The 66,247-nt window shown below is 39.7% G+C and overlaps 2 protein-coding genes across 2 annotated transcripts in view; one reads left to right on the top strand and one right to left on the bottom strand.

Annotated features, from left to right (window-relative positions):
• Positions 1-6,363: 6,363 nt before the first annotated feature.
• LOC308678712 (vomeronasal type-2 receptor 26-like) lies at positions 6,364-24,525 on the top strand (the record flags this gene model as incomplete). The annotated part of the gene is made up of 6 exons (XM_081345949.1): positions 6,364-6,506; positions 8,554-8,845; positions 9,668-10,510; positions 16,491-16,718; positions 18,396-18,522; positions 23,624-24,525. The coding sequence occupies 6 exons, from the start codon at positions 6,364-6,366 to the stop codon at positions 24,523-24,525; spliced, it is 2,535 nt and encodes an 844-aa protein (XP_081202075.1).
• A 34,452-nt stretch (positions 24,526-58,977) lies between these two features.
• The window catches only part of LOC308678711 (vomeronasal type-2 receptor 26-like), a gene marked incomplete at both ends in the record, with an annotated part of 10,042 nt that continues 2,772 nt past the window's right edge, over positions 58,978-66,247 (bottom strand). The window contains 3 exons of the mRNA XM_081345948.1: positions 58,978-59,879; positions 61,769-61,940; positions 62,666-63,523. Coding sequence (XP_081202074.1) covers positions 58,978-59,879; positions 61,769-61,940; positions 62,666-63,523 — 1,932 coding nt within the window. The remainder of the gene's footprint in view (positions 59,880-61,768; positions 61,941-62,665; positions 63,524-66,247) is intronic.

Genomic DNA, 66,247 nt, shown 5'->3' with positions numbered 1-66,247 from the left:
GGGACACCTCCCTCTGGGCCCAACCAGGTCTCCGTGATGCAAGCCAGGACCGCACGCTCCTCCTCAACCAAATCACGGATGAGCGGGGCCTTATTAACTACGGACCTGGCATTGAAATACACAAGCCTGAGCTCAGGTGGCTGCTCATCCCTGTTCCCGGGACCACGGGACGAAACCAGAGGGTCGGAGCGCATCACCGCTTGAAGACAGCGGGGACGCACTCCCAGGTATTGATACGGCCCTCTGTTTGAGCATCTGCTGCCATTCCCTAATGTCGTGGGAATAGGTACTCCCACACCCCGCTCTGGGGCCCCGGAGGCAACCCGCCCAAGCCCCGTCCGACCGTGATCTATTCCAGGCCTGGCCTGAACAGCGAATGGTGGACACCCTCCAAAATCCAACCAAGAACGCAAACCCTCCCCCCTCCCTAACCCTATAAAATATTTAGATAAGAAACAAATCAGGAGCCTCTTCTTAAATTTATACAAGGGGTTCCTGTCCCTACCCAACCATCTCTCAGGGTCCCAATAATTGGGCCCGTCATCAAGAGGAGAAATAGAAAAACAGGTGGGTCGCACCCCTGAGAGCGAGTAAATCTGTGCTGGAGTAATGTAAACAAGCCATAATTGTCCATGATGGTCCAGCAGAGGCAAACCCATAATTAAAAGGAGGATCTTAAATCAGAGGATAAATAAATGTCCAGACCACCTAACCAACTCCACTGCCACTCGAGTTGGATAACCTCTGAACAGGTCAGCCACCATCCTCTCACGATGGTCGCAGGCCTGCACCAGGAAGCGGAATGGAAAATACATCCAGGGTAAGGCCTGCCCCCATAGAGCTCTCACCTCTAGGGGGCATAGCAGATGGTACCTCTGAGCCACTCTCTCACAGTGGCTCAGCACCTGGGTCCTTCTGAGTCTTACAGGGGACGGAAGTCAGAGGAAATTAGACAGTTACTCATCAAAATGTAAAAGCCTGCTGGATGGCAAAGTCAGTAGATGTCCCGGCTAGTAAAGGTTCTAGGCCATATCGAGGGAAATTGGACGATAGGTGGGCGAAACACTGGCTAACGGAGTACCAGGAGTTGTAAGCCCTACCCGCCAGTCACAATCTCACCATTCCGCCATTCTGCAGGATGCTCTACGAGCCAGATTTACACACACCATACCAAGCCGCAGCTCCACCGGCTCAGAAAATCAGCTGGTCAAAGCCATTACACACCCAAAACCATCTGGTTGGGGCCGATTACAGGCCGCAGCTCTTCCGGTATCTTCCGGGTCCAACCAGGCCCCTCCGAACGTCGCCGGAGCTCACGGAAGCAACTGCAGGCCCCTCTGCCACTCTGGTGTTCCAGCCACTCCAACACACCGTTCTTCCATGTGCCGCTCCGAGCCACGGCTCCACCGACTCAAAAAAACCACTGGTTACAGGCCCAAAACCAGCTATCCAGAGCCGTTAAAGCCGCAGATCTTCCGGGATATTCCGGGCCCAACCAAGGCCCTCTCCAAAAACCACTGGAACTCACAGGGACGAACCTCAGGAACCTCTGCCGCTCCTCAGCTTTAAACGCTCCAAAAACACCCCTTCTCGCGCCGTTCCTCCAGAGCATCCTCCTCACGCCGTTCTAAGTCGCGGCTCCCCGGCTCCGAAAATCAGCTGGCCATTGCAAGCCGAAAACCAGCTGGTTGGAGCCGACCCAAGCCGCGGCTCTTCCGGGGTCCTCTGGGCCAGACCGACAATCTCGCAGTGCCAGTTTTAAGTCTAAAAAGTCAGCTGTCCAATTGTATCTCTCCGGCCCCAGTACAGAGGGCAAAACCCCTCTGCTAACTCCCAGGGTCGCCGAAAAAGCTGGAGCCCATCACGGAGCTCAATCCAGCACGTCCGCCATCTTGGGCATGCACAGTTATTATTTATGGGCAGATAACTCATGCCTCCTGACAAAATAACTCTGAAACTCTGAGCCTGGACTTTTATCCAACCAGCCTGTGTATACCCATGTCAACACTCTACTAAGTATTTTATCTGTGGCAGTTTCAGCAGTAATGTCCCCTGCATGGAGGGGAAACTCAGGTATGTCCTGTATGGACAATATTCTAGCAGCTGGAGCCGGATCTGGATCCATTAGTGGCAGTGGTAGTCTGCTGAGGCCATCAGCATGGCCCATTTCCTTGCCTGGTTTGTGAATTAATTTAAAATTGTATGCAGATAGGAAAATAGACCATCTCAGCATTTTTGTAGATAGTATGTGGGGGGTTTGTCTGTCTGTTGTGAAAAGTCCCAACAGAGGTTTGTGGTCAGTGTATACCGTGAAATCCCTGCCATATAAATAGTCATGGAATTGTTTTATTCTAGCAATGATGGCCAGGGCCTCTTTGTCAATGTGAGCATAGTTTATTTTATTTTATTTTTATTTTTATTCCATTTATATCCCGCCCTTCTCTGAACACTCAGGGCGGCTTTACAAACTTAGCAGTTGTGCTCAGCAGAGGACAAAGTCCTTGAGTAGAATGCTATAGGAACCTGTTTTCCATTTTTTTCTATATGATTTAAAACTGCCCCCACCCCATAAGGAGATGCATCACATGCAAGACATACAGGTTTAGACTCTTTGTAGTGAGTTACAGTGGACCTTTCTGACAATAGTGCTTTTAAATTCCTGGAAACTTTTTTCATGCAAGTTAGTCCATTAACATGGAGCTTTCTTATCTAGAAGCCTGTAGAGGGGCTCTGCTATTGTTGCCTTATGAGGTAGAAATGTGTGATAGAAGTTTAGGAGACCCAAGAATGCTTGTAGCTCTCCTTTTGATTTGGGTCTAGGAGCCATTTTAATGGCCTTCACTTTAGAATAAGCATGGTGAATGCTGTTAGCATCAATTCAGAAACCCAGGAATTCTGTTAAAGAAACCCCAATACTACACTTGTTCTTTTTTAATTGGAGGCCTGCTTCGCGACCCCTCTGCAAAACAGCCCTGAGCCTACTGGCCAACACTTCTGGGGATTCCCCTGCAATAAGAACATCATCAAAACAAGGGCAGATGCCCTGAATACCCTTGAGTGTACGCTCCATGATTCCCTGAAAAATACTTGGTGCAACACTGACTCCAAATTGTAAGCGTTTAACTTTGAAAGCCCCCCTGTGAGTCATGATCATTTGAGTTGCGGCTGTGGCCTCATCAACCGGCAATTGCTGATAGGCCTGTGCTAAATCTAATTTAGCAAAAATAGTACCCTCTTGCAAAGAGGCTAAAATATGGTTAACCACTGGAACCGGGTAAGCATGTTGCTTGAGGGCTTTATTTAGACTGCATTTATAGTCAGCACAAATGCGAATTTCCCTGTTGGCTTTAAGTCGAGTGACTATAGGAGTTTCCCACTCCCCACCATCAACAGGCTGTAACACACCCTGTTCTACAAGCTTATCAATTTTGGAATCAATTTTATGTTTTAAGGCAAAGGGGAGCCTACGAGGCTTAACCCTGATTAGAACTACATTGGGATCTAACTTAAATGAGATAGGCAGGCCTGTGTACTTTCCAAGTGTTGAATCAAAAACATCCGCATATTCCTTGCACACTGACGCGAGGTGTGCAGTTTGTGTCCGGTTTATGCTAGTAATATGAATACCTAAGGCATTAAACCAATTGAGTCCAATGAGACTCATTCTCTGGCCCCCTACTACTATTACATCCAGGTGCTCCAAAAACCCTTTAAACTTTACCAACAAAGTGGCTTCTCCCTTAGCTTTAACGTGAGCATTTTGAAAATCCATTAGGATTATATCTGAGGGTCTTAGTTTGGCCCAATTGTTACTGCGCCTACACATGAAGTTAAATGTGTCCTGAAAAATGATTGAGACTACAGACCCAGAGTACAATTACAATTCCATGTAAGATGGAATTGGACTCTGGCTCTGTAGTCTCAATCATTTCTCAGGACACATTTAACTTCAATTCCATCTTACATGGAACTCCTTGTAGCTCTACCATGAGCTTACGTTTGGGTCTGAGGGGGCGTCGAGCCCCGGTGCGGCATATGCTTCTACGGCTTCTGAAAAATCCCACACTAACTGGACCCTGGGCCCCAGTACCTCTCCTAGTCGGTTCTTCCAACTGGTGTTTGAGTGGCCAGTCTCTCTGGCAGGCTCTGCAAACCACCGTGATGTGGCCTGTCTGTCCGCAAGCTCTACACGTGGCTGCTCGAAATCTGCAGTTGGCGTGAAGATGATTGCCACCGCACCCCTTACATCTTGGTAAGAGAACTGCCTTGTAACTGTCCTCTCGTGGCTGGCTGTTGTGGTGTTACATGTTGGGTTGCTTTTGGAGTCAGTTGATTTCAGGTTCTTTTTCCTTGGAAGATTCTCCGGTGTGTTTGGCATCCTCAAGGTGGACCGTTTCTTCGAACTTTGTCGATTTGGCAGGCTGTACTGTTTGAATGGCGCCCCTGGCAGCTTTGTCGGCCATCACCTCATCTTGTGCTTCAGAAAATGTTAAATTTGGCCTAGCAAATAGTCTCTGCTGAAGCGTTCTGTCCCGTAGGCCGCAGACAAGCCGGTCTCGTAGTCGGTCTTCTAAATTTGAAAATTTGCATAGGCGTGTGGCCTGCCTTAGGCCCGCTATGAGCTCCGAAGCTGACTCCCTGGGAAGCTGCACTCTTTGGTCGAACTTGAACCGCCAAGCCATTTCAGACATCTTGGGCTGGAAGTGCCTGGTTAGCTTCTTTTTGAGATCTGCGTAGGAGACTGCTTTGATTGGTGTCAGCGCGAAAATGTTCTTGGCTAAATCAAAGGTTGCTGGGCTGCACACGCAGAGTAGCGTTGCAGCCTTCAGTCCTTCTTCCGCAATCTGATTGGCTCAGAGGTAGTTTTCTACTTGCGATAAATATGATGGCCATTCCTTCACATCAAATTCTCGCAGTTTGCCAACCTTCAGCATTCTTTCTAGCTGGTTCCTCTGTTCTTCTGGATCCTGCTTCAGGCTCAGGGAATGAGTCCACTGAGCACGAGGTCGCTAGCATAGCTTGCTAGCCAACCTTGTGAGGGGGGGAAATGCCTCTTCCCTCCGATGTGTGCTGCCTTTCCCTCGTAGACTTCAGCTTTTTAATCGGTGAAGCAGGATCCCATCCTCATCACCACTGTTAAATAGCGGGTTCTTTGGCGCAGGAATGAAGACGTGGAATGGAGTACCCATTGTTTATTTCATGCAGAAACTGTACTGAGGAAATGGCTGCAACTAGCCACAATATATATAGTTAAGCCCCTAGGCGGCAGCCAATAGGTTTGAATCAACCATTGCCGCCTGGAGCTAGCCAATTGCAGCACAGGAGAGTTGTAGTCTGGGTTGCTAGAGAGCCGTTAGCTGCTCCAGCAACCCACGTGGTATTCCCACAAAAAGCCCAGTACATAACAGTACCCCCTATACTATACCTGTGCATTTGGTTTTTCTTGCCTAAATGTGGAACCTTACTTTTTTCACCATTGAATTTCATTTTGTTAGATAGCTCCCAGTGTTCAAGTCTGTCCAGATCCTTCTGTATCTTAACCCTATCCTCTGGAGGTTTGGTTATTCCTGGAAGCTTGGTGTCAAAATTATCAAGTTTTCTTTTGTTGTCTCCCCTAAAGTTGCCCACAGTAAAATGTAAACATTATACCATTCCCTATGGACAAGTCTTTGAACATTGTAATTAAGTTAGATTATTACATTTTATCCTTCCTCTACCAAATCCAAATGCATTTTCTCCAGCCAGTGAGCTCCTTCACTAATAACATATGAAAGTTTATATAAAATATTGAGATGCATTTGAAACTAAAAAATAAGCTCCAAAGATAAGCAGGGTCCAATCAGTCTGATGTTTCATTTTATCAGGAGAATCCAGGACTGTTACATCTGATGATAAGGTTCTTCAGAATTTGTTTGGATCAAAAAAATTGTAATGAACTAATTTAAGTTGTCTTTCTCAGCCTAATATATTGAGAATAAGCTATTTATTTGGATCATACATTCTGATTTATATGCTGCAGTTCTACACTCAAAATGTATTGCAAATTTTAAAGGAATGAAGAGAAAATATGCATTTTGATGAAATGTATCTAACATGTATTTAAGAGTAACTGCATATATTCAAAAGAATCCAATTTTTTTAAATTGTGGGTTGATTGAAATATTATTTTGTTATCCTTTGTAAATTTACAGTATAATATAGAGTGGACACTGGCAAAATATGTAGAGTTGAAGAATAGACTGCACTGGATAGTGTCTCAAAGCAATGCATGCCATGGAAAGGCTATTTTTGCTGCAGCTTTTCCTTTGGCAACTGCCCCACTTGGTCCTAACTCATTTCAAGGCACAGGATAACATCTGCTCTATGAGTGATCCCTTCCAGTTCCCATATGAGTATTCCAAACCAGGGGATATAATAATAGGAGGGATTGCTGCACAATTTGATTGCCTGTTGGAAATAAGCAACTTTGAGGAACATCCTGAAACAAAGGTGGTAGAAGAACTCATGTAAGGAAATTTCATCTGGAGGTAGCAGTGACTGGAAATAGGAAGTATTCTAAACGTGATGTAGTTTAAAAAAAAAGCTTGAAAAAAGTTTTTGAAATGCTTGATATTATTAGACTTAGAGAAATAAATTTTAATTCACTGTTTCTACATTCTATTTCTATATCGTGTCAAGTTTTTCTTTTTCTGTCCCTTGATAGTTCTTATAGTTCTTATCCTACCATTTCCTCCAATGTAGTAGTTGTTATTATTTCTTTCAGATTTCATCTTCTTCCTCCCAAAGAAAAGTAGCATTTCTATGTTCATTTTTGAGCTCTTTTAAATCATTTTCCTTTTTTAAAAGGATCATAGTGTTATATATTATTGTTCAAATGTATACATATTTCAATTTATATTGAATTTTTATAATTTGTTAGGGTCAAGCAAATCTGTTGATCTGTTTAAAGGTACCTGTGACTGTATAAATGTCTGTAAAAATATCTACATTTTTACATGTTCTATTGGCATTACATAGATCAGGGCTTTTCAACTTTTTCACCCATTGTACCACTTTTAGGATATGGCAACATCTGAGTACCACCAGTCACCTAGCAAGGTGTCAAAAACTTGATAACCAAAAAAAAACAAAAGGAAAAAAGTGATGAAGTACAGGTAGTCCTTGACTTACAACAGTTCACTTAGTGACTGTTCAAAGTTACAATGGCACTGAAAAAAGTGTCCCCCAAGCCACAGCCGATCCTGGTGCTTCCGCTGAGCCCTGATACCAGCGAAGAAGCGCTGATCCTGACGCTTCCGCTGAGCCCTGACAGCCCTGCAGCTCCAGCCATCTCTCGCTCAGGCTTGTGCAGTGCTGCCACTGGTTCAGCTCATTTCCCTCCCCCGCTACCACTTTTCTAGGATGGTTGTGTACCACCTGCCAGGTGCCAATGTACCACAGGTGGTACCTGTACCACTGGTTGAAAAGTCCTGACATAGATCACATGCTTTCCACTGATATTCCACAGATATCAGTTACAGTGCAGAGTAATACAATACAGCCTCACTAATCCATTTTAAACTCATTCATTTTAATAAGGAAGAATCAATTAATTACTTCACCTTCGGTTTTTGGGAAGGGGGGAACAAAATTCACAAGGTACATCTTCTTTTCACTTTGGGTTGGAAACCAGCCTATAATCTCAGAAAAAAATGAATATTGGATACATCCTACTTTTGAATATGTTTTCAGTGTGCCATAGCTGGGAGCAGACAGTGAAAAAGAGAGGAGAGAGAGATGAGGGAGAAAAAGAAGAGGAGAGGAGAGGAGAGGAGAGGAGAGACATCTTATGTACATCTCTTCCATTATGCATAGAAAAACCCAACAAGGCATTACTTCTTTTGAAAGTTTTGATTACTGGAGCAATATAAATATATTTTTGCCCTTGATTTTATTTGGTTAGGTTAGGTTATTAGGTTGCTTTTGAGGTTGCAATACCCAAAGCGCTATTATTGGTTGGATTTTAAAGCTTTTCTTTGCACTTTCAAACAATCTATAATCCATACTTTTCATTGCTATTGAATAAAACATCTATATGTCAAATAAATTAAGGCTTAACTTTTGATTTTACAGTCAATATTAATGGCACCTATCCATTAACTGATACTAATGACTAAGCATTTTCAGGCTTGCTTATTATTAGGAATTGATAGGACTCCCAGATTGGATAGTTGATTACACTGTAAGTAGAGAAAAATCACTGGTGGCAATGGAAGATTATTTCCAAGAAAGCTACATTTGTGTCCTTGAAAACACTGTAAGTCAAGCTTAACTTTAGAGAGGCTTTTTTTTATTGAACATGGCATGGAAGTATATATAACTTAAAACTGAGTCACAAAAACAAAAGTTATGTTATTTGTCAAACAGTACTTAAAGTATGTTTATGAAAATTCATATCTATATAAGCCTATTTATTTGTGACTTTTCAAATGTTTAACTTTCTTTTTAGATGCAGTAATATGCATTCAAAATAATGTGGTAGTTATTTCAGATGTTGTATAAATTTTCTCTTAGGGCAATATTAAAGAATTACCAGCATGTTCTTTCGTTAATATTTGCTGTGAAGCAGATCAATGAGAATCTCAAAATATTACCAAATATCAGCATAGGGTTCCACATATATGACAGCTACCATAATGCAAAGATGTCTTATCAGAACACACTGAAACTTCTGTCTGCCCAGAGGAAGACTATTCCAAATTACAACTGCAAGAAGCAAAATAATTTGATAGCTGTCATTGGAGGACTTGATGCCAAAGTCTCTCTTCATATGGCTACTGTTTTAAGCATTTATAAGTTCCCACAGGTATGTGCAGGTCAGCCATGAAGTTTACAGTGCAATGCTGCTTGTCCAGTTAATACAAACTGAAAACAAATTTCTGTGTGAACTGAATAAAGGTATTCTGGTTATGGTCAAGAAATCTCCTTTCTAGCTTCACATTTCACCAAAAAGTATTAGATGCAGATATGATCAGCCAAATTTATTTCTCACCCATTTAATTTCTAAAGTTTTTAACAACAATTTAGCTTTGAAGAATTCTTAAACCTTGAAATGCATTATGTAATCTCGAGCTGTTTTAATAGAATTGCATCCTCATATGGATTTTGGAAAAGATTCCCATTCTTTTCTTCTTTTCTACTCTTTTCTGGAAAAAGAGGGAGATGGTGGTTTTCCAAAAAGTATTAGTTCTTGCCTCAAAATCTTTTATCAGGACAGTTTTTGAGAACTAAACCTATGCCCTTTATAGAGAAAAGTTATGCTTCGGAATGTTAAAATCAATCCTTTAGTTCAAAAAAGGGCAATTTTCTTCAGATATGTGTTTACCTCACAGGAAATAATTGTGATAATAATGATAAATATTAATATTTAATATTTTATTGTTATGTATATGTAGGGGTGTGGGTCTATACATATGTTGTATATAGTAAATTTTAGGTGTGTGTCATGTATGTGTTTCACTTTGAGAGCGGACAACTAAATTTCATTTTTTATGTGTGCCGTTGTGCCCGCAGTAAAAAATGGCAATAAAGATTATATTGTTTTATCTTATAATTTATGGCTATTTATTATAATTCTACCTGTCTTTCTTTCTTTTAATAACTTTTTGTTTCTTTGGCTTTTGCTTAGATTGCTTGCTGTGTGTTTGCTCCAGTGATGAATGTTAAAGCACAACTCCCTTTTTTCTACCGGATGATCCCTAGTGAAAGAAATCAATACGTGGGACTTATTCAGCTACTCCTTTTTTTCCAATGGAAATGGATTGGAATTGTTTCACCAGATGATGATAAAGGAGAAAAATTTGTGCAGACAATGTTACCCATGCTTTCCCAGAATGCAATCTGTCCAGCAATCATTGAAAGAACAGTAACCCTTTCTGGTGTTTTAGAGAATTTTGAGTCATTTGAACCCCTTGTTGCTATGGCTGCTTCATTAGCCAAAGCCAGCGTCAAAGTCTATATTATAAATGCAGATTCTCAAGCTATTTCATGCTTGAAATGGCTAGTATACATTTATGGAAGCTTAGAAAGTCCAAAACAACTAACCATAGGCAAGGTGTGGCTTATGACAGCCCAATGGGATTTCTCATCAGAGACACTTCACCGAGATTTTGATATACATTTTTTTCATGGTGCCTTGTCTTTGGCAAGTCACTCAAAAGAAGTGCTGGGATTTACAGAATTTTTGCGTTCTCTACAACCAACCTGGTCAAAACCAGATGGGTTTATCAGGATCTTTTGGGAACAAGCATTCAACTGCCTATTTCCTAATTCTAATGAAGGAGAAGAGAGCAATAATTCTTGCACTGGAAAGGAGAACTTGGAAAATCTTCCTGGAACTCTCTTTGAAATAACTATGACCAGTCAAAGCTACAGCATCTACAATGCAGTCCATGCCATAGCACATGCTTTGCATAAGATGTTCTTATCTTCCACTCATAGGTTAGATCCCACAGATCTATTACATTGGCAGGTAATGCTTTTCAAAATGCAATTGTTTATCTAATATATATTTCTTCTGAAAGCAATAGGTATTGTTTATCAAAAAGTCTATATTTCTTTACAATATTCTGTTTTCAAACTTTGTTTCTTGTCTGTGATGAAATAGCTTTCTTTCCCAGGCATCACAGGCCACATAGAAGCAATGAAACTATATTCTAGTTTATTGGACTAATCCAATATTTCTTTTTCTCTTATTGTAATTTATCATCTATCTATCTGTCTGTCTGTCTGTCTGTCTATCCCTCATAGAACTTAGTATAAGCATGTGCAATCTTTAATATTAAAAATATTAAATACTATTTAATATTAAATAGTATCATCATCAACAACAACAATAATAATAAAGTTGGAAGGGACCTTGAAGGTCATCTAGCCCAACCCCCTGCTCAGGCAGGAAACCCTATACCATTTCAAACAAATGTCTGTCCAGTCTTTTCTTAAAAACTTCCAGTGTTGGAGCATTCACCGCTCCTGGAGGCAGTTTGTTCCACTGGTTAATTGTTCTAACTGTCAGGAAGTTTCTCCTTAGTTCTAGGTTGCTTCTCTCCTTGATTAGTTTCTGTCTGTTGCTTCTTGTCCTGCCCTCAGGTGGTTTGGAAAATAGCTTGACTCCCTCTTCTTTGTGGCAGCCCCTGAGATATTAGAACACTGCTATCATGTCCCCCCTCGTCCTTCTCTTCATTAAACTAGACATACCCAATTCCAGTAGCTGTTCCTCCCCTAATCATCTTTGTTGCTCTTCTCTGTACTCTTTCCAGATTCTCAACATCTTTTTTACATCATGGTGACCAAAACTGGATGCAGTATTCCAAGTGTGGCCTTTCCAAGGCATTGCAAAGTGGTATTAATACTTCATGTGATCTTGATTCTATTCCTCTGTTAATGCAGCCTAGCATTGTATTGGCTTTTTTGGCAGCTGCAGCACACTGCTGGCTCATATTTAAGTGATTGTCCACTAGGATTCCGAGATCCCTCTCACAGTTACTACTATTGAGCAAGGTACTCCCTATACTATACCTGTGCATTTGGTTTTTCTTGCCTAAATGTAGAACCTTACTTTTTTCACCACTGAATTTCATTTTGTTAGATAGCGCCTAGTGTTCAAGTCTGTCCAGATCCACCTGTATCTTAAACCTGTCTTCCTGAGTGTTGGCTATTCCTGCCAGCTTGGTGTCATCTGCAAATTTAATGAGTTCCCCATCTATCCCCTCGTCCAAATCATTGATGAACATGTTGAAGAGTACGCTGAGTTTGGCCGGTCAGCCAGCTACGAATCCATCTAGTGGTGATGCTGTCTAACCCACATTTTTCTATCTTATCAAGTAGTAGTTTGTGATCTACTTTATCAAATGTCTTACTGAAGTCCAAGTAAATTATATCTACAGCATTCCTCTGGTCCACTAATTTTGTCACTTGGTCAAAGAATATAATAAGATTTGTTTGGCATGATCTGTTTTTGACAAACCCATGTTGGCTTTTAGTAATGACTTTGTTTGCCTCTAGGTGCTCGCTGATTCCTTGTTTGATTATCTTTTCCAGAATCTTCCCAGGTATTGAGGTCAGGCTGATAGGTCTGTAATTTCCTGAATCCATTTTTCCCCTTTTTTTGAAGATGGGACTACATCAGCTCTTTTCCAGTCCTCTGGTAGTTCCCCAGTGCTGCAGGATCTTTGAAAAATATAGTTCAGTGGTTCTGAGATCGCATCTGCCAGTTCTTTGAGAACCTTGGGTTGTAATCCATCTGGTCCTGGTGATTTGAACTTGTCTAGGCTAGACAGGTGCTCACTTAATATTTTCTTACCTATCTTAACCTGTGATTCTAATCTGTTTTTATGGCCTTAGTCTTCCTCACTTCATCTTTGCAGGCTCAGGCTATTTGCTGATATGTCCTTTCTATCTTTCAATTTATTAGAGTTCTATATGCAGCCATGCTGGGTTGTTTTTTTTTGAGAGCTGTTATTCTTCCTCTTTGTTGGTATTGTGCTAGAATGGGCTTTTATTATCTCACTTTTCAAAATTTCCCAGGCTTCTTCAGTTGTTTTCCCCTTGAGGATTCTCATCCATGGAATCCTTACCAAGCTCTCTGAATTTTTTGAAATTAGCTCTCTTAAAGTCCAAGAGTCTAGTTTGACTGTATTCTATTGCTTGTGCTTCCATAATGTTGAATTCCAATATTGCATGATCACTTCCTCCCAAGGTTCCTGTGGCTTCAACTCCTTCTATCATTTCATCTCTGTTAGTGAGAATTAAATCCAAAATGGCTAATCCCCTAGTTCTCCTCTCTACTTTTTGGGTGACAAAGTTGTCTGCTAGGTTTGTCAGGAATCTGTTTGATCTTCCACTTGGTGCAGAGTTTGTCTCCCAGTTGATGTCAGGGTAGTTAAAATCCCCCATTACTACTGTGATGGGCTTACTACTACTACTACTACTACAACTACTACTACTACTACTACTACTACTACTACTACTACTAATAATAATAATAATAATAATAACAAGAACAAGATCAAGAACCATAAGTCAATTAAAAAGGCACTTTACTTGGAACAACCTACATGCTGTGGCGAGATATTTAATACTATCTGCCTATATCTAGGCCTTGGGAAAAACACAATACAGTAGATGAATAAAAATGCCAAACTCTCTCTAAACACCTGACTGACTTTGTAAACAGCCATAATAATGAACATCACATAAGCTGACTAAAAACATATAACAAAGTAGCAACAATGGTCCACTGGAATATTTGTATGTAATGCAATTTGCCTGCAAGCAAGAAATGGTGGTACTATAAAACACACTAAATAATAGGAAATCAAGAATTTAAACAGATAAGCACTAGCTTCATATCACCTGATACTTAACTGTTAATAAGAAAGGCAAAAATCCAAATAGTACATTCTGCAATATCTGGAAACAGCAAAATAGAAGAGAAAGAATTAGAGAAACCTACAAAATACAAATACTGTAAATAAAAGTATTATGACTGGCAAAAGAAAGAAAACATAGTATCAATAGTAATAGGCACAGTGGTGCAATCTCAAAACATTTTGAAACACCTCTTGAACACTTATCAACACTGATAAAATGACCCTCAATTTTAAAAGGTAGCTTACATCCTGAGACAGTACCTTTGACAGTATGAAAAACAACATCTGCCTTTCCCAGGTTCTTGGGAAAGACTTAAGAGAAAGACAAAATGCCTAAATTCATCTAAACATCTAGCTAACATATATGTTTTGTATGCTCTCAGAGACTTTGGACAAGGGACATTAAATCTTTGTCTCCTGATGAAAGATAAAGTATTCCTTTCCTTTGTTTTCTATTTATATGAATTGATGACAGAAGTCAACATGGGACTTACTGTAGCATATCTCTTTTTGAGCTTCTGAAAGAAGGTTGTACAAAAACATGTTTCAAACATTTTTTTTAATCCCATTTATATCCCGCCCTTCTCTGAAGACTCAGGGCGGCTTACAATCTAAAGCACAATGTGCTTAGCAATAGCCTTCATTCTATGTATATACCTGCTTATTAGGGCTTTCGCCCCAAGTGGCATTTTTACAAAGTCAGTTTATTGCCCCCAACAATCTGGGTCCTCATTTTACCTACCTCAGAAGGATGGAAGGCTGAGTCAACCTTGAGCCTGGTGGGATGCAAACCTGCACTAATTGCAGGCAGCTGGTGTTACTTAAGGAGGCATTAGCCCACTGCTCCACCAAGGCTGTTGTCACTGTGGAGTGACTGTCACTGTTGTCATGGGTCAGTTGTGCCCTGAGCAAATTTTGAATCCTTCCTGCTCCTACATTTAAGAAAACAAGTAAAGTTATGAGAAAAATATGCAATATCAGTGCAAAAAGCTGTAAGTCTAATTTATATTGATTTGGAAGAGAAGTTTGGCTTTACTTTTACACAGGGGTTACAGTGCATGATTTATTCCAGGGAAAACAAAAAAGGATTGGGAAAATAAATGCAACAGAAAATGGGAATAAATGAATTTCATTTCTATACATATCTTTATCTGATTTCAGTTGTTCAAACCATAGTTCTATGCTTAGTTTAATAACACATGGAAACCAGAGAACTGGTCCCAGGGATGTTCTCATATTCAGTTTTCCTATACTTCTATACGAAATGACTTGACTGCCACTTTTTTTTAGTAATGTAAAAGATCAAAATTGAAGATATTCAGTAGATTTCATTTTAAACATAACCAGGCTTCATATGGACAGAGGTAATATAATGTGTTTCAAGATTATTTGGAAAATTGATAAATATCCAATGAACCGTCTCAAAATGGTAAACCTGAGTTCTCATTTGAGATTGAAATTTAATTTAATCTGTTCTTCATGCACTATTCTGGAATGAAGTGGGATTGTATTCTTTCCCTTATATTTTTCAAAGACCAAGGTCCAAAAACACTTGAAAACTAATTTAACAATAATATTAAGTGGAATATATTAGAGATAATAATTGCATTTTAATTCAAAATCTCAGATGGCTGGTGGTTATAACAAAAGTATGGATTGTTGGATTTCTAACTAGCAATTATAAAGAAATACATAAGTAGCCATACTAATGCCTTTATACTTGTATCATGCTTGATTTGTAGCCCTTGGCCTATTTTTGTGGATGCCAATGACCAATTATTGGGGATATGAAAATGAGGGTATTATTAAACTCTGAGGCTTTTCATCAACTTCCCAAATCCTTCTATGTACCTACAACATGAACTTAATCAGATTAGACTGATGTGTTGTTGTTGTTAGCTGCGAAGTCGTGTCCGACCCATCGCGACCCTATGGACAACATTCCTCCAGGCCTTCCTGTCCTCCACCATCTTCTGGAGTCCATTCAAGCTCACGCCCACTGCTTCAGTGACTCCATCCAGCCACCTCATTCTCTGTCGTCCCCTTCTTCTATTGCCCTCGATCTTTCCCAGCATTAGGCTCTTCTCCAGTGAGTCCTTCCTTCTCATTAGGTGGCCAAAGTACTTGAGTTTTAGCTTCAGGATCTGGCCTTCTAAAGAGCAGTCAGGATTGATCTCCTCTAGGACTGACCGGTTTGATCGCCTTGCAGTCCAAGGGACTCGCAGGAGTCTTCTCCAGCACCATAGTTCAAAGGCCTCAATTCTTTGGCGCTCAGCCTTTCTTATGGTCCAACTTTCACTGCCATACATTGCAACTGGGAAGACCATAGCCTTGACTATACGCACTTTTGTTGACAGGGTGATGTCTCTGCTTTTTAGTGTGCTGTCTAGATTTGCCATGGCTTTCCTCCCCAGGAGCAAGCGTCTTTTAATTTCTTGGCTACAGTCCCCATCTGCAGTGATCTTGGAGCCCAGGAAAACAAAATCTGTCACTACCTCCATTTCTTCCCCATCTATTTGCCAGGAATTGAGAGGGCCAGTTGCCATGATCTTGGTTTTCTTAATGTTAAGTTTCAACCCAACTTTTGCACTCTCCTTCTTCACCCGCAACAAGAGGCTGTGTGTATTAATATAATATTTGTTGTTAGTTGCAAAGTCATGTCTGACCCATGACTACCCCATGGTCAACGTTCCTCCAGGCCTTCCTGTCCTCTACCATCTGGAGTCCATTAAGGCTCACACCTACTGCTTCAGTGACTCCATCCAGCCACCTCATTCTCTATCGTCCCCTTCTTCTCTTGCCCTCAACCTTTCCCAGCATTAGGCTCTTCTCTAGTGAGTCCTTCCTTCTCATTAGGTGGCCAAAGGATTTGAGTTTCAAAATATAATATAGCTTTTTGTATTATTAATTTTTAATCATTTTTATTTCACATATTAAGATAATTTAACAATAGTGAAAGCAACTATTTATTAAAATAAAGGTTTCAGGACATGTATTGCTTCTTTTTTGTAGACTATATTAATAACATAATCCAAAATAGAAGATTTAATGTTTTAAAGTTTTTTTCCTCTTTCATTTTAGCTTCACCATTTTCTGAAGACCATGTCATTTAACCATAGTGCTGAAGATATCATATCTTTTGATGAAAATGGTGAATTAGTAGCTGGATTTGATGTTATCAACTGGGTCACTTTCCCAAACAAATCTCTTCTTCGTGTGAAAGTTGGATGGCTGGATCCACAAGCTTTAAGTGATCATCAATTAACTATTCATGAGGAGGCCATCACATGGCACAGTTCATTTAATCAGGTGAAGTACAAACAGAATTTCAAATATGCAATGCTAAATGGGAAAGTGCCTTGTCTTTGTAATTCATAAATGATTTATAACCAGTAGAGCTTAGAAGTAAATCAGTGAGTATTTTCTTATACTAACATACTACTGCTATTATTTATTTATTTAGAAAAAAACTAGCCTTTAACTCTAAGTGAACTATAAACAAGCAAGGAGGAGGCAATAAGGAAAAAATATGTTATACGCCACGAAAATCAGGAGATCCAGATACAAAGATTTGGGTATAAAGTTTTATTGTAATTTAAGATCTCTACAAGAATCTGAAGTACTAGTGGCCAAGGGAAATTAGTGGGAGGTAAGAGTAGAAGTAATTCATGGTGGGCTGGATTTATATCTCTTGTGGAAGTGAAGGGACTCATGACTGATGCTGCATTTGACCCTTCCCTCAGGGTCAGTCTGGTCATCTACAAAATATTCACCATTATTTTTATTTGGGTTATTTTTGATCCCAACAACATAATATTGTTTTAGAATTTATAGAATGTACTCTTTTACTGTATCACTTTCTTTTACATACAATATCAAATCAGATTCATTTGGGTGTTCAACTTGTTGATACCCAAAGGCTCTTTATAAAGTGATAATATTCTAATCCAGCAGGCAAAACAAATTGACAAAGATTGACAATTGAAGGAAAATTGAAGAATCAAAAGCACAAATCAAAGCAATAGCAATAGCAGTTAGTCTTATATACTGCTTCATAGTGCTTTACAGCCCTCTCTAAGTGGTTTACAGAGCCAGCTTATTGCCCTCAATAATCTGGGTCCTCATTTTACCGACCTTGGAAGGATGGAAGGCTGAATCAACCTTGAGCTGGTAAGTCTTGAACTGCCAAATTGCTGGCAGCCAGCAATCCAGCCTGCAGTACTGCATTCTAACCACCACACCACCAAAGGCTGCACAAGATCAAGCCTTAATAACAAATGCATACAAAGCCAGAATTGAAAAGATAGTCACAGACAGCAAAAGCCATTTCTAGAAAGAAGATGAAGAAACAGTGGACCACCTAGTTATTTGCCGCAAGCTTGCACAGACTGACTACAAGCAATGACATGAAAAAGTAGCAGTAATGGTGCATTGGAAGAAGTACCATTGGCCTGCAAGTGAGAACTAGTGGGGCTATAAAATAAAGAAAGTCATAGAAAAATGAAGAAACTACATTGTTCTGGAACTTTAGAATTCAAACAGACAGGCACCTGCCACAAAACACCCCACAATTAACAATTGTTGATAAAAAAGACAAAAAAGTCTAAAGAACTGGAGAAGATAAAAAAATACAAAGACCAGCAAATAGGAATAGAACAACTCTGCCAAAAGAAAGCAAAGATAGCACTAATTGTAACAGATGTTTTATGTACAATACCAAATCAACTGGAACACCACCAGCATTGACAAAATCAACGTCAATTGCAAAAGGCAGCTTTACTTCGAACAGCTTACATTCTGTGATGATACCTTTAACACATTAATCATCAATATCTGCCTATCCCAGATCATTCAGAAAGACTTGATAGGTGAATGAAAATGTTAAATCCAAACTGTACATCTGGCTGACTGTGTGAGAAACCATAATAATAACTTATAATATTTAGTGTGGGGACAAGCTTATTTATCTCTTTGCCCTGTTGATAGATCCTGCCCATTGCTCTGTGTAATGAAAAATGCCATCCGGGTTACAGACGAAAAAAGAAAGAAGGAGAAGCATTTTGCTGCTACGATTGTGTTCCCTGTTCAGAAGGAAAAATTTCAGACCAGAAAGGTAGGAAACATAATAATCAATATTATGGATTAAAAATTGAATAGACACAGTTGGTAAAAAGAAAACAATTTATTTACTGGTACTAAGATCAATAAAAAACCCTCAAATGTTAAAAAAACTCACACTAACAATATCTAAAGCATGTCTTCATTCTCTGGAATCTGCAAAAAAAACCCAACCCAAAATATTGGGAGTGGGAGGCACCGTTCTACGGTGGTTCTCCTCCTACCTCCAGGGCCGCTCGCAGTCGGTGTTGACAGGAGGGCAGAGATCCGCCCCGAGGTCTCTCATTTGTGGAGTTCCTCAGGGGTCGGTCCTCTCGCCTCTCCTGTTCAACATCTATATGAAGCCGCTGGGCGAGATCATTCGTGGTTTCGGGGTGGGGTATCACCAGTACGCTGATGATACCCAACTTTTTCTTTCCACCCCGAACCAACCCAGCGATGCCCTCTCCGTGATGTCCCGGTGCCTGGAGGCGGTTCAGGTCTGGATGGGGAGAAACAGGCTTCGTCTCAATCCCGCCAAGACTGAGTGGCTGTGCATATCGGCATCTCGGGTTAACCAACTTATTCCACCTCTAATGATGGGGGGTGAGGTGTTACCCCCCGTTGATAGGGCTCGCAATCTGGGCGTCCTCCTGGACTCACGGCTCAATTTTGAAGATCACATAGGAGCCGTGACCAGGGGGGCTTTTGCACAGGTTCGCCTGGTGCGCCAGTTGCGTCCCTATCTGGACCGAGACGCCCTACGCACAGTTACTCATGCGCTTGTTACCTCCCGTTTGGACTACTGTAACGCTCTCTACATGGGGCTGCCCTTGAAGACCACTCGGAGGCTTCAACTGGTGCAGAATGCGGCTGCGCGAGTTGTAATGGGGGTCTCCCGATACTCCCATGTAACACCTCTACTCCGCGAGCTGCATTGGCTTCCGGTTGCCCTCCGGGTGAAATTCAAGGTGCTGGTTATTACCTATAAAGCCCTACATGGCCTGGGTCCGGGCTATTTGAGGGAACACCTGCTGCCGGCATCAAACGCCCTTCGCCCAGTGCGCTCCCACAGGGAGGGTCTGCTCAGGGTGCCGCCGGTGAGAGATTGCCGGCGGGTGACACCCAGGGATAGGGCCTTCTCAGTGGGAGCGCCTGCCCTCTGGAACCAGCTGCCGGTGGAGCTGAGGACTGCCCCCGACCTCCAATCATTCCGCCGGGGCCTGAAGACCTGGCTCTTTGAGCTCTCAGGCCCAGGCTGAGGAGAAATTTTTAATTGGGGTTTTAAGTATACAGGGTCAATTTAATATTTTTTAATTTGGTTTTTTAACTTTTGTATGGTGGATTTTTTAATTTCCTGTAAACCGCCCTGAGTCCTCAGGGAATAGGGCGGTATATAAATGTAACTAAATAAATAAATAAATAAATATTTTGATATATCCCCAGAACAAGGCATCACTGTCACTTGGAGGTTTGATAGGTAGATATATTCTTTTTGGGTTAGGGTTAGGGGGACAGTGAGAAAGAGAGGATAAAGAGAGGTAGGGCCTTCTCAGTGGGTGCGCCTGCCCTGTGGAACCAGCTGCCTGCGGAGCTTAGGACTGCCCCCACCCTCCGTTCTTTCCGCCGGGACCTGAAGACCTGGCTCTTCGAGCTCTCTAGCCCAGGCTGAGAATATTTTTAATTTTAATTTTAACTGGGTTTTAATTTTCTCAGGGTTCTATTTAATTTTAATTTAATTTAATTTAATTTAATAACATTTATATACCGCCCTTCTCCCTGAGGACTCAGGGCGGTTCACAGGGCAGAATAAAATACCAAATACAAACATTAAAAAGAGATTAAACAGTTGCCCTAGTTAAAACAATAGAAATACAATTCTAAAAACCCCAAGATAAAATTAAGAAACCAAAAATAAAACAACCCCACCGATCCCCCTCAGGCTAGGCCAGCTTGTACAAACAAAAACGTCTTGAGATCACGACGAAAGGAGCGAAGATCGGGCGCCAGCCGGAGCTCTACCGGTAGCTGATTCCACAGCTCCGGAGCGCCCACAGAGAAGGATCTCCCCCTGGGGGCCACCAATCGACATTCTCTGATCGGTGGCACCCTGAGGAGGCCCTCTCTGTGGGAATGCACAGGGCGCAGGGAGCTTGATGCCGGCAGCAGATGTTCCCTAAGGTACTCCGGCCCCATGCCATGAAGGGCTTTAAACACCGTTACCAGTACCTTGAATCTCACCCGGAAGACAACTGGCAACCAATGCAGCTCACGGAGCAGAGGTATAACGTGGGAGTATCGGGAGACTCCCAACACAACTCTCGCGGCTGCATTCTGTACCAGTTGGAGCTTCCGGGTGGTCCTCAAGGGCAGCCCCATGTAGAGAGCGTTGCAGTAGTCCAGACGAGAGGACACGAGCGCATGAGTGACCGTGCACAAATCATCCCGGCTAAGATAGGGCCGCAACTGGCACACCAGGCGAACCTGGGCGAAGGCCCCCCTAGTCACAGCTCCTATATGGTCTTCCAAGGTGAGCCGTGAATCTAGGAGGACTCCCAAGTTGCGAGCCCTATCTACGGGGGGTAATAGTTCACCCCCCATAGCCAGAGGTGGAATGTCCGAATAGACCCGGGATGAAGGTATGCAAAGCCACTCAGTCTTGTCGGGGTTGAGTTGAAGTCTGTTCCTCCCCATCCAGACCCGAACCGCCTCCAGGCAATGGGACATCACGTTGAGGGCATCACTGGGGTGGTTTGGGGTCGAAAAGAAAAGTTGGGTATCATCAGCGTACTGATGATACCCAACTCCAAAGCCACGAATGATCTCACCCAGCGGTTTCATGTAGATGTTGAACAGGAGAGGCGAGAGGACCGACCCCTGAGGAACTCCACAAATGAGAGACCTCGAGGTCGACCTCTGCCCCCCTGCCAACACCGACTGCGAACGTCCCTGGAGATAGGAGGAGAACCACTGTAAAACTGTGCCTCCCACTCCCAGTCCCCTGAGACACCGCAGCAAGATACCATGGTCGATGGTATCGAAAGCCGCCGAGAGGTCTAATAGGACTAGAACAGAGGAATGCCCCCTGTCCCGAGCCCTCCAGAGATCATTCACCAGCGCGACCAATGCCGTCTCCGTGCTGTGCCCGGGCCTGAAACCCGATTGGTACGGGTCTAGATAATCCGCTTCATCCAGGACCAGAGGGAGCTGATGCGCCACCACACTCTCAACAACCTTCGCAAGAAAGCGAAGGTTGGAGACAGGACGAAAGTTGTTCAATACAGCTGGGTCCAAGGCAGGCTTCTTGAGGAGAGGCCTCACCACCGCCTCCTTCAAGACGGCGGGGAAGATACCCTCACTCAGAGAAGCCGATATAACTGCCTGGAACCAGCTGCGTGTCCTCTCCCGGGCTGCATAGACCAGCCAGGAAGGGCACGGGTCCAATAAACATGTGGTGGTGCTCAGCCTCCCCATGATCCTGTCCACTTCCTCCGGAGTCACAGAATCAAACTCCTCCCAGGTGATATCGACAAGACCGCCCGCGTCCTGCTCGTCAGACTCTGCCCAGTCAGAGTCCAGACCGGTCCGAATCCGAGCGATTTTGTCCGACAGATGTTGGTTAAACTCCTCGGCACGACCCTGCAAGGGATCCTCCCTCACCTCCTGATTTAGGAGGGAGCGAGTCACCCTAAACAGGGTGGCCGGGCGATTATCTGCGGACGCGATAAGGGTGGCGAAGTGGTTAGACCTCGCCTCCCTTATCGCAGCGAGATAAGACCTAATGTAGGCTCTTAGTCGCAATCGGTCGGATTCGGATCGGCTGGACCTCCAACCGCTCTCTAGGCCCCGTCTCCGACGCTTCATCTCCCGGAGCTCCGCAGAGAACCATTGTTTTAACGTTTGTATCGACTATTTTTTAAATGCCCTGTAAACCGCCCTGAGTCCTTCGGGAAAGGGCGGTATATAAATCTAAATAAAATAAATAAATAAATAAATAAATAAATAAATAAATGAAATAGATGATAGATAGATAGATAGATAGATAGATAGATAGATAGATAGATAGATAGATAGATAGATAGATAGATATAGACAGACAGATAGACAGACAGATTGTTACAAAATGTAATTAGAAATCATTAATGATAGTAATGAAAATCTACAGTGGCTTTAGAACACAAAATGCTTATTAGGTGTTAGGTGTGAAGAACAATCATTCAAAGTAATATATGTGAAATTAAGTCAGTTCTATAAAACAAATACACAACGTTCTTAGAAATGTTGCTACTTGCAAAGTAGCAGATCACAGAAATTGACTCTTGACTTCAGAGTAAAATGTCCCAAATGGAATTAAGACAAAATCAGCTATATTTAATAGTCTGCGACATCACACTTAATTTCTGTTTCTTGTCAAAGGTTTCTATGTAAAACCTGGCAGAAAAGGCCAACCGGTTCATTGCATTATAAAACTGCTTATATTTATATTTTAGTTCTGCTTGAGTCCAGTCCACTATTCCAGCTGTGTATCCAATGACTAGAATTGCCCAGGTGTTGATTGACTTTGGACTTTAAGATCTTCGTCACTTTCTTGATGTATTCACCTCTAATCTTTTTGTTGACTTCAGTGTGCTTGATGTTGTCAGATTGAAGGATACCCAAGACTCTTAATGTTATTTTCGTTGGGCATATTGATTCCTTCAGTTTATATTATTATTATTATTATTATTATTATTATTATTATTATTATTATTATTATTATTATTGTTGTTGTTGTTGTTGTTGTTGTTGTTGTTGTTGTTGTTGTTGTTGTTGTTGTTTGATGTCACTCCACTCTACAGGTAGAGGTAAAGAAGGTATCAGTTTCCCACTAGCTCAGTTCTATACAGTTAAATGTATATACTTCTAAAGCAGTAGATCACAGAATTAGCTTCTTGACTTCAGGGTAATATGAAGACAAAATGAAGAGAGAATCAGCTAGGCTTAATATTCTACCATTTCACAGTTAATTTCTGTTCTTTTCAATTTTTATTTGTATTTGAAATAAAGTTTCTATGTAAAATCTAGCAGAAAAGGCCATTCAGTTCATTACATTATATTCCACTTATATTTATTTTCAGACATGGACAACTGTTTTCAGTGCCCAGAAGATCAATTTCCAAATGAGAAGAAAAATCAATGTATTACCAAGAGATTACATTTTCTCTCTTTTCTGCATCCTTTGGGGATTACTTTAGCATTTTTGACTCTCTCTTTTGTTCTGCTCACAATTCTGATACTAGGAGTTTTCATCAAGAACCAGAACACTCCCATTGTCAAAGCCAACAACAGGAACCTCACCTACTGTCTGCTCATCTCCTTATTGCTTTGTTTTCTCTGCTCCTTGTTATTTATTGGCCAGCCACAAAGAGTGACTTGCTATTTACGACAAATTACTTTTGGTATCATCTTCACAGTGGCTGTTTCTTGTATATTAGCAAAAACAATAACTGTAGTTGTAGCTTTTATGGCCACCAAGCCAGGATCTAGGATGAGGAAATGGGTTGGGAGAAGATTGACCGCTCTCATCCTATTTGGTTGCTCCTTCATTCAGACTAGTATTTGTGCTGTATGGCTGTGTACAGCTCCTCCTTTCCCAGAGTTTGATATGTATTCCCTTCCTGGAGCAATTCTAGTGCAATGCAATGAAGGATCACTTGGTATGTTTTATTATGTCCTGGGCTACTTAGGATTTTTGGCTGTTGTCAGCTTCACTGTGGCTTTCCTAGCCAGGAAGTTGCCAGATAGTTTCAATGAAGCTAAGTTCATCACTTTCAGCATGCTGGTCTTCTGCAGTGTTTGGCTGTCCTTCATTCCTTCATATCAGGGCATTAATGGAGAATATATGGTCGCTGTGGAGATCTTCTCTATCTTGGCATCTGGTGCTGGATTATTAAGCTGTATCTTTTTCCCTAAGTGTTACATAATTATCCTAAAACCTGAACTGAACATCAAGGAACAGCTGATAAAGAGAAACTCTTGAGCAGAAATTTCCATTTGTAATAATCGAGAACAATATGAAATTATTACAGAAGCCACTACCTTTTTTCCAATTTTTGAGGCTTTCCTAATAGCATAATCCTTAGTTGAGATATGTAAATAATAAAATTTGCAAATAAGTAGAAATTTCAATTTATAATCTAGAATATTAAATTATTCAAATATTCCATTATAGAAGCCACTACTTTTTAGGTATTTCTAATAATATAATCCTTAGATGAGTTTTGTGAAGAATAGTATAATTTGAAATTACAGTAAGAATGACTTTTGAAGTAATGGTTAAAGTTTTTTCCTGAGACAATTGTTGAAATGGATGACAACTTGGACCATAAAGAAACTTTAATTAGTCATTTGTTCTACAAAGGAATTCAAATTATGAGTTTTCCTGGATCCCTGTCGAGTTTTGATCATAGTGGTATACATCTCAGTACATAAAGCATTATATATTTTGGTTCTGGATGGACCTTTCATATCTATTTCAAACAGATTGACAGAATGTGCTAGAGGGCCACTTGTGTATGCTATTTAATAATATGGAAAAAAGATAAATCATGGTATATTCCATCTTAGAGATGGATTTTTTTTACTAAAAAGTTGCCTTAATTTCTAGAAGCTAAGTTTGAAAAAAAAATAAAAAAAATTACTGGGTAAGAATTTAAGAGGCAATTTGTTTTTCTTTGAAGATGTTTCACTTTCATCCAAGAAGCTTCTTCAGCTCTGAAGTGCTAAAGAAAGTCTAGTTGCCTCTTGAAAAAACACCTTTGAGACAACCAAGACTTGGAAGACTGAGAATCTTCATAAATGCTAGATAATAAATTGGATATGATTCATGTGGTATTCAAAGAAATAAATAGTAAATTAGAAATTAAATATAGGAAGAATGGCATTTATAAATACATCTTGTGTTTTAAGTGACTCTGTTTCCTATCAAAAGGAAAAAGTAAGTACAGGAAAAGCTTTCTTATGATCATTTTTATTTAAGATCAAAACTGAAAACCTAAAATTAAACTGTCAATTAAAACTGAAAACCTAAATATAACTATTTTGAAAGAAATCTCTAGCTGGATTTTGAGAGAAAGAAAGGAATATTTTATTTTATGAGATGTACAACAAAGAAAGACTGCATGTCATCAGATCTATCTAATTCAAAAAGGTCTTCAGTTATGTACCATGAATGTACTTGTCTGATCAATATTAAACATAAATGAAACAGAAGGGAATCCATGGCTAACCTGAGCCTGAATATTATGGATGAAGTACTGGAGGAAACTGAGGAATAAGAAGCATAAGTTAGAAAAAATATAAGACTGAATTAGAATGCTTATTTATGTTATATATTAATTTTAATAGTTTTTTGTTCAGGGTATATGTTGACTAGAGATTTATATTAAGATTGCCCTCAATTTTTTAATTGGATTGATTGTATTGAGTAAATGACTTTGGTTGAAACATATTTTGTAATAATAATAATAATAATAATAATAATAATAATAATAATAATAATAATAATAATAATAAAATGAAAGTAATGTTTATTAAGATTGTGTATAAGCAGTCCTCAATTTATGACCAGTTGTTTAGCAACTGTTCAAAATTACAACCAAACCAAAAATTTACAATCTCTATTTGAAGTTCCAATGATAGGGTCCTTTCCCTTGTTACTTGAATGAACTTGGGCTCTTGGCAACATGGCCACACTTAAAGCATTCTATGTTCTTTGTCTACGTTTTATGATGTGTTTGCTGAAAATTGGCAGTGACTTCTGGGGTTTTTTTTGGCAAAACTGTACCCATAGTGGTCAATGAGTTTGCTTAATGACTCCAGCATTCATTTAACACCACACACACACACACACACACACACACACACACACACTAGTTTAGAAGACTAACTAGAATGTAGCAGAGATTTATGTATTAATAATGGTTGTTTTACCTTAAGGTATAAAGTTTCTTGGGTATTTTTGATAGTGATTTAAGATTAAACTTGTAAGACTGGGGTATAACATTAATTTTGATTATTGTTAAAAAGATGGCTTTAAGGAATAAAATTTATCGTGAAATTTACTTTTAATGAGATTTATCTAAGAATGTAAAGATGGATGTATAATTGAGATTACAATTTTTTTCTAATGATGAATTGAATGAAAAATATGGATTTTTTATAATTATATAAATTAGGTAATATAATGTACAGAGATGAAACAAATATAAAAGTTGTTAATGAAGGACTGGATTTTGAAAAATGATGAAGACACTGAAATTGAATGGGTTTATTTTTAAATATTATTTTACATTGCTTACTTGATAATGATAAGTATTTTTGAACTAATGATTGGATTAATGGATATGTTTAAAATTGTAGATATATGGTATATGCTGTTAATTGACGAAATAAATATTAGTTATGTTTTGTTTAACTTAGTGTAATAAATTACTTGACTATATGTTTGTATCTGTACTGAGGAAAGTCAGACATCATATTTGTGTATTTTTTTGTTTATTCCTTTTCCTCCCTTATTTCCCTTTTTTCCTTTTAAACTCTTTCCCCTTTTAAATTTCTTCCCCCTTTGCTGTTATTTGGTATTTGATTTTTGCATGAAATTTAATAAAGTTATTAAAAAGAAAGAAGAAATTAACTTTATATGAGGAGTGTTGCAATTTTCTCATCAAAGACTATAAAATACAGAATATTCCTTTATTTCTTTTAAGGAACAAACATGAAACTATTGAGTTTAGTTTTATTCCCCCCCCCCAAAAGCTGCCAATTGTAAAATATAAATCTTTGAACATTATAATTTAACAAGTCTTTGAACATTGTAATTATGTTAGATTGCTATAGTTTAGCCTTCCTCTGCCAAACTCAGGTGCATTTTCTCAAGCCAGTGAACTCGTTCAGTAACAACATGTGAAAGTTTATATAAAATATTGTAGTGCATTTGAAACTAAAAGGTAAGATCAAGAAGATAGGTAGGGCCCAATCTGATATTTCACTCTATCAGAAGAATCCAGTACTGTTATATTGGGTGTCTAAGGACCTTCAGAATTTGTTTGGATCTAAAATTTTGTAATGAACTAATAATCTAAATTGTCTTTTTCAGCCTAATATATCGAGAATATTGAGAATCAGCTGCTTACTTGAATCTTGCACTCTGATTTTTATGATGCAGTTCTACACTGAAAGAGTATTGCAAATTTTAAAAGGAAAGAATGAAGAGAAATATGCATTTTGGAGAAAATGTATCTAAGACATGTATTTTGGCATAGCTACCTATATTCAAAGACAAATCCAAAGAAAAATCCAATTTTATTAATATTGTGGGTTGATTGAAATATGGTTTTATTATAGTTTTTAAATTTACAGTGTAATGTAGAGTGAACACTGGCAAAATATGTAGAGTTGAGGAATAGACTGCACTGGACAGTGTCTCAAAGCAATGCATGCCATGGAAAAAGTATTTTTGCTGCAGTTTTTCCTTTGGCAACTGCCCCACTTGGTCCTAACTCATTTCAAGGCACAGGATAACATCTGCTCTATGAGTGATCCCTTCCAGTTCCCATATGAGTATTCCAAACCAGGGGATATAATAATCGGAGGGATTGCTGCACAATTTGATTGCCTGTTGGAAATAAGTAACTTTGAGGAAAATCCTGAAACAAAGGTGGTAGAAGAACTCATGTAAGGAAATTTCATCTGGAGGTAGCAGTGACTGGAAATAGGAAGTTACTGTATGTCTACAAGTCAAACACTAGACTATTCTGAGTAATCAAGTTCATTAAAGAGCCTGAAAAAGAGTTTTTGAAAATGATTGTTATTAATACTTAAAAATAATTTTAATTCACTTTCTTCTGCAACATATTTTGTGATACCAAGTTTTGCTTTTTCTATTCCTTTATCACTTCTTTACCACTTTTCTTTACCACTTCTTCCCATATTATATGCTTATTACTACTACTTTCTGATTACATCTTCTTTCTGCCAAATAGCAGTAGCATTTCTATTTTCTTTGTTCTAATATTTTGAAGTTCACTTTTTCCCCCAATAGATCATAGTATCTTTTATTGTTCAAACTTATATACTTTTCAAATTTATACTGAATATTTGTAATTTGTTAGGGTTCAGCTGATTAATCTGTTTAAAGGTATCTGGATCTGAATAAATTTCTATGTCTTTTGCATGTTCTATTGGCATTACACAGATTATATGGTTTCTACTGATGTTACACTAGTAAGAATTAGAGCGCACAATAATATAATACAGTCTCAGTTAAGCCACCTGAAAATCTCTTCATTTTATTTAGAAAAAAATAATGAATTTCTTCAGCATCTTACCAGGTGTGAAAAACAAAAAACAAAATTCATGGGGTAAATCTGCTTCTCCCTCTTGGGTGGGAACGTAGCCTACAATCTCAGAAAAAATGAATAATAAATGAATAATGGAATGATTATACTTCTGAATCTGTTTACAGTGTGCCAAAGCTGAAAATACAGTGAGAAAGAAAGAAGAGAGAGTGAGAAAGAAATCTAACCCACATCTCTTCCATTCTGCCTAAAAAAAACACCAGCAAGGCATTACTACTCCTGGAGGTTTTGACCATTGTAGCCACAGAAATATATTATTGTCCCTTGATTTTACCCCCCCCCCAAAATGACCTAGATGAGACCAATGCAAGTTGCTTCTTTTATTGCAATGCTAAATTAGAACATATTGTAATTTTTTGAGGTTTAAAACTCCTTTTAGCATTTTTAACTAATCTATAATCCATACTTTTTACTGCTTTTGAATAAATCAGCTAAACATAAAATAAAACAAATTGACTTTTTTAATATTTAGGCACCTATCCATCTTTAGCTGACCCTAATGAGGACTAGCATTTTCAGACCTGCTTATTATTAGGATAGGAATCTGGAACTACTGTTGATAAGACTGCTAAGCAAAGAAAAATTACTGAAAGCAATGGCAACTCAGTTCCACAATGCTGCCAAGATAACTTGAAAATACTATGACCTGAGACATGAGAAAATACTATGGCTGAGACAGTCTTTTTCTTATTCAGCATGGCTGGGAAGAAACAGTGCATTCAGAAAGTATTCAGACCCCCTTCACTTTTGTTATGTTCCAGCCTGATTCTACAGTTGTTGAAAATCATTTTTTCTCATTAATGTACACTCAGTATCCCATAATGACAAAATGAAAACAGAAGTTTAAAAATGTCTATAAATTTATTAAAAAGAAAAAAAAATCTGAAATATCACATTAGCATAAGTATTCAGACCCTTTGCAACAACACTTGAAAATTAGATCAGGTACCTCCCATTTCTCTTGATCATTGCTGACATGTTTCTACACCTTGATTGGAGCTGACCTTTGGTAAATTAAATTGATTAGACATGATTTGGAAAGGCACACACTGTTCTATAGAAGGTCTCACAGCTGACAATGGACACTGTAGCAGATTAAAAGCTATGAGGTCAAAGGAACTGCCTGCAGAGCTCAGAAACAGGATTATTGCAGGATACAGATCTGGAGAAGGCCACAATAAAATTTCTGCTGCACTGAAGGCTCATAAGAACACAGTGGCCTCCATAATTCTCAAATGGAACAAATTTGGCACAACCAGGACTCTTCCAAGAATTGGTCACCCAATCAAACTGAGCAATTGGGGAAGAAGGGCTTTAATAAAAGAAATGACCAAGGACCCAATAGTCACTCTGACTGAGTTCCAGACATCCTGTGTGGAGATCGGACTAAATTCCAGAAGGACAACCATCATTGCAGCCCTCCACCGATCTGGGATTTATGGCAGAGTGGCTAGACAGAAGCCTCTCTTCAGTGCAAAATACATGAAAGCTCATTTGGAGTTTGCAAAAAAGCACCTGAAAGACTCCCAGACTGTGAGGAACAAGATTCTCTGGTCTGATGAAACCAAGATTGGACTATTTGGCCTCAATTCTAAATGTTATGTCTAGAGGAAACCAGGCACTGTTCATCACCTGCCTAATATCATCCCAACAGTAAAGCATGGTGGTGGCAGCATCATGCTGTGGGGTGTTTTTTCAGCAGCAGGGACTGAGAGAATGGTCAGGGTTGAGGGAAAGCTGAATGGAGCAAAGTACAGGGATATCCTCAATGGAAACCTGTTCCACAGCACTCAGGACCTCAAACTGGGCCAAAGGTTCACTTTCCAACATTAAACAATCCTAAGCACACAGCCAAGACAACACAGGAGTGGCTTAGGAACAGCTCTGTGAATGTCATAGAATGGCCCAGTCAGAGCCCTGACTTGAACCCTATTGAACATCTCTAGAGGAACCTGAAAATGGCTGTCCACTGATGGTTGCCACCCAACTGGACTGAGCTTGAGAGGATTTACAAGGAAAAATGGCAAAAATTCTCCCAATCCAGATGTGCAAAGCTTGTTGTGTCATACCCCCAAAAGATTCAAGGCTGTAATTGCTGCCCAAGGTGCTTCAACAAAGTACTTAGTGAAGGATCTGAATAATGCCAATATATTTCATTTTTTTCTTTTTAATAAATTTACAGACATTTCTAAACTTCTGTTTACTTTGTCATTATGGGGTACTGAGGGTAGATTGATGAGAAAAAATGAATCTCAACTGTAGAATCAGACTGCAGCATAACAAAATTGATAAAAGTGAAAGGGGTCTGAATACTTTCTGAATGCACTGTACAGTATGTACAGTACCTTAACTTTGAAATTTATCCTCCAAAACAAAGACAAATGTTTTTGTGAAAAAAATATTTAAAATATATCTATGGAGTATATATAAGAATATTTACATTTTTAACTTTGTTTTTAGACATGGTAAACTGCATACAAAATATATGTAATAGTTATTTCATACATTATATAAATCTTCCCTTAGGGTAATGTTAAAAAATTACCAACATGTCCTTTCATTAATATTTGCTGTGAGGCAGATCAATGAGAATCCCAAAATATTACCAAATATCAGCATAGGATTCCACATATATGACAGCTACAATAATGCAAAGATGTCTTATCAGAATACCCTGAAACTTCTGTCTGCCCAGAAGAAGAATATTCCAAATTACAACTGCAAGAAGCAAACTAATTTGATAGCTGTAATTGGAGGACTTGACGCCAAAGTCTCTCTTCATATGGCTACTGTTTTAGGCATCTATAAGATTCCACAGGTATGTGCAGGTCAGCCATGAAGTTTACAATACTGCTATATTTATCTTTAAGGAATAATCACAATGACATTAGAAATAGGTCAGGAATATAATTTATGGACAGCTTCATGGAAGCCAATTTTCTGTTCTCCTGTCTAGTTTTACATTCCACCTAAGATAATAAGATGCAAATATTACCAGCTACATTTATTTTGCATCCATTTATTTCTGTGGATTTTAAAAACCAAATTTACTTTGAAGAGTTCTTATAGCTTGAAAACATTTGCACCATAATATATTCTTGAGTTGTCCTAATAGAGTTATATCCTCAAGTGGATTTTGGAAAAAATTCTTCTTCTTTTCCTGTTTTTACTCTTTTTTGAAATTAGGAAGAGAGTTCAGAAACACTAGGACAAAATCACTTTAGTTCAATCATGAAAAGGGATAGTTTCTCAGTCTTAAACAAGTACAAATGATGTGGGCATGTTCACATTTGCTAATAGACAGTCTCAATTTCTCTTTTGATGGTGATTTTCTAAAACTATGTGGTTCTTGCCTATAACATTTCTATTAGGACTGTATATTCAGAAGTAATATTTTGCTTATTGTAGGATCGAAATATGCATCTGTATCTTATCTTGTGTAAAACAGATATTTTTTTCAGTAATGTGGTTTCATCACAGGAAATTTTTGTTGAGCGGGAGTAAGAGATCCAGCCCATAACCACTCCTTTATAGGATACTGAGGACTCGGTACTCTCTCTGTTCTTTTTAACATCTACATGAAGCCACTGGGTGAGAACATCCAATACCATGGGATGAGATATCATCAATATACTGATGATACTCAGCTTTACATCTCCATCTTTGGTGTTGGTGTGGCTGCCCTTTTGTAGTGCATGGAGGATGTAGGGGTCTGGATGGGGGGCAATAGTCACCAACTGACCCCAGGTAAAATAGAGTCACTGTGAATATGCAGAGCCTCAAAATACAGAGATTTGTCATCGTTGCTTCTGGATGAGGTAGCACTACCGCACACAAACCTGGTATAAAACCTGAGAGTTCTGCTAGACTCATGACTCTTGTCCAAAGAGCAAGTGACAATCATAGCTAGGAGAACCTTTGCACAATTTTGGGTTGTGCGACAACTGCACTCATTTCAGGATTGTGAAGCTCTGCTTTCAGTCACTTATACCATCTCATTTAGATTATTGCAACATGGGCTACCCTTGCAAAGTATTTTGAAGCTACAATTGGTCTAGAATACAACATATATAATGGCATATATAACAATAGTTAGGCAATCTGCACTGGCTACCAATCTGTTTCTGGGTCCAATTCAAAGTGCTGGTCTTTATGTTTACAGTCCTTTATGGCATAGGTCCAAGGTATCTGAGGAGCCGTCTTTCCCCAATGGATAGACCGACCTCAGTCTTGCTGACAGAATAGGCCTACTGCAATCCCAATTGGCCAGGAAATTGTGGCTGGTGGGATCTAGGAGAAGGGCTTTTTCTGTTATATTCCCCACCCTTTGGGAAATCTTGCAGTAGGAGGCGAGGTCTGTCCCAGGCATTCTGGTCTTCAGGAAATGTCTTAAAATTTGGATATGTTAGTGGGTATACAGCCCTAAAGGAGAAGTTGTTGGCTGAAGGTGGCTAGTATAGTAACAAAGAAGCCATTACCGCCTCTCTGCTCTAAACCTGTGTGTTTTTTTTAGTTTGTTTAAATCTCTTGTAATTTAAATATGCTTTTATACTTATTATCTCTCTCTCTCTCTCTCTCTCTCTCTCTCTCTCTCTCTCTCTCTCTCTCTCTCTCTCTCTCTCTCTCTCTCTCTCTCTCTCTCTCTGTGTGTGTGTGTGTGTGTGTGTGTGTATGACTTCTCCATTGACCTTTCTTGTAGGACATTGACTTTTCTTGTAGGACACCAAGGAGCCTTGGTGGAGCAGTGGGCTAATGCCTCCTTAAGTAACACCAGCTGCCTGCAATTAGTGCAGGTTCGCATCCCACCAGGCTCAAGGTTGACTCAGCCTTCCATCCTTCCGAGGTAGGTAAAATGAGGACCCAGATTGTTGGGGGCAATAAGCTGACTTTGTAATAATGCCGCTTGGGGGAGGGCTGAAAGCCCTAATAAGCACGCATATACATAGAATGAAGGCTATTGCTAAGCACATTGATTTGTGCTTAGATTGTAAGCTGCCCTGAGTCTTCGGAGAAGGGCGGGATATAAATGGGATTAAAATAAAATAAATAAATAAAACATTGTCAGAGAGGACTGAAAATGATGATTTTGTAGCCACAACTCTGTGAAATTTCTATCCCATATTCTTTATGCATTCTTTAAGTTAGCCTATCTGATATACATTAATTAAAAATATGTCCTCTGATAAATTGTTTTACCCAATTGAAGGTTACAAACAATGAAACAGACATGAGAAAGTTAATAGTTTTTGAATAATTCAACATAACCTGTTATCATTTACCCTTCTTTTCTTGTTTTAATATATTTTTCCTTAGATTGCTTGCTGTGTGTTTGCTCCAGTGATAAATGTTAAAACACAGCTCCCTTTTTTCTACCGGATGAACCCTAGTGAAACAAATCAATACATGGGACTTATTCAGCTACTCCTTTTTTTCCAATGGAAATGGATTGGAATTATTTCACCAGATGATGATAAAGGAGAAAATTTTCTGCAGGCATTGTTACCCATGCTTTCCCAGAATGCAATCTGTGCAGCAATCATTGAAAGAACAGTAACCCTTTCTGGTGCTTTAGAGAATTTTGAGTCATTTGAACCCCTTGTTGCTATGGCTGCTTCATTAGCCAAAGCCAGCGTCAAAGTCTATATTATAAATGCAGATTCTCAAGCCGTGGCATGCTTGAAATGGCTGCTATATCTTTATGGAAGCTTAGAAAGCCCAACACAACTAACCATAGGCAAGGTGTGGCTTATGACAGCACAGTGGGATTTCTCATCAGAGACATTTCACCGACATTTTGATATACATGTTTTCCATGGTGCATTGTCTTTGGCAAGTCATTCAAAAGAAGTTCTGGGGTTTACAGAATTTTTGCATTCTCTTCATCCTATTTGGTCAAAAGGAGATGGGTTTATCAGGATCTTCTGGGAACAAGCATTCAACTGCCTATTTCCTAATTCTAATGAAGGTGAAGAGAGCAATAATTCTTGCACTGGAAAGGAGAACTTGGAAAATCTTCCTGGAACTCTCTTTGAAATAACTATGACCAGTCAAAGCTACAGCATCTACAATGCTGTCCATGCCATAGCACATGCTTTGCATAAAATGTTCTTATCTTCCACCCAGGTTAAATCTTATCTTCTACCTAGGTTAGATCCCCCAAAACTGCTACATTGGCAGGTAATGCTTTCCAGGTAGATTCTTTTGTTTATTATGGCAACTGCAATATGTAACAGGTGTTGTTTCTGAGAGGTTATTATGAAGTGTAAACTTTTTTTTATAACATTCAGACTTTTCATCTTGCCTGTGATAAAATACTTTTCTCCCATACAGCTATGTTTTGATTCTTGGGACTAATTCAATATTCCTCTTTCTCTTTCCCTTTATTTTCCCTCCTCTATTTATCCATCTCTGTCTGTCTGTCTGATCTTTTTGGTTATGCTCTCTATTGTTTGCTTGTTTGGCATTTATTTTATACTAACCAGCATAGCCCACAACCAAGGATCCTCTCCCCCCCCCTCTCTCTCTCTCTCACACACACACACACACACACACACACACATTCCATCTATCTCATAATTGTTAGATCTTTAGCTAGGTATGCAGCATATTTGCAAAGTAGCCTATCAATTTAGCTGCTGCAAGGAGTTAGCAGAGACTGACTATAACCATGGCATGACAAAGTAGCCACAATCATGCATTGAGATATCTACAAGAAATACATTTGCTTGCAAACAAGAACTAGTGGTACACAAAACAGACAAACTGGAAGAAAATGAAGAAGGTAAAGTCCTCTGGGACTTTAGAATTTGAACAGACAAATATCTGCCACACAACATCCCAGACTATAAATGTAGATAAGAAAGCATAAAGGTGTGGATAGTGGACATGGCAATATCTAGAAACAGCAGTATAGAAGAGAAAAATGGAGAAAATAACAAAATACAAAGGCCTGCAAATAAAAATAGAATGGTGGCAAAACTAAGCAAAAATAGTATCAATAGTAACAGCCACCTTTGGTGCAATCACTAACTCCTGGTTTTCATTTGAACATCATTGGCTTTGACAATGTCAGATTAGTCAATTGCAAAATGCATGGAATAACCTTCATCCTGGACAATACCTTTAATACCATCAAGCAACAATATCTACTTATCCCAGGTCCTTGAGAGGGACTCCATTGGGAAACAAAAATATCAAACCCAGTCTAAATATCTTGCTGTCTTACAAATATCTTAAATATCTTACAAATCATAGTAAGTTGTATGCTACACAACTTTCAATGACTTTGGGCAGCATACTAGCCATCACAGTCCAGATTTTTGAGCAAAGAACATTAGATGAAAAGTGAAATATTGTTTTCCTTTGTTTCCTATTTTTATAAATTGATAAGACAAGTCTCCCAAAAAGAAACTCCTGTCTCTTTGTTTCAAAATCCTTTATCATTAATGTCATGGGACAGTTTTGTCATGAGCACCTTCTGAAACCTGGAGCCCAGAGGTTGCCCACCTTTCAATTATATTAATGTCAATGTATAAGTTCTGTATAATGGAAATGTGCAACATCAGTCTGTGACCCACATTTGGCACTCCAAAAGCCTTTGATGCAGCCTCCCCCCAAAATTGTCAAATAATATTCCACTGGAGGATTATACACATGATAGGAGAATTATATTAATTCATTTAAAATGTTAATATTAGATATAATTGAAATAAAGGAAATACAATTTATTTTTTGTCTTGGGTTCACGCACCAGTTTGTGCAATCTGTACCATTGTATTTCACAAAAGGTCAGACATCTCAGTCACTAAAATTTAATGGTATGTTCTTGATTATGGACAATAACAAAATAAAGTCTGTCTCTGAAAGGCTTATAATGCAAAATTTAGTCTAGAGAAAACAATTAAAAACAAAGGCAAAAGTAAATGGAATGACTGAATTACTGAAACCATTGAATTATTGAAACAATAATTGTATGATTAGTTTAATATCACATGGAAACCAGATAAGTGGTCCCAGAATGTTCTATACTTCTATACAAAATGACCTGACTGCTATTTTTAAGTAATGGGAAAGATAAGAACTGAAGGTATTCGGTAGATTTCATATCAAACCAAAACAGGCTTCATTTGGATAGGGGCAATATAATATGTTGCAAGTTTATTTGGAAGGTTGATAAATATCTTGTGAACCATTTCAAAATGATAAATTTGAGTTCTCATCTGAGATTTGAACTTGTTTTAAAACTGTTTAAGTCTGTTCTGCTTGCAGTATTTTAGGATGGGGTGGGATTGTATCCTATCTCTCATTTTTTAAAAAACAACAACAACAGCAGCAGATGTTCAAGAACAATTAATATGTTCTGCTTGCAGTATTCTAGGATGGGGTGAGATTGTATCCTATTTTTTTTTCAAAAAAATCCCCAGATGTTCAACAACAACAACAACAACAATAAAATTTCACAAATGGTTCCTGGTCATAACAATAGTATAGATTGTTGGATTTCTTGGTAGTAAACCAAAAAATATTTGTAACTAGCCAAAATGGTAAGACTTTTTAAGTTCTCGACTTTATTATTTTTTTTATAAATAACTCAAGATGATATGTACCTACAATGTCTTCCTCTTATTTTCTTCAGAAAAACACCCCTCTTAGTGAGTTGGGCTGTGAGAGAATAAGCTCACTCAAAGTCACCCAGACAGCTTTCATCCCTAATGTAGATTTAGAATTCAGTTTCTAGTGTGGTGCCTAAACTACTAGACCAAACTAGTGCCAAAATATTGGAACAGCTCTTGTGATGTGACAAATTTGCCACCCTTTTATATTTGCATCATGATGTTACATACACATATTTAAGAGAAGAAATTTACATTAGGACATCATGAACATTTTGTCATTTGTATCCCTTGCTCTTTTTCTATAGATGCCAATGAACAAATATTGGGTGAAATTACTGAAAATTATTGAAATATATGAAAATTAAGGTCTTATTACGCTCATGTTTTTCTTGTCAGTTTCTCAAATCCTTTTAGTGACTAGTCACATAAACTGAAATGGTTTAGATAAAATAATGTCTATTCAAATAGGTAACTGTTTTATATTCTTAATTAATATTTAATATATATTTAACAAAAGGGACGCGGTGGCTCAGTGGGTTAGGACGCTGAGCTTGTCGATCAGAAGGTCGGCAGTTTGGCGGGTCGAATCCCGAGTGCCGCGTAACAGAGTGAGCGCCTGTTACTCGTCCCAGCTTCTGCCCACCTAGCAGTTCGAAAGCACGTAAAAATGCAAGTAGAAAAATAGGGACCACTATGGTGGGAAGGTAACAGCGTTCCGTGCGCCTTTGGCGTCTAGTCATGCCAGCCACATGACCACGGAGACGTCCTCGGACAAACGCTGGCTCTTCGGCTATGAAACGGAGATGAGCACCGGCCCCTAGAGTCGGAAACGACTAGCACGCATGTGCGGGGGAACCTTTACCTTTTACCTTTTTATATATTTAACAATATTGTATTGAGAAAAAGTACTTATTAAAATGAAGGGTTGAGCATACATCCTGCTTCTCCATTTTGTAAATTATATAAATGGCATTAACCAAGAGACATTTTTTTCCTCTAGTTACAATGTTTTAAAACTGTTCACTTTAGCTTCACTATTTTCTGAGGACCATCTCATTTAACAATAGTGCTGGAGACACCATATCTTTTGATGAGAATAGTGAATTGGTAGCTGGATTTGATGTTATCAACTGGATCACTTTCCCAAACAAATCCTTTCTTCGTATGAAAGTTGGATACCTGGATCCACAAGCTTTAAGTGGTTATCAATTAACTGTTCATGAAGAGACCATCATATGGCATAGTTCATTTAATCAGGTAAAGTACAAATAGAATTTCAGATATGGAGAGCTAAATGGGAAAGTGCCCCAGTCTTTGTAATTCATAAATGATTTCTACTCAGTAGACTTTAGAGGTAAATTAGTGAATACTGTATATAATAAGCTATCATTTAGAACAAATAGCCTTTAACTCTAAATTAAAGTCAGCTATAGACTGGCATGGAAGAGGGGGAAAAAATTCTCTTGATTTGTTTAAAAATATCCCCTTTCAAACAACATGAAATTGTTTTAGAAGGTATTCCTTTCTCACTTTTTTGACATACAATATAAAATCAGATTCTTTTGGACAAGGATATTCAATCTTTAGATAGCCAAAGATGATTTGTTATATTTACTGTGTAGACTAAGGGTTACATCATTCATTTATATAGAGTGGTCAGAATTCAGTTAAAGGAGAACTTGGAAAGTTTTCCTTTGTTTTTTAATAGTTAAATCTCTAGTTTAAGATTCCATATTTTGGGGATTTGAGGACTGGAGAAATCCTGGGACAATTACCTGTTATTTACTTATCTGATTAGGGAGCTGTAGTCATTGAACTAATGGTGATTTTTCAAATTTCACCTAGATACTTTTCAACTCAGTTACAAAATGCTCCCCAGATTAAAATAAATTATTCTGTAGCAAGTAGACTATGTTTTCAAGGACATGTTTATTTATTTCTTTGCCATATGAATAGATCCTTCCTGTTGCTCTGTGTAATGAGAAATGCCATCCAGGTTACAGACAAAAAAAGAAAGAAGGAGAACCATTCTGCTGCTACAATTGTGTTCCCTGTCCAGATGGGAAGATTTCAAACCAGAAGGGTAGGAGACATAATAATCAATTATGAATTACAAATTCAGTGGACACTGATAGTAAAAAAAGGTCTGGTACTAAAGTCAATACAATAACCTTTTATGTTAAACAATTTATACTAACCATTAAAACATATATTCAATCACCAGCATTTACAAAAAAGAAATGTTTATCAGAATATGTGGAAACAAGTCACCATCATCCATCAGCAGTTAGGTAGGTAAGTACCAATAGATGATAGATGAGATAGATGGAGATAGATAGATAGATAGACAGACAGACACCCCAAGACAAAAAGAAATAACTGACCAGATAATTTCAGTTCAGTGACAGAAATGAAGATTTTCTTCTTCCAGTAGAAACCTACAGTGCCAATGTAAAAATTTGTTGACTTTATACCTAATGGCATTTACTAATATTTACATAGGACAGCTATCTTCCTCTTTCTATAATATATCAATTAGAAAGAGCTATTTAACAGTTAAAAGTTTCAATATCAAGTTGATTACTTCTTTCTTTGTAGAAAATTTACAGCATTTGTCAAAGACATTTGTCATATCAAAATACATAAAGTGCATGACTCCTTTGAGAATACTGTATATAGAATGCATTGTGTTGTGAAAGGAAGTTTGATATTTTAAGCATGAATCTTTATCTTTGATTTAGATTTTGGGTCAATGCAATAAATTATTACAAACTGTAATTGGATTGCAATAAGCTTAGAATACAGAACATACCTGACTAGATGACCTCCAACGTCCCTTCCAATAACATCATCATCATCATCATCATCACTGATCATCGCACAGCCAGCCAGACTGTGGCATTTTTGTCTACCTATCGAGTCCTTACCAAGGACCTGGGATAGGCAGATGTGGATATTTGATGGTATTACAGATATCATTGCTGGATGGTAGCAGTTCCTAGTAAGGCCGCCTTTTGTAATTGACTAATGGCAAATTTGTCAATGCCAATGGTGTTCAAGTGGTGCTCCAGTTGTTTTAGGATTGCACCCAAGGCGCCTATTACTATTGGTACTACCCTTGCTTGCCTTTGCCAGTCTTTCTATTACTATTTGTAGGTCTTTGTATTTTGTTATCTTCTCCAGTTCTTTCTTGCCTATTCTGCTGTCTCCAGGCACTGCCATGTCAATGTCCAGACTTTTTTGTCTTTCATATCAACAATTGTTAAGGCTTGGTCTTGTGCAGATAGAATTAGTCCCTCGGTCTCTTTCTTCAACTTTCCTGCTCTTAGCCATTGCCAGGTGTTGTTATTATCTGCTTTCCCAGCTATTTTTTTTAATGTACTGACCATGTAGTGCTTTGCTTTCCCATGCCTCTATTCTATTCTTCATTTGGTCTTTCTTGTCTCTCCAGTAGTCAGTAAGCCTTCCTGATATACTATTTCAGTGCATTTTCATCATTGTCCTTCAGATATTCTTCGAAAGCCATTTTTTCTTCTTCAGCCATCTGATGTACTTGCAGCATTCCATCCCCACCTATTACCCTTGGTAGATAGAGTCTGTCAATGTCACTGCATGGATGAAGGGCATGATTGATGGTCATTATTTTTATGGTCTTCCTATCCATTGCTTTTAGTTCTGCTTGAGTCCAGTCCACTATTCCAGTTGTGTATCTAATGACTAGAATTGCCCAGGTGTTGATTGCCTTCATGGTATTTCCTCCATTGAGTTTGGACTTTAAGATCATCTTCACTTTCTTGATGTATTCACCTCTAACCTTTTCTTGACTTCAGTGTGCTTGATGTTGTCAGATTGAAGGATACCCAAGACTCTTAATGTTATTTACGTTGGGCATATTATTCAGTTCATATTATTATTATTATTATTATTATTATTATTATTATTATTATTATTATTATTATTATTATTATTATTGTTGTTGTTGTTGTTGTTGTTGTTGTTGTTGTTGTTGTTGTTGGTTGTTGTTGTTGTTGTTTGATGTCACTCCACTCTACAGGTAGAGGTGAAGAAGATATAAGTTTCCCATTAGCTCAGTTCTATACAGTTAAATGTATATACTTCTAAAGCAATAGATCACAGAATTAGCTTCTTGACTTCAGGGTAATATGAAGACAAAATGAAGAGAGAATCAGCTAGGCTTAATATTCTACCATTTCACAGTTAATTTCTGTTCTTTTCAATTTTTATTTGTATTTGAAATAAAGTTTCTATGTAAAATCTAGCAGAAAAGGCCATTCAGTTCATTACATTATATTCCACTTATATTTATTTTCAGACATGGACAACTGTTTTCAGTGCCCAGAAGATCAATTTCCAAATGAGAAGAAAAATCAATGTATTACCAAGAGATTACATTTTCTCTCTTTTCTGCATCCTTTGGGGATTACTTTAGCATTTTTGACTCTCTCTTTTGTTCTGCTCACAATTCTGATACTAGGAGTTTTCATCAAGAACCAGAACACTCCCATTGTCAAAGCCAACAACAGGAACCTCACCTACTGTCTGCTCATCTCCTTATTGCTTTGTTTTCTCTGCTCCTTGTTATTTATTGGCCAGCCACAAAGAGTGACTTGCTATTTACGACAAATTACTTTTGGTATCATCTTCACAGTGGCTGTTTCTTGTATATTAGCAAAAACAATAACTGTAGTTGTAGCTTTTATGGCCACCAAGCCAGGATCTAGGATGAGGAAATGGGTTGGGAGAAGATTGACCGCTCTCATCCTATTTGGTTGCTCCTTCATTCAGACTAGTATTTGTGCTGTATGGCTGTGTACAGCTCCTCCTTTCCCAGAGTTTGATATGTATTCCCTCCCTGGAGCAATTCTAGTGCAATGCAATGAAGGATCACTTGGTATGTTTTATTATGTCCTGGGCTACTTAGGATTTTTGGCTGTTGTCAGCTTCACTGTGGCTTTCCTAGCCAGGAAGTTGCCAGATAGTTTCAATGAAGCTAAGTTCATCACTTTCAGCATGCTGGTCTTCTGCAGTGTTTGGCTGTCCTTCATTCCTTCATATCAGGGCATTAATGGAGAATATATGGTCGCTGTGGAGATCTTCTCTATCTTGGCATCTGGTGCTGGATTATTAAGCTGTATCTTTTTCCCTAAGTGTTACATAATTATCCTAAAACCTGAACTGAACATCAAGGAACAGTTGATAAAGAGAAACACTTAAACAGAAATTTCAATTTATAATAATCTAGAATAATATTAACTTAGTCAAATATTCAATTACAGAAGCCACTACCTTTTTTAGCTATTTCTAACAGCATAATCCTTAGCTGAGGTTCTGGGAAGGATAGTATAATTTGAAATTATGGTAAGAATGACTTGGTGAAGTCTTGAAGTAATACAGATATTCCCTGACTCTATTAGAGCCTGCCTGTTGGGCTCATAATCATCAAATGAATCAGACTCAATATTACAACATTTTAAAATCAAACTTGTATTATATGTAAATAGTTATCAGTAAATGTTAACGATAGTTAGCCATGAGGTAAAGCTTTCTGACAGCCGAACACGCGGGAGTTTTGACAGCTGTCAAAACTCCCCGGCAAAGTGCAGACGCAACCAGTTGACAGCTCTCGGCTGTCAACACAACGCAGAGCCGCCCAGCCACAAGGAGTTACAACTGTCAGACAATATGCGAAGCCGATTGGAGCAGAAGTCGAGGCGGGAGAAGACCGGCCGCTGATTGGACCAGCCAGCCGGCTGCTGGCTATAAAAAGCCGAACCTTCTGTACCTAGTTGCCCTGTTCAGAATAAACCCTGTTAACGTTGCCAGCTGTCTCTGAGTGGTCTGTCAGCCACTTCACTGGCGACGAAGGTGGGATCCGCTCCCTGAGCTGAAGTCACGGCCAGGGAAGAGAGTTCCCAGCCGGCGGAGCTAGTCACTGGAAGTTTTAACTTCCATAGCGGAGCAGACCACCGGACCCGGACAGCATGGCCAATTTCGGACACGTGAGGGAGTTTGACACCCGCCACCCAGAGCGATGGGAGTTGCATCTGGGGCAGGTCGAGGGATTTCTCCTCGTCAGTAAGATTACGGACGACAGAGCCAAAGCCGCAGCGCTCCTCTACATCAGTGGTCCTCCGGTCTACGATGCCGCCGTAGGGCTATTCAGCCCAGTACCGATCACCGAGGTTCCGTACGCCGAGCTCACCGACCGGCTCAACAAGCATTACATGCCGGCCCGCTTGGAACTGTACTGGCGAGTACAGTTTGCCCAGCGAAGACAGCGGCCGGATGAAGCTGCGAATGACTTCATCGCAGGAGTCCGGCACACCGCGCGAAGCTGCAACTTCCCAGACCTGGAAGATCGGATCCGGGACCAAGTGGTCATCGGGCTGAGGGATGAACGTCTCCAAAAAAAGATCACATCTAAACCAGACATGACCCTCGCCGAGGTCTCCCGGGAGATCTTGGCTTACGAAGACAACCACCGGAGAACCCTTGCCCGAGCTACGCCTGAACCCCAAGGAAGCGTCCATCAGGACGAAGCGTCTCTCAGCGACAACGAAGAATCCATAGATCTGACAGATACTGACGCACTACAACGCCAGATGGAGAGGTGGCAAACCCAACGGAGTGACAACAACGACCGACCAAAACCTAGGAACCTCATCCCGGCACGAAGGGAACAACGCACCAACTGTGCCAGCTGCGGGGGCAACCATGCCCGGGCCAACTGCCGATTCCGAAATGCAAAGTGCCACAATTGTGGTAAAACCGGCCACATCAAGCCCGTTTGCCGAAGCCGCCCCCGCGACAAACTACATGAAGTGGAGGCTAACACCCCAGGTACGAGCACCCACCGAGCCAGTAAGGGGAAGACCCCAGAAGGGTTAGTGGAGGCGGTAGACAGGGTCCACCACTTAAGCCCAAAGGTAAAAATCAAAACTAAGCTTCAGGGAGTCACCTGCGACATGGAGGTTGACTCCGGGTCAGCAGTAACCCTAATCTCTTTAAAAACATACAGGGAAATCTGCCGGCGCAGCAAAAAAGCAATTCTTTTAGAGCCCCCGCACGTACAGCTAGCTGACTACCAAAAAACCCCTATACAACTAAAGGGTAAAGCCCAAGTTTGGGTCAAGTATAAAAAATTCAAGGGCCCCCTAGAAGTACTAGTTACCCAAGGGGATCACACTAATTTAATAGGGCTAAACTGGTTTAGCCCCTTAGGCATTGCCATTACTGGCGTCAATTCAGTGCAGGCCTCGAGCCTCGAAGCCGTCTGCAGGAAATATGCAGACGTCTTCAACGGCTCGTTGGGGAAATATACAGGTCCACCCATCTCCCTCAATCTAAACCCCACCATACAACCCATTAGGATTAGAGCCAGGAGGGTTCCATTCGCCCTCAAAAAGAAAATTGAGGACGAGCTGGAACGCCTCGTTAAGCTAGGGGTTTTAGAACCTACCGAAGGGGGAAGCTGGGAGACCCCTATAGTAACCCCCATCAAGCCTAATGGGCAAATAAGACTATGCACTGATTATAAAGCTACCTAAACCTAGCGCTCAATGCCCACACTTACCCGGTTCCAGCGGTGAGAGACGTCCTCGCCTCCATCCGCTCCGGCGCCATCTTTGCGAAACTGGATCTCACGCAGGCGTACTTGCAATTGCCTGTAACCAATGAAACTGCGGCCGCACAGACAATCGTCACGCACCGCAGGGCATTTAAAGTGAAAAGATTGCAATTCGGCATTTCGGCAGCCCCGGGAATATTTCAAAGCATAATGGAAAAGACTTTGAAAGGAATTCCCGGGGTTTGCCCCTATTTCGATGATGTGCTCATCGCCGGTGAAACAGAAGCCAATTTAGCTGACAGGTTGTCAGCTGTTCTGGATCGGTTCAGAACAGCCGGGTTTAAACTAAAAAGGGAAAAGTGCTCCATCGGAGTTCCCTCTACGGAATTCCTGGGGTACAGAATAGACGCCCAGGGCATCCACCCTACTAACGAAAAACTCAAAGCCATCCAAACAGCCCCCTGCCCCAAGAACAAACAAGAACTCCAGGCGTTTTTGGGACTATTAAATTTTTATCACGCCTTCCTACCTCGCAAGGCTACAATTGCAGAGCCTCTACATAATTTATTAGATAAAGGCACGCCGTGGTCCTGGACTAGGACACACGAGAACAGCTTCCAAACACTTAAAAATATCATTTGCAAGAGCTCCACAGTCACCCTGTTTAAAGAGGACGTTCCCGTCTGCATCGCTTGCGATGCTTCCCCGTACGAGATAGGAGCTGTCTTAAGCCACCTGGACCAGGATGGCATGCAAAGACCAATCGCTTTTTACTCCGGTACCCTGTCCAAAGCTGAAAGAAATTATGCGCAAATAGACAGGGAGGCACTGGCTATTGTCGCAGGCGTGAAAAAGTTTCACGACTACCTGTATGGCAGACCCTTCACAATTTTCACCGACCACAGACCCCTATTAGGCATATTTACTTGGGACAAGATAACCCCTCAAATATTGTCTCCTAGAATCCTGCGCTGGTCCACCTTTTTATCAGCATACTCCTACAAGCTGATACACAAACCAGGGAGAGAACTAGGACATGCTGATTGCCTGAGCAGACTCCCTATACAACTAGAGGACCCGGACCCAGCCCCCGCAGGCAACATACTAGCTATCTCAGAGTTACCAGAGTGCCCTCTCTCAGCCAAGATCATAGCAGTCAACACCGCTAAGGACAAAATCCTTAGCAGGGTCCTGCGTTGGATCACTGCAGGTTGGCCAACTAAGTGCCCGGAAGAAGACTTCCGGCCCTTCTTCACCAAACAACTTGAATTAACATCACATCTAGGCTGCCTCCTATGGGGAAACAGGGTGGTGATACCAAACAAAAACACACAGCAAACACTCAAAACCCTACACGAAGGACACCCAGGGGTGGTAAAAATGAAGTCTCTCGCTAGGAGCTATGTATGGTGGCCAGGCATTGATAAGGACATAGAGAACCACGTAGGGGAGTGCTACCCATGCCAGTTAACCAGAGGTGAGCCTCCCCACGCCCCAGTCCATAAATGGGAGACCACAAAAAACCCATGATCCCGCATCCATCTAGATTTCGCAGGGCCAATCCGGGGACAGAGTTTTTTAATAATCGTAGACAGTTACTCAAAATGGCTCGAGGTGGTCCTCCTCAATAAAACAACTGCAAACTCCACCATACAAGCACTTAGGAGGGTTTTCGCATCACACGGCCTCCCAGACGTCATAGTTTCCGATAACGGACCACAATTCACTTCTCGTGAATTTCAGATGTTCGCTATGAGGAACTCTATTAGACTGGTTACATCGGTGCCATTCCACCCGTCGATGAATGGAATGGCAGAGATAATGGCACCGGCGGCTCAGCCAATTCCTCCTGGCCCAGCACACCACACCGTGCACCACCACGGGCAAATCACCTGCAGAAATCAGGTGGGGCAGGAGACTAATAACAAGATTAGATCGGTTGCATCCTGACAGAGCAACCGCTGACCCAGAACCACCCCCCCACCACCGCAAACTTTCACACCAGGTCAAACCATCTGGGCCAGGAGCTATTCCAGCAACCAGAAATGGATACAAGGGGTCATAATAAAACAAACGGGACCCATTTCATACCTCGTACACACAGACTCTGAGGGCCAGCTACGACGACACGTCGACCAGCTCCAGACCCGAAAACCAGAAAACGCACCCCCACCACTGACAGAACAGCATCCCTTCACACCAACTTCCATACCAGACGACCCGACCCCACCCCACGAGCACGCAATGCCACCGCTACCGCAGGGGGAAGGGGAGCCAGAAAATGAGACACCCCCACGACGCTCCAACCGAACCAGGAGAGCACCTGCCTACCTCCAGGACTACGAATGGGAAGGCAGCAACAGACAGCTACAGGGGGGCGGAAACAATCCAGGGTAAGGGTAAGGGGTGTATTATATGTAAATAGTTATCACTAAATGTTAACGATAGTTAGCCATGAGGTAAAGCTTTCTGACAGCCGAACACACGGGAGTTTTGACAGCTGTCAAAACTCCCCAGCAAAGCGCAGGCGCAACCAGTTGACAGCTCTTGGCTGTCAACACAACGCAGAGCCGCCCAGCCACGAGGAGTTAGAACTGTCAGACAATACGCGAAGCCGATTGGAGCAGAAGTCGAGGCGGGAGAAGACCGGCCGCTGATTGGACCAGCCAGCCAGCTGCTGGCTATAAAAAGCCGAACCTTCTGTATCTAGTTGCCCTGTTCAGAATAAACCCTGTTAACGTTGCCAGCTGTCTCTGAGTGGTCTGTCAGCCACTTCAAAACTCATTAATTGAATCAAATGGGTCATTAAATGAACGAAGATTTGACTTACTATTTCCTCTGATGGCTGCCTGAACTGAGAGACTTTTTCCAGGCTGCTGCAGGCTGTTTCCAGCTGCCAAACAGCTGTTTCCAGTTTCAGTAACTACAGTACTGAAAATTGCCTCCCAAGCAGGCAGCATTTGTTGCTAGGCAGCTCAAGCTGCTTCAGAGGTGGGTGGAGAACTCTATGATTGTAGCTCCCTCTAAAGTAATTAGCTTTAGCATCTCCAGGCAGGCATGCAGAGGAAGATGGGGGTGGAGTTTGCAGAACTGTTGGCTTACAACATTAACCTTGAGGTCATCTAGTCTAACCCACTGCTCTCACAAGAGAGTACAGTTCTGTACTTCATTTCTGATAAATGCCTATCCAGTCTCTTCTTAAAAGCCTACAGTGAGGGAACACCCACAACTTCTGTAAGCAATTTAAATCTAAATCCTTAAATACACACATACACACACACACACACACACACACACACACACACACACACACACTGCCCCTGATCAGGCAGAATGTCTAGTGGGTTTGTACTAGGGAGAGGAGGCAGCAGCAGCCATATGCTATAAGTTTCAGGCTAATGCAAACAAACAATCTTTCTAAGTACTGACAAACACAATAAAAAGCAGAGCAGTTCCCAAAGTGATTATAAATAAAACAGCACAGTACTATAGAGTAACAAAAAAGAATATTTTAAAATACTTACAGAAGTAATTCTAGCTCTCTACAGTAGTCCTCAAGCCCAGCAAGCAGCAGATCTTCCAGACAGCTCCAGAAAAACAAAAACAAATAGTTGGTGCTGACTGCAAAAATCACCAGATTTTGATTGGCCATGTGACCAGGCACACACAAAACCCCCACCACCATTTCCAGCTTCTGGTAGGCCCGAACAGGCCCAGGGAAGTCACAGAGTTAAAATGGCCACCGCAGCAGCTAAGACTGAATCCAAGTCACATGGCTACAGAGGCCTGTTTTTGATTGCAATTTTGAATTTCTAATGTAAGTACCCTTTCTGAATAATCTCATTTTTGTGAAATCTCACTAAATAAACACTTTTATCTGGGGGATTACCTGTATCTGAAGCTTTTACTTTCACTTTCACCCAATGGTTTCATGCAGATGTTAAAAGAAGCAGAGAAAGTACTGAGACCTGCTGTACCCCACAAAAAAAGCGGGCATGAGTTGCTCCTATCAATACTGATTGGGAGTGGCTTAGAAGAAGAAGTGAACTAGAACAAAGTTTGCCACCTGTTAAATAGCGGTTTCTTTGGCTCAGGAACGAAGACGTGAAGCTGAGTACAAGGTAACTCATAGTTTATTTCGTGCAGAAACTGTACTGGGGAAAAGGCTGCAACTAGCCACAATATATAGTCTAGCCCCTAAGCAGAAGCCAATAGGTTTGAATCAACCCTGGAGATAGCCAGTTGCAGCACAGGAGACTTGTAGTCTGGGTTGCTGGAGAGCCGTTAGCTGCTCCAGCAACCCACGTGGTATTCTTTAAGAGCCCAGTACATAACACCCCCTCCCCTCTTAGACCAGACCATAATAACACCAATTAGTCTCAACAATTGTCAAGACTCATTATCCAAACACTCTAAAATAAAAGTGATAATAATAATAAAAGTAAAAAAAAAACAATGTAGGTTACAATGTTATTAAACAACGTCTCAATGAATATGCTTCAAAAATGGCACTTTTAGACAGTTATATAATAGCTCTAGTTTCTGTAGTGTAGTGGCAACAGGAATTACAATAATATATAGCTCTTTATTTTACAACATAATCTGCAAGATATGAAGGAGGCTTGTGTGCCCTAGAGGAATGTCTCAGAGTTCCCATCACCTTGTGGTCTACCATCTTACCCAGTGGGCTAGGTAGGCTTGTGTCCCTTTGTGCTCCTGAGTCAAGGGGATTCGATGCACTCTGGCTGGCCTCTCCAGGTTGGCCCACTGCAGAGTCAGACTGTTCAGCAGAGTAGGCACAGCGGTTGCTGAAGTTTGGTTGGCTTGCTCCTTCAGGGGGTCCATGTTGCACTCCAGAGCTCCCCAGTTCTCCCTCTGGTTTCAACTCAGTTATGAAGGAAAAGTCCTGGTAGTCCATGTGAGGGCTGGCTTGGCCGCATGTTTGAGGACCTTGGGAGGGACGTATGATGCAGTCCTCGCTTAGTGGCTGTTCTGGAAACTGTTTCCTGAGCTGATCAATGTGTCATCTGACAACTCGCCCTCCCTCCAACCCCACTTCATAAGATAGGGGTCCGGATTCCTTGGTAATTTGACCAGGATCCCACAGATTCCCATGACCATAGTTCCTGGCCCAAACCCAGTCGCCCATGTGCAGCCCCCTCGGGGGTTTTGGTCAAGAGGCTTCTGCTGCCACTCTATCTGGATGCAACCTGTCCAGTTTAGTAATCAAATGCCTCCCCCCAATGTAGTTCTGCAGGAATTTTTCCTGTGGCAGTGCAGGGCGTAGAATGCTGGCAGAGTAAAAAATCTGCCAATCTGTGATGCCAGTCACCTGTGACAATGCGCTTGAGTGCCTCCTTCGTTGTCCTCACCATGCGTTCAGCTTGACCATTAGAAGATGGATGAAAAGGCGCAGATGTTGCATGTCTGATGAGATTAGCTCTAAGGAAGGCCTGAAATTCAGCAGAAGTGAATTGGGCCCCATTGTCTGAAACTAAGACATCTGGCAACCCATGTGTGGCAAAGAATTTTCTCAGCACCTGGATGGTCCTAGCAGTAGTCATGTTAGGAACTGGAATTACTTCCAGCCATTTTGAGTGGCTATCCACTACTATAAGGAAGAGCTGTCCCTGAAAGGGCCCAGCGTAGTTCATATGAACCCTAGACCAGGGAGTGTGTATTTCCTCCCACCTGTGAACTGGAGCTTGTGGCATTTAAGGCCTAGATTACTGGCATGTATAACAACCATGGACTTGAGCTTCAATGTCCTTATCAAGGCTAGGCCACCAGAGGTAGCTTCTAGCTAAAGCTTTCATTCTGACAATGCCTGGATGGCCTTCATGTAATGATTGTAAAACCCTGTCTCTTAGGGAAGTGGGAATTATGACTTTGTTTCCCCATAAAATGCCCCCTTTATGGGCAGATAACTCATGCCTCCTGACAAAATAGCTCTGAAATTCTGAGCCTGGACTTTTATCCAACCAGCCTGTGTATACCCATGTCAACACTCTACTAAGTATTTTATCTGTGGCAGTTTCAGCAGCAATGTCCCCTGCATGGAGGAGAAACTCAGGTATGTCCTGTATGGACAATATTCTAGCAGCTGGAGCCAGATCTGGATCCATTAGTGGCAGTGGTAGTCTGCTGAGGCCATCAGCGTGGCCCATTTCCTTGCCTTGTTTGTGAATTAATTTAAAATTGTATGCAGATAGGAAAATAGACCATCTCAGCATTCTTGGAGAAAGTATGTGTGGGGGGGTGTTGTTTGTCTGTTGTGAAAAGTCCCAACAGAGGTTTTTGGTCTGTAAAGACCATGAAATCCCTGCCATATAAATAGTCATGGAATTTTTTAATTCCAGCAACGATGCCTCGGGCCTCTTTGTCAATCTGAGCATAGTTGCACTCAGCAGAGGACAATGTCCTAGAGTAAAATGCTATAGGAACCTGTTTCCCATTTTTTTTCTATGTGACTTAAAACTGCCCCCACCCCATAGGGAGATGCATCACATGCAAGACATACAGGTTTAGACTCTTTGTAGTGAGTTACAGTGGACTTTTCTGACAATAGTGCTTTTAAGTCCTGGAAACTTTTTTCCTGTAAGTTAGTCCATTTCCATGTTAGCTTTCTTATCTAAAAGCCTGTAGAGGGGCTCTGCTATTATTGCCTTATGAGGTAGAAATGTGTGATAGAAGTTTGGGAGGCCCAAGAATGCTTGCAGCTCTTTTTTTGATTTGGGCCTGGGATCCATTTTAATGGCCTTCACTTTAGAATCAGCGGGGTGTATGCCGTTAGCATCAATTCGGAAACCCAGGAATTCTGTTGAAGAAACCCCAATACTACTCTTGTTCTTTTTTAATTTGAAGCCTGCTTCACGAAGCCTCTGCAAGACAGCCCTGAGCATACTGGCCAACACTTCTGGGGATTCCCCTGCAATAAGAACATCTTCAAACTAAGGGCAGACACCCTGAATACCCTTGAGTGTACGCTCCATGATTCCCTGAAAAATACCTGGTGCAACACTGACTCCAAACTGTAAGCGTTTAACTTTGAAAGCCCTCCTGTGAGTCATGATCGTTTGAGCCACAGCTGTGGCCTCATCAACCGGCAATTGCTGATAGGCCTGTGCTAAATCAAGTTTAGCAAAATTAGTACCCCCTTGCAAGGTGGCTAAAATATAATTGACCACTGAGACCGGGTAAGCATGTTGCTTGAGGGCTTTATTTAGAGTGCACTTATAGTCAACACAAATGCAAATTTCCCCGTTGGCTTTAAGTGGGGTGACTATAGGAGTTTCCCACTCCCCACCATCAACAGGCTGTAGCACGCCCTGTTCTATGAGCTTATCAATTTCAGAATCAATTTTATGTTTTAAGGCAAAGGGGACCCTACGATGTTTAACCCTGATTGGAACTACATTGGGATCTAACTTAAATGAGATAGGCAGGCCTGTGTACTGTATGTGCCTAGGGTTGAATCAAAAACATCCACATATTCCTTGCATACTGACATGAGGTCTGCAGTTTGTGTCTGGATTATGCCAGTAATATGAATACCTAAGGCATCAAACCAATTGAGTCCAATGAGTCTCGTTCTCTGGCCCCCTACTACTATTACATCCAGGTGCCCCAAGAACCTTTTGAACTTTACCAACAAAGTGGCTTCTCCCATAACTTTAATGTGAGCATTTTGAAAATCCATTAGGAATATATCTGAGGGTCTTAATTTGGCCCAATTGTTACTGTGTCTACACACGAAGTTAAAAGTGTCTTGAGAAATAATTGAAACTGCAGATCCAGAGTCCAATTCCATCTTACATGGAACTCCTTGTAGCTCTATCATGAGCTTAAATTTGGGTTTGAGGGGGCATCGAGCCCCGGTGCAGCATACGCTTCTAGGGCTTCTGAAAAAACCCACACTAACTGGACCCTGGGCCCCAGTACCTCTCCTAGTTGGTTCTTCCAACTGGTGTTTGGGTGGCTGGTCTCTCTGGTGGGCTCTGCAAACAACTGCGATGTGGCCTGTCCTTCCACAATCTCTGCACGTGGTTGATCGAAATCTGCAGTTGGTGCTAAAATGGGTGCGGCAGTGCCGCCGCACCCCTTACATCTCGGTAAGAGAACTGCCTTGTAATTGTCCCCTCGCTGCTGGCTGTTTTGGTGTTGCGTGTTGGGCTGTTTTTAGAGTTGGTTGATTTCAGGTTCTTCCTCCTCGGAGAATTCTTCAGTGCATTTGGCCCTGAAATGCCCCTGGCCTGAAACAAGATTGAAAAGGATCCAGATAATTTGTTTCCTCCATGAACCTCTGGAGTTACAATGCCACTGTCTTCTCAGCCAACTTCCTTAAAATGGTGGTAGCATTAAATTTTATTTTAATTTTATATTGTATTGTTTTTAAATTTTGCCTTGTAAACCACCCTGAGTCCTTTGGGAGTAGGGTGGTATATAAACCGAATAAATAAATAAATAAATAAATAAATAAATAAATAAATAAATAAATAAATAAATAAATAAATTTACATTCTGGAGGATCTTGTAAACTTCCTCAAGTTTAGCAGAATCAAATCAATCCTATGCTGATGATGTCACTTATGACTTATGCTGATATCACTTTGGTGGCTGGACGTATAGAGCACTTAGAGCACTGAAGGTGAGAGAGTGCAAATTAGTCTTGGAAAATATTAAAAAGCAGGCATAGTCAATCTAATCTTAGAGTCAGAAGTGAAAACAAACCTAATCTTCCTAGGTTCCGAATCTCATGGGGATAAAGACTGTACTCACAATAGTACACAATTTTGAGACTGTGTCTGTCCACCGTTGTATATAGAGTTGTAAAAGTCTATGAGAATGGATTAGGTAATATAAAAAGATGCCTTTGAATTGTAGAGCTGTAAAATATTGTTTAGAACATCTCGAAGCACATAAAGTATTTTAGTACTTGTTAAAGAAAAACTAAGCGTTTACTTGAAGCAGTAATAACAAAAACAAAACTTCAATATATTAGATACATTATGTGAAGGCACTAAAAATAGGCTGAGGTTTTGAAAAACTGAAGGCAAAAAATCTTAAAGAAAATGAGAAATAAAATACTGGCAGTAATCCTGGTGGAATGGTTTCATTGGAAGAGAGAGAGTTAGAAATGATTTAATGATTGAACAATAAAGTAAAATAAAGACCCTCTTGACAAGAATAATATTTTACCCATTTTTAGATTCTCAAAAATCTAGGTTGTGTCCGACCCATCACGACCCCATGGACAATGTTCCTCCAGGCCTTCCTGTTTTCTACCAACTGCTGGAGTCCATTTAAGCTCATGCCTACTGCTTCAGTGACTCCATACAGCCACCTCATTCTCTGTCGTCCCCTTCTTCTCTTGCCCTCAATCTTTCCCAGCATTAGGCTCTTCTCCAGTGAGTCCTTCCTTCTCATTAGGTGGCCAAAGGATTTGAGTTTCAACTTCATGATCTGGCCTTCTAAAGAGCAGTCAGGGTTGATCTCCTCTAGGACTGACTGGTTTGAACTCCTTGCAGTCCAAGGAACTTGCAGGAGTCTTCTCCAGCACCATAGTTCAAAGGCATCAAATCTTTGGCACTCAGCCTTTCTTATGGTCCAACTTTCATTCCCATACATTGCAACTGGGAAGACCATAACCTTGACTATACGCACTTTCGTTGACAGGGTGATATCACTGCTTTTTAGTGTGCTGTCTAGATTTGCCATAGCTTTCCTCCCCAGGAGCAAGGGTCTTTTAATTTCTTGGCTACAGTCCCCATCTGCGGTGATCGTGGAGCCCAGGAAAATAAAATCTGTCACTACCTCCATTTCTTCCCCATATATTTGTCAGGAATTGAGAGGGCCGGTTGCCATGATCTTGGTTTTCTTAATGTTAAGTTTCAACCCAAGTTTTGCACTCTCCTTCTTCACCTGCAACAAGAGGCTCTTTAGTTCTTCTTCACTTTCTGCCATTAGAGTGGTATCATCTGCGTATCTTAGGTTGTTGATATTTCTTCCGGCAATCTTAATTCCAGCTTTTGATTGATCTAGCCCTGCCTTTCTCATGATGTGCTCTGCATATAAGTTAAATAGGCAGGGCGACAGTATACAGCCTTGCCGGACTCCTTTCCCAATTTTTAATCAATCGGTGGTTCTGTGTACAGTTCTCACTGTTGCTTCTTGACCCGCATATAGGTTTCTCAAGAGACAAATAAGATGGCCTGGTACTCCCATCTCTTTAAGAACTTGCCACAGTTTGTTGTGATCCACACAATCAAAGGCTTTAGCATAGTCAATGAAGCAGAAGTAGATGTTTTTCTGGAACTCCCTAGCTTTCTCCATGATCCAGCGTATGTTGGCAATTTGATCTCTAGTTCCTCTGCCTCTTCAAAATCCTGCCTGTACTTCTGGTAGTTCTCAATCCACATACATTCCCTTTGGGATACTCTTATTCTCCTAAGGATTTGTTTGAGAACTACAATTTCTTTTCCTTTGTATTTCAAAGGTTCATCTCTTACTCTTCTCAAAATCTCATCTCTTGTAGACTTTTTAAGAAATCTGACATGTACTTCCCTAGGGAATTTATTTCTTCTAGCATAATTTGAGTTGACTTGATATATCTGGTCTAGTTCTCCTTCCATTTGCTGTTTCCCAGTTCCTAATGCATCTGCAATAATTCGGTTGTCAAGCCTATGAGATCCTCTTCCTTATCTTCCATTATATTTTGAAATCTTAAAAAGTATGAGGATCTTTCCATCTCAATCCCAGCTATTGACTCTTCTAGTTCTTCATTTATTTGGATCAACCTCTGATTTTCATCTTTTAAAGCTTCTAATTTCTGGTCAACCTCAGATGATTTGTCTTCTATTTTTTGAATTCTTTGTTGGTTATCTGTGATCATCTGTTTGAAATTTTCAAATTGAGAATCTATGTTGTTAATTTTTTGACTCATTTGAGTAGCAATCACCTCTTGGATTGCTTGTAGGGTCACTTGAGTATCCTTTTGGAAAGCATTAGCTTTTTCTTTTTTTTATTAAAGAGTTTTACAAAAACAAGATTTTACAATATATCCCCAAATCCCCCCCACCCCAAACCCGCCCACGCCCCCCCCCCACTTCCCAGAGCTAAATACAGGATTATAGTTATAATAATCATATTCTAAATAAGAATTATGCATAATATACAATTAACCAAATTCATAATGTGCTTTAACTCCCCTTTAACATAACTACATACAAAGTACCAATAACAATATCCCTCTAAAATCTACTCATAAGCTAAATGGAACTTTTTAGTCCCATATTTATTCTGAATATAATCTATCCGTCTCCTCCAAACTGAAATATATCTTTCCTGTGAATGATCTTTCAAGTAAGCAGAAATCTTAGACATTTCTGCAAGATTCGAAACTTTAAGCACCCATTCTTCTATAGTAGGCAAACTATCCTTCTTCCAATATTGTCCCACCAGTAACCATGCTGCTGTTATCATATTCAACATCAAATTAGTTTCTTTAACATCTCTTTTCCCTTTTACTCTTTTTTTTACTATTTACTATATTTATTGGTTTACTTCTCCTACTGGATAGGAGCCTATTGGATTACAAATTTCGACCTACTTGGTGGATTACAACATATGATTTAAAGATAAAGATGACAGCTCCTAACTTATCTAAAATTGGAAAAAAAAGATCTTCTGCTCCCTCTTCAGCTTCTGCAAATCCAGTCTATCAGAGATCAATTGATACAATGCTTCAACAAGCAGCATTGTATCAATTGATCTCTGATAGACTGGATTTGCAGAAGCCGAAGAGGGAGCAGAAGATCTTTTTTTCCAATTTTAGATAAGTTAGGAGCTGTCATCTTTATCTTTAAATCATACGTTGTAATCCACCAAGTAGGTCAAAATTTGTAATCCAATAGGCTCCTATCCAGTAGGAGAAGTAAACCAATAAATATAGTAAATAGTAAAAAAAGAGTAAAAGGGAAAAGAGAAAAAATAAGGAAAGAAAAAAAGAAAAAAGAAAATAAAAAATACCCAAATTTATAATCCAAAGTATCTTGTTTGGAGGTATTTCTTGTTATTCACTCTTTCAAAACAGCTTGTAAAAATTCCAGATCAAGCTGTATTTGTAATTCAGGGAAGTCCGATGACTTCAAACACAATTTTTATTTATAATTATAATCCATCCTGTAAGACAGGGCAATCCAAAAAGGGTCTTTCTTTTCCAGCCACACTCTTCAGGACTTTAAAATCCAAGGATACCAAGCTATAAGCAATGTGTGGGCATACAGCCAAGTTTTACTCCAACTCAACTCAATAAGATAACAACAAGAGAGACAAAGCAAAAACTGCTGTAGTTCTCAGTTTTGCCACTAGATGTCATTAGGTGTCCATTCCCACCATACTTTGGGAAAGTTTAAAAAGTTACAGATCTGATGGCTCCCAAACAAGAAACAAACAAACAAACAAAAAGATTTATAAAGCCAAAAGTCTTCCCAGTTATCCTTTTATGCCTCAGTCATATTCACAATGTTGTTATAAGTCAATTTTAATTTTCCCAAAACTTAAACTGCCACTTATAGTTCAGGAGGTAGGGGTAAGAAAAAGAAAAATCCCCCCCTCCCTGAAGCTGAGGGATTATGCTGTTAAATGCTGCTTCCTAGAACCAGTATTTTCACTTGTAGAGAGATAAGGAAAGTAGTCTCACCCAAATTGGCTGTTTGCCTTCTGCTTTGAAATTTCTTGTCTCTGATGATCAGCTGACTCTGGCAGACTGCATGAGTGTGGTCAGCCTTTCTTCCTGCTGGTCTTGAGGGCTCCTTTTGGATCAAACAGGCCAGCTACTGCTGGCCCGCGATCTGCAAAGTTTCACCCTTTGGGCAGTAGCCTCTACAGAGCGACTTTCAGTCCTTTTGGACTTCCCAGCTGGTAGAAATCGGGCTTGGGGAAGGGAGATTCATTTCCCAGCACCAATCTTGCAGCAATGTCACCGGAAACTCCCCCGTTCCGCAAGGCTCTTACGGGAACTGGGAGAAGTCACTCACAGAGCAGATGGTATTTTGTGCTTTCAATTTAGTTAGGACAGAGTGGGACAGTTGCCAAGGGAAAAGCTGCAGCAGTAATACCCTTTTCATCCCATGGATTATGTTACAACACTGTATTGTTTATTTCTTGACTCTTGTTTTGCCATTAATCTGCATTAATGTGTGTTTTCAAAGGATGCATACAATTGTATTTCAATCAATCCAATTAATAAAATTTCTTTGGATGTACATCATCCAAATAAACAGATTATTATCAATATTTTAGGCTGGGAAAGACAAATTAGATTACTTCATTACAAAATGTTAGATCTAAATAAATTCTCAAATCCATTACTCATAGCAACACTAAATTTTCCTGAGAAATATCAAACTGACTTCATTTTGCTTGTATTCTATCCTTTATTTTTTACTTTTAAGTGCACCATAATATTTTACATAAACATAAACTTACATAAATATTGCTATTTATCAATATGTTTTTTACCATTTTATCTGTACTTTTTACATTGCTGTTTTATCTGGTTGTTGTCTGTCACCCAGTTACTTTTGGTGAGATGACTGGCTTATATTATTTATTTATCAAATTTATACTAATAAACCTCATCTAACATAGATCATATGTCAGTTAGATGAATCAATCATTCAATAAAATATTGCAACTGAGGATATTTGCTGGCTTGGTAAAATGCCCATGGGACCAGCAGAGAAAGAGTAAAATAGAATAATCTGATGTAACCACAACGTTCCAGGTCATGTTCTCAGGCAATGTTGCAGTGTGTTATGTTTTATGTTATGTTTTACCTATAATTAAGGAAAGTCCACAAGTAGCTTGTTTTATCTTTTTCGCTTTATTATTTCATCTCTTTTGTTTAGTTCTGGCCTCAACAAAATAATGTAGCATTTCGGGAAAAAGATGCAAGCCAGCAGTCCAGCGGTGGAAGCCAACATAGAGAAGATTTCCACCACCACCATGTATTTTCCCTTAGTGCTCAAGTATGTAGGAATAAAGGATAACCAAACGCTGCAAAAGGCCAACATGCTGAAGGTGATGAACTTGGCTTCATTGAAACTGTGAGGTAACTTCCTGGCAAAGAAAGCCACAAGGAAGCTCACAAAAGCCAAGAAGCCCATGTACCCTAGGACACAATAGAACATGGCAGTTGAGCCTTCATTACACTGTAACACAATTTTTTCAGCCATTGAATGCATATCCAAATCAGGAAAAGGGGGAGTTGTAGCCAACCAAATAAGACATATACCTGCTTGGATAGAAGAACAGAAAAGAATTATAGCATTGGCTAGTTTTTTCCCCATCCATTTTCTCATTCCAGATCCTGGTTGGGTGGCCAGGAAAGCAACAATCACAGTAACATTTTTTGCCAGCACGCATGAAACAGCCACCGAAAAAATGATTCCAAAAGTCATTTGGCGGAAAAGACAAGTCAACTTCTGAGGTTGGCCAATGAAGAGCGATGAAGACAGGAAGCAGAGGAGAAGCAAAACAAGGAGAGTGTAAGTGAGGCTCCTGTTGTTGGCTTTGACAATAGGAGTGTTGCGATACTTTATAAAAATCCATAATATCCAAACTGTGATGAAAAAAAAGAAATATGCAGAAATGGCTAACCCCATTCCCAAGGGTTCCTTATAAGATAAGAAGGAAAACATTTTAGGAAGGCATTGATTTTGTTTCTTGTTTGGATAATGATCTTCTTGACAGATGTTGCAAGAATCCATGTCTAAAGGAAAGAAAAGTTGAACTGTAAATGTTGTTCTAACCATTCAATCATGTCTGACTTTTGGCAACTTATAGGCAAGTGCTACCCTGTCAAGCACAGCTTCTTTCAGTTGTTGGATGTTATCTTTGTATCAGTTTTGATATTATCAAGCCATATGTGAGTAAGCTTTGTATGCCAAGATATATACTTGATATTCTTTAAAGCAGGGGTGTCAAATTCGCAATGTCATGTGACATGTCACAACGTATTTCCATTGCCGGCAATGGGGAGGGGGCGCAGTTTCGCCATGATGCATCCGGCCCACGGGGCTGTCAGTTTGGCAGCCCTGCTTTAAAGCATAGGTGTCAAATTTGCTGTGTCACGTGATGTGTTGTGATGTAACTTGACTGTTTTCACATTGCCAGAGCTGGGGTGGGTGTGATCTCTGCATAACCAAACTAGTATGGTTATCCCTGTGAGCTAATCTCATAACAAATAGATTACTGCCCCGCTTTCCCCCTAAATGTTGCTCCCAGTAGTAGTTTGCCCACAGAGTTTGGAGGAATGGGAGTATCTGAAAAATACTTAGATACCTGGTGATGCCATCAACTGGGAAATAAAGGATTAAGATAAGAATTCTAAGAGATCGCAGCAAAATTTACTGAAGGGAATTATCTTCAGAACATTAGAATGTGATAATTCTTAATGAATGACCAGGTATTATTTTTACTTATGTAAGCATAAACAGAAATTGTAAGGGTGAAGGAAACTGCCACTTTTATGTCATTTCTTTTATTAGAACTGATCTACAGAAAAGGCTTAATAAAACCATGGTTTATAAATATTATACCTGCTTGGGGAGAAGCCTTTCCTTCTGGACATTGAATACAATCATAGCAGCAAAATGGCTTCCCTTCCTTTTTTTTCTTATGATAACCAGGAGGGCAGATACAATTGCAGAGAGAAACAGGTGTTACCTGTTTGAATAGAATGAGGGTAATACTACCAAGAAGCAAATCATTTTCAGAATCTTTGGTTTTAAATATAATAAATGTCATGGTTCCAACAGATGAAACTCTTCAAAAGAACTTCGAGGCATTGTTTACCTTAAAGAAACTTTTATTCAAGAAACAAAGTATCGGCACTACGTAGTTGAAACCAAAAACTAAATTCCCCTCCCCTGGATGCAAAGTAACAAAGTGCAATTCCTTCCTCCAATAAAGAGTCATAAATCACATTCCCCAATTAGCTTGAAGCGTGGGCTTTCTCCCCAGCCCTCCAGCCCGCCATAACACCATCAGCTCTGGGCCCAATGTCCTTGGGTTCCCATGACTAAGTTATTATTGTTATGACTAGCTGGACTCTCATCCATATTCCCCCTCCCAGCATCAACTAATTCTAAAGGCAATAGAGAAAATGGCTGCATTTCCATCTGTTGTCAAAGCAAGAACATCTGATGTTAGCAGCGTTGACAATAAATATGATCTCTCATCCTATGAACACACCACTTTTCTGAATATTTTTTTCTTGGATTTCAGAACAATAGAATCTGTGGGGACATTCTGATGTGATTTCCATTAGTTTATATACCCAAGATGCTGTACATATAGTAATTTGTAATACACTTAGTGAGGTATTTTTAGACAATCAAGATTAATTTAAATTGCCAATGGATTCATTATTTATATGGCTGCTATAAGTTTTATTTCATCCCTATGATGTTCCATTCATTAGGTAGGATTAGTTAGCTGATAAACATGCAAAGAATTGTATAATAATAATGTCACTTTTAGAAGCAGTTGAAAATCTTTTATAAATGAATATTTTATCCTAGAAATGGTAAGAAACTCCCACCTGATTAAAATTTATAGGCCAGATTATAGAATCCTCATTGACACTGAATTCTGTACCTTGACCTGTCCAGGGATTCATTTTTCCAACTTTTATTCTAGCAAAGGATTTATTAGGAAAAGTTATGACATTTGTAATATCAAACCCAACAGTAAATTCTCCATGCTCATTCAAGTGAATGATTTCTCCAACTGTGTTGTTAAATGAAAAGTTCTTTAGTTGTTGATGGAGCTAGGAGAAAAAAATTCATGACTAGTTTAGAACAATAATTTCGATTTAGAGTGCTGATTTTTTAGTTATGGCTCAGTTACAGCATAATTCTAGGCATGCTTACTTAAATGTTGCAAACCTCCCTGCTCCATAATAGTTAAAACAAGATACGAATATCAATCCAATAATACATAGATAAAAATGCAAGTTCTGATGACAACATGGACATGTCTATTGGATGATTAGAAAAAGGAAGTTTGGAAAGTTTGGGACATCTGAATGTATCTTCTGCATATTAATTTTTCAAGTTAGAGCTTCAAAGTGCAATAAAAATATCATTTGTACAAACGTTCAAGATAAAAATAACTGTGAATGACACTGAAGATTATTGTGGAGGAATTGCATGCCAATATGTTCTTCATAATATTAAGACAGGATACACTGTATATCTTTACTAATATGCAATCTTTAAAAACTCATTTGAGTAATGGCTTTTGATAATGACCTGTAATGATTTCTTAATTTAATTTAATTTAATTTAATTTAATTTAATAATTTGATTTCTATACCGCCCTTCTCCCGAAGGACTCAGGGCGGTGAACAGGGCAATACACAATAAAGATCAAGTACAAAAATTAAAAAACCATTAAACATCATGCCCATAAAATCAATACATATTAAGTTGAAAACTAATTTTAAAAACCCAACCCCTTTAGACCTTGTCATAGTTTTTTAACAGCTATTACCTGCCAAGGCTGCAGAATTCCATTTTCTATTTCCCTTCTGGCAAATGTTCTTCTGAAGGCTGAAATGCTTGAATCAATGATGCGTATAGAATTTGCCAAAGCATAGACTGCATTGTAAATACTGTAACTGTGGCCAGTCATACTCATTTCAAAGAAAGGCCCAGGTAAGTTTTCCAGCCTCTCTTCCCCAGTGCAGCTGTTGTCAATGTTCTCCTGAATATTGGCATTTAGAAAGGAACAACCAAATGCCTGTTCCCAAAATGTCTGAATGAAGCCATCTCTCTTAGCCAGAAAGGGATTTAGGGTCCGAAGAAAAGGCTGGAATCCTGGAATCTCATGGGTGTGAGGTGTAAAGGCTAAAGCACCATGGAAGATTTCTAGATCCAAATCCTTATGTAAGACCAGTGCTGCAAAATCCAACTGCGCTGCCATAATCCATACTTTACCAAATAATTTCTCATCATCAGTATCTCTTGAATTCAGCACGATCATCAACGATAACATGGTCCTAGTTTCTCCATGGACAAAAATAACATTAGCCTCACTCTTTATAACATCTAGTAATATTTTGTGCCATTTTATCTGTGCATCTGCATAATCCTCAAAAAAAACTAATACAGAAATTCTTGCAATGAAGGCAGGACAGATGCCATTTTGAAAAAGTATTGGAAGCATGTTCTTCAAAAAAAGTTCTCCACCATCATCATTGAAGATCATTAGGCATATCCATTTCCATCTGAAATGCAGAAGTAACTGGACAATTCCCTTGTACTGATGAATTTCATTTGGTACCAGCTGGTATAGAGAAACAAAATGGGACTGATCCCTCATCATGGGAGCAAAATCACCATAGCTGAACTGGATTGAGGAAAAAAGTGAAATCATTGTTCTACAAACATACTGGAAAGTCAGGTGATATATCTATATTGTTGCATTTTGAAATGTTAAGATTTGTTTTTAAATTATCTCTGTTTCCTTCTGAGTAAAAGTTGCAAAATAATTTAAGATCTTATTCCAATACCCAAAAGATTTTGAAAGACATTTGTTAAGTTTTCACAATTGATCTACTCACACATACAATTAATATATAATAAAAGTAATTAAGCATACCTACAATGTGAGAATCACAATAGTGAGATTTTTAATGAGGCTACAGCAAGCTAGGATGCTGGATTATGACCAGCAAAATCTCTGGAAAAAGGAGAGCTTGTGAGATTGCCCATAAGTGACTGGAAGTCAAAGGATTATGTCTAAATTCACAGTAATAATGCGGCCTTTATAGACAAAAAGCTCAACTGAACATCATTTCTTAATCACCTTTGGAATTATTTTTTTATTTCTTTTGAAATATTAAGAACCTCTGGAATGTGTAGTTTTTATCACATTCACATCAAAATGGTATTTAGAGTGTTGCTTTTGGAAAATCAAAACCTGACTAGATATCCAGATGGGTTTAAAATAAGAATTTGAAATTAATTATAAGAACCCTTGCTTTTGGGAAAATGTGATTGTTTTTGTTTTGGGGAAAAGTACATAAGATGGGACTTTGAATGTCAGACATAAGAGGGAATCAGAACAAAAAAGCCCTAAATATTACAATTAAAGGGGAAAAAATTACATGCTACTATATAATGGATATGTTTATGGAGATTTGTGAACAAAAGACTCAAATTAATTTTAAATATATCTAATATCATAGATCAATGATATACAAAAGATGTTACAGTAGAGGAACATGCTATATTGCACAGCTTTTCAACTGGTGGTACACGTACCACCTGTAGTACTTTGCCACATGGCAGGTGGTACACAACTGCTAGCCAAGTGTAGCAGGGGAGGGGAATGAGCCGAAGTGAGCCAAGCCTGAGGGAGAGGCAGCTGCAGGACTGTCTGGGCTCAGCAGAAACCCCAGGAGCCAACAGGGTTCCACCTGATTGGTGCTTCCAGAAGCAGCTCAGAGCTGGAGGTGAACTGAAGAAAATGGGGGGGAGAGGAGGTGTTTGGGTGGGGGAGGGAAAGAAAAGACAACAGGAAAGGTTTAATCCCTTTAAACAAATGTAATTAGTTTTACCCTCTTTAACTGAGTCTGTCTATGGCTTTTAGAAAGTTTTCTTTGAAGGTAAACAGGCTTAATTTAAAGCTAAAGCTTTTCGCAATTGCTGGAGCCTTTCAGTTATGATTGCAACATTGTGACATGTGACACACCTGAGGCAGCTTAAAGAGAAAAAAACAAGGAGTTTGTGTTTCTTTATTGCTTTGCACTTGATTCCTGTGTCTTTAAGGGTACAGGGAAAGGATGGGTGGGGGTGCATTCTTACTATACTGTGGAAGGAGAGCTAAGAAGGGCCGACCAGCTAACTCAGGGGTTTATAAACTTAGCAACTTTAAGACCTGTGGATTTCAATTCCAAGAATTCCTCATCCAGCCATGATGGCTGAGGAATTCTGGGAGTTGAAGTCCACAAGTCTTAAAAGTGCCAAGTTTGAAGACCCCTGAGCTAACTGGCAGTGGTGCATATTAATAAACATGGATAAATTCATCATACATTTGTCAGTGCAAAGGGAAAGTGATTCAGCAAAGGAACAACCACCAAAGAAATTAAAACTGGTACTTTTAAAACTTTTTTTCCTACAGTTTGTAATATTTTATTAGATTATAGAATAAAATAGAAAAATACATAAGGAAATAGTAGGACACAGTGGGGAGGAAAAGAGGGGGAAAGTGAGGGGGAGAAGAGAAAAGAACAGACTTCCTCTGTTGCAGTAGAAGGAAGCTTTAACATTGAACCTCAACTTTTTACTTTTCCTTAATATTATAAATTAGCCATTTCTATAACAACAAATGAATCTGATCACTAAAACCCAACCCCCCTTTTTTTAGTCATCAAGTTTTTGACACCTTGCTAAGCACTGGTGGTACTCAAATATTGTCATGTCCTAAAAGTGGTACAATCTGTGATAAGGTTGAAAAGCCCTGCTATATTGGATAAGAATGAAATTGATTTCAATGAGGATTTAAGCATGGCAAATTACAAGACTGATATGAAAAAAGATGATATACTGGATACATAAATGAAATTGGTTCACATCTTAATATTTAAAAGGGGCATGCAAATAAAAGAAACTAGATGGCTGATTTGGATAACTTTTTTATCAAATGTACAAAAGAAATAGGTTAAAAGTTTGAAGGTTTTTCTGAGATGAGACAAAGAAAAAAATGAAAAGAAACAAACTTTGAGGATATTATTTGAAGGGAATAAAAACCAAGATGTTGAAAATACAGAAGGAATATAGAGTTTGCTTGTTTGATCAAGTTTAAAATAGATGGGATGTTATCTCTTGTAGCCTTTAATAAACCTTTGCTGATTAGGGATGAATGATGAGATTTTAAGTTTTTGTTTATACTTAGGAGATGAAATATGGGTAAAAGAGAAAATTTGTCATATTTTAAGAAACTGATAAGTTACTAAAATTGTTTATACTTATTGTAATGAAAGGGGAAATTACCTCTCTATAATTTTTATTAAAAAATTATTTTTCCTTTTCATTCTTATATTTTTGTTGATTTGTATTAGTTTTTATT

This window comes from Vipera berus (genome assembly GCF_964194415.1).
Source record: "Vipera berus genome assembly, chromosome: Z".
Lineage (NCBI taxonomy): Eukaryota > Metazoa > Chordata > Lepidosauria > Squamata > Viperidae > Vipera > Vipera berus.
This window is presented reverse-complemented; position numbering and strand designations above follow the sequence as displayed.